Here is a 72,089-nt window from a genome sequence, read left to right on the forward strand (position 1 = left end):
TGTTCTACTAGTTTTTTGCTTTTCCCTCTGCCCTGATCCAAATAGGGGCTTCACCTTTGGTTTTGGTCCTAGAATGAAAAGACATTAAGAAGAGCTGTAGTCAATCCACAGCCACCAAACTGTAAGTGTAATGTAAAGATACCATTGTCATAAGCCACTGAGAATTTCAGGGTCATTTGTTACTGCAGCAGAGCCAACTAATACAAAGGCCAAACCATAAATAATAACTAAGATAAATAAGATATAATAAATAGTCACAATTCCCAGTTACCTTTATTTATATAAAAGTATATTAAATAAATTATCTCAATATATACAAATAGAACAATATTACCTCTATAAATAGAAAATCCCCATATATAAAACCTTTTTTCAAATTATATAAATATGTACAATGTTGATCATAAAGTGTGAAGTACCTTAAATCTTAAACTCTGTGTAATTTGTTGGTACAGTAGTCTTATAAAAATACAGCTGTCTATCTATCTGTCAAGTGTTTCATCAACAGCATTTAAGTCAGTTAAAGTGCTAAACTGTAATGCATGTTATGAATGTGCCCCAAATGCAAGTCTTCTGCTTTTAACACATTCATATAAACGTTTGTTTGCTAATTGTTTCGAACCTCCAAAAGTACTCAAAGAAAACCCCCTAAACACCATATTACAAAAGGACAGACATATGTTAGAAAGTCCACCCAGTTTCCATTTTACTCTCCCACATGGTTTGAAGTCGGCCTCTCAAAAGTTCTCCAAAAATCCACCCAGGATTTTTTAGGGCATTTGTTCATTTGTTTTTCCTTAGATGATCTGGCTTCAACTTGAGTGTAGAAAATATACAGTCTAGAGCATGATATGTGCAAAAGATGCTGTAGCGTTAAAATAGAAATTTAAAAAACTTGAAATTGGTTGTACCGCTCATTACGTTCCAAAGTGTCTAATGCTGATGTTGAAACCAGAATGCCAATCGTGAGAACAGGTCAGATAAGAGCTTTCTTTGAGCCCAAGGGTCTCTAAGCTCCAAAACACTCATTTGTGTTTCCATGTATTCTACTGCCTTAAATGTTCTTGGTCACAGTGCAACACGAGCTCTGCAGAGTTGGCAGATCCAAAAGCAGAATCCTTCATGCAACATTGAGGGGCAAGCTCTCCTTCCCACTTCGCCCTGCTCTCGCCTTCCTGCACTTACACAGAGACACAGACAGGACGATGATGAAGATGATGACCACAAGCATCACTGCTACAACGATGAAGAACATTTCTGAAAAATAAAAGGTACCAAGTCAACTCAGAGAGAGAGCTTGAATCCCATTTACCAGTGGGCAGAACTGAAGGCATAACCCCAAATTACACCATCCTGCTTTTGCGTAACTTGAAATTTCTTTCCTGCACTCTTTCCACCACAACACATTTCGATTAGGAAAGAATCTGTCAAACCCTAGATGTTTGCGGGCAATTGACAATGGTGAAAACGATTTAATAAACTGGATAATGCTCACAGTCTAGAAAGATACATGAAGATGGAAGCAAGAACGGCTGTTAGAAACAAGTGGCCTAAAATGATGCTGAGTTTGGTGGCAACGATTATAGAAGCTGAACTATCAGTGCAAAGAGAGATACAGAGCACTACCAAGATTCAAGTAAAGAAGACATGATAACTGGTTGGGGCAATAAGAAGGCTTCCTGGTGGAGGTGGCATTTGAAACGATTCTCAAAGGACACAATTCAGCAGATAGAGAAGAGGCAGGGGAAGCAGCGATCTAGGTGTGCACGAAGTCAGAGAGCAGAGGAACTCAAGCTGGCTTTAGGAGGATGCACCTGAGGGCTGTGGGTATGAGGGCCCAGACGGTGCAGGACCAGAGGGAAAGAGAGCCCTTTCCTTCTGTCAGTGTCAATAAACGGGAGGGGATTTTTAAAAGTGTTTTTAACAGGCTTAAATTACATCTTAACAAGGCACTAGGTCATTATTGCTATCCTTTGACTTTTTTGTTCCCAAAAGTACTCAGAGCACTACCCCGCTCAAGCCTGGTGGGAGACGCCTGGGCTCTCATCCTCATGCACGTGTCTGAGCCTCCACGGCATCTCCAGATAAGATCCACTCCTCACTTGGCGTCGGGGCCCTGGTGTGGCACATATGTACACATACACGTGCCGGCCAGGCACACACACATGCATATGGTATACCTGATAGACTCAATCCCTTCCCTTCGTGGTTACAACCTTTGTGGCAACAGCCCAAGTAGGTGCTCATAAATGTGCATCAGGTGCTGCTGCATCTGGCCCAGAAGCTCCCACCAAGCCCCCCAAATCAGAATTTAAGTATGAAGAAATGCTCAGAGAAATCTGCATTTGATGCTAAATCCTAAACATGTACCATGGGCCCAGGGCTCAGCAGAGAGCTTAGTGCATGGTACATGCTCAAAAAAAACACTTGCTAATACAAGGGAACAACATAGAAACATCTCTAAATGCCTAAAATTATGAGTAACCCCCAAACCACAAAAAACCAAGGCAGTTTTCCCCTGAAGAAAGTACATCCTGGTCCTGGAAGGCACCCCTCCCTCCCAGATGGATCAGGGTTAGAGCCACTCACCCATGGACAGAACTTTCTCTTGGCTAGTGCACTCGATGGGACTTTCTGGACTCTTCTGGTTAGCTCTTCGTGATGGAATCACTGCTTGAACATTGAAACAGTAGTTTTCTCCTTCATCCACATCAATCAAAAACTCATTAGTGGTCGTCGTGGCCTTTTTCTGTTAAAAGATAGAGTCCTTTATTCATCTGGGCTCAGAGTGAATTCTGTCCCCTTTACTAAGTCACTGTGGTAGTTAAAGCCTACATGGACACATCTGACATAAAGGATTGGAAGTGAGTTGGCTCATCAAGTTCCCCTGATAAGTGCTAAGGATGTTTTTTTCCCAAGGATGAAGATATCCAGTTTGGGCACATCCAACCCAGTTTTTAGCCCCTTTAGAAGATATCTGGGTCTTCCCCGGTGGCGCAGTGGTTGAGATTGTGCCTGCCAATGCAGGGGACACGGGTTCGAGCCCTGGTCTGGGAAGATCCCACATGCCGCGGAGCAACTGGGCCTGTGAGCCACAACTACTGAGCTTGCACGTCTGGAGCCTGTGCTCCGCAACAAGAGAGGCCGCGATAGTGAGAGGCCCACGCACCGCGATGAAGAGCGGCCCCCGCTTGCCGCAACTAGAGAAAGCCCTCGCACAGAAACGAAGACCCAACACAGCCAAAAATTAATTAATTAATTATTTTTAAAAAAAGAAGATATCTGCAGTAAAGGAAAATAGGAATGAAGTATTAATTGTTGAATGGAAAACAACTCTTGTCTCTGGGATCCTCTGTAGAGGAAGAAATGCGGGAGCTGGTGGGAACCTTGGAGATGACCGGTCCAGCCCCTTGGCTGAGGAACCTGCATATCCGAGGAGGCCCTGACCAAGGCAGCTGGAAGTCACAGGTAAAACCAGGACAGCGGCCCCTCCCACTCCACCACCCTGCCCTCTCAACCACCCCCTCTGATATTTGAGTTGGAAAAGAAGTAGGCTGTAAAATCAAGGATCTACAATTTGAAACGAGTCATAAAAACAAAAGAAGGCTCACCTTTCCTGTACTCGAAGCTCTCCAATAATAAAGTATATAATTCAAGTCCTTGCCAAAAACATCGCGGAGGCTTAGGAATGTGCCGCTCACTCTGACTAAGGTACGTGCATCTTGTACGGTCACATTCAGTTTTGTCCCAACTTGTTCAAAACTCCGTATTGTTGGCTGTCCAAGGTTTGCTAAAACACAGAAAATGGGCTTTGTTGGAACCAAAGAATTCTAGACAAAGTAGAATCCCATTAATCACGGTTAATAGCAACTTAGTCATCCCTCCTGAAACAGTTCATAGAACCAACTCCCTAGCCCCAGAGCTGAACCCCGAGATGTTCTACAGCAGTGCTGTCCAGCGGAAATGTAATGGGAGCCACAGATGTCACCTTAAATTTCCTTGGAGTCACGTTAGAAAACGTAAAAAGGAACAGGTGAAGTTAATTTTAATAATGTATTTCTTTTAACCCCATATGGCTAGAATATTATCATTTTTTTAAATTTATTTATTTATTTTTATTTTTGGCTGTGTTGGGTCTTCGTTTCTGTGCGAGGGCTTTCTCTAGTTGCGGCAAGCGGGGGCCACTCTTCATCGCGGTGCGCGGGCCTCTCACTATCGTGGCCTCTCTTGTTGCGGAGCACAGGCTCCAGACGCGCAGGCTCAGTAATTGCGGCTCACGGGCCTAGTTGCTCCGCGGCATGCGGGATCTTCCCAGACCAGGGCTCGAACCCGTGTCTCCTGCATTGGCAGGCAGATTCTCAACCACTGCGCCACCAGGGAAGCCCTAGAATATTATCATTTTAACATTTAATCAATATAAAAACTTTTGGAGATCTTTCTCAAAATCCAGCGTGTATTTTACACTTAGGGCATTAGCCATATCTCAAGTGCTCAACAGCCACATGTGGTTAACCAAACAGCTGCATAAGATTCCGTATCTTAGATACAATAAATTAGAGGCTGTGCGAAAGCCCAAGAAATGTCCTTGGTACCTCAAGGAACCAGTTTTAACCACCAGGTCTCTTTGATGGCTCAGTTATCTCATGTGCTTTGGTTGAAGGACAGTAAAACAAATCCCAATAAATTAACAGGAATTATATGCAAGTATGTGTGTGTGTGAGCACACGCAAAAACATAAACTATTTTCCCTCTTGCACCGAGAAAGGATTTGAAGTGGCTGACAAAAAACTCAAGAACTATAAAAAGGAATCATGAGGATGCTGCCAGTGGAGGGAGAATAAATGTCAATGACCCTGCAGATACTCCAGGCGGCTGTGGGTAGGGTTGCTACTCTAGCTAAGTGCCGGGAGAGGCACACAGGTAGAAGCACTAGGGGAGTTTGAAGATGGGCTCTGGCACACAGGGGCTCAGGGCAGGCAGCCAGATTCACCTGGGGTGAGGCTGGCCCTATTTCCACCCTCAAAGTAGGTGCTGAGGGGAAAGGCGGCTGCCTGTCCCTCTGGCCCCTTCTCTCCCTCCCTGCTTTGAGAAACTCCCCTCTGGGTGTCAGAAGGGTAAATATAAAAGCACCAATAACACAACACTTTCATTCCAAGTCTTCTTGCTAGAGCAGCTGATTTCACTCTTCTCAATGTGCTACATGTGTTTATTTAAAATACCTAGTTCAGAACCATAGCCGTGTCAAAAAATTTACGTCTCCTACTTGGCAGGAATCCTCTGCTCTCCTTTAGTAGACGCTCAAGTCAGTTTACTGGGCCAAAGTCTGGGGAGAAAAGCATTCTGCGTTTTCAAGACCAGCATGAAGGAAGCAGGATGGGAGCTGGCCCGGCAAGTGCCAGCACATCACAGGACTCAAATCATGGTCAAGCGATTAAAAAGGTCAGCAAGCCCAATTATGAGATTGGAGGGAAATGGAACTCTCCCCATGGATTTGTGACCATCTGTGAAAAACCCTAAACTGGGACTTCTGGTCTGATGGGACTTCTGAAAATTCAGAAGTGAGATATATAAAATCTCCTAAATATATATGGGGAAATACTGGAATATGTATGAGAAAATACTGGAACCCCAGGCTTGGTGAATTTCCTACTCCCTGCCCCTCATCCAGCCAGTTACTGGTAGGGTCTGGGGACAGACTGGTGGAGAAACCTACTTGATGACATTGTTATCAACTCCAAAGTTCACGTTCCGTGAACCTCCTGCCACATCCGGAATGAGCGAAGAGGCCTGTGGCACTTACCAGTTTCTGAGAAAGAAGATGTGTTTATGGATAAATATTTTTTTATGTCATGGCTCCTAAGGGTCACAAGCTCACAAGAATATTCAGAAGTTTTTGAAAACAAGGATGAACGGTTACTACAAACCGAGCTACTTACTCTCTAGGTAAGGTGTGAACTCCGGGGAGTTGGTAAACGGATGCTCCCCAGTAGAACTGATGGCATCCAATGGGTAGGAAAAGACCCGCGCCAAGTATGTCTCTTTCACGTTTTTCACGATCTCATCAGTGACGTCACACTCTGTATCTGTTGTGTAGAAGCATTTGTTTTTCCAATTTCCTAATCTAGGGCTGAAGGAAGAGAAATGGAACATTATGATTTGCATCCAACAAGACAAACTGTTTTCTGGCTGGGGTGCTGTGTTCCAGTAGCCGCTTCCACAAGCAATCCCGAGGAGGCGTTTGGTACACTGAGCACTTTAGATGAGTTTGAATCCTCACAGCAACCTGTGGGTGGCTCTGTAATTGTTCTTACTGATAAGGCAATGGAGGCAAAGGGAGACTGGGTGACCAGCTCCAAGTCACACAGCTGGATTTTGAGCCAGACAGCAATTTGACTACTGGATCTGTGCTCTGAACCGTTTTGTTAAATATCTTTCTTAAAATGTAGATGATCTGTCATGACTATGTGGGAGAAAGGGCAATTTTCCATCAAGACCCAATTATTTATTACAGTCTACTTATTATATTATATTCTGTTTACCACATTCTATATTCTATGTAATATAGTCTATCCTATTACATTCTATTGTGACCATTCTTGGTGTGGTTATTTAACAGCTATTGAAACTACTATAAGCCAGGCACTGTACTGGACCCTCAACCATGTTACTTCATTTGGTATAATCCTTCCAAGAAGGTATTGGATCTTTCTCACATATGAGGACCCTGAAGCACAGAGCTGCTAGGTAACTTGTACACGGTCTCACAGCTTATGCAGTGAGAGCTGAGCTGGGTCTGTTCCTCTCATTATACTACATGCCTCCCTCACTTTCACAAGATGTGCTGTCAAAAACTACAGAGCAACAATACAGGTGGTTATCTGTCAAAGTCTGAGACTAAGAGACAGATCTGACGAAAGACAGAGCTTTCTTTTGTAAGATGTCATTGAAGAGGAAATGATTTAAAGAACTGCCAAAAATGAAAGTATCCTGAAATGATATAAAGAGCTTCTAAAAATGAAATTATTCTACAGAACCAAAACAATTCCTAGACAAATGTCACTGCAGCTGGATCCACACACATCTGTCCCACATAAGTTGACAGCTACCCTGCTCTTCCCCATCATCAACCACCAGCGTTCCCTACCCTTCATTCAAGGCCACATTCCAATCCCACCTTCTGCAGGAATCTCCAGATCTCCTTGCTCAGAACTTATCTTTCCCTTCCCCATCCCCCAGCACTGACATCTCATTAAAGCACTTAACATGAGGGTGGTACCAGGGCTCCACACCCTTGTGCTCCCCCATCACGCAGTGGGGCTTTAGGGCTTGCACATGGCCAGGCCTTGCTGGGTATTAGATGATTTACATTTCCAGGTTGAACCGGGGGAAAACAAGCTGCCATATGGATTCAGTTGTCTAAATCTAGGCATGAGAACCATAAATAAGTATTTTTTTTAAAGTCTGAACTAAGTAATCGGGCTAAGAGGGTGTGAGTAAACACATTCTGGGTCCTTAAATTCACAAACAAAGATTGATACAGAAATATCAGTCTACATACTCTTAGATTTCTCTAATTTTCTGTGATAAAAGTAGAGATGCAGTCTTAATTCCAGAATGACCAGAATGCATTTTTTTAAAATTACATCATTTCTATTTTAAACAGTGAACGGGAACCTGATGATTCTTCTCCACTGCTACGGCAAACAAATGGTTCAGATAACAGAGCAACACTGCTGGGTGCTGTGGCTACATTCCGTCTGAGAGAGAGCATTTGGTTCCTCCCAGCTCACAGTAGCAACCACAGTCCTCTGACAAAATTTAGCACAAGCAACTAAATCACCAAAAGTAATAAAGCCATAAACTGCTGTGAACAGGTTAGGAAGGGGCAATTCTGCAGTTCAGTTCCTCTGAATGCTATTATCAGCATGAACAATATAAACGCCTCCGAGTTTCCTCCGGGTATTGCAAAATCTCCTGATTTGGAAATAATAAAAGTTCCGCCTGAACTTCTAAAAAATCCCAACAGAATCCAGACTCACCAATTAAGGAGCAAGTTGTTTTCTACAAGCTTGGGAAGTTCCCTTTTAGAATTCAGAACGTTTCATGGAATCAATACTACAAGGGATGGGTCGGTGCTAAGGCTTGAGCCAGTAACACTTTGCAACCACCGGTGAACACTGTTTCCAAAGGGGAAAAAGGCAGTTGGCGCTCCAAGGAGGGGCTTCAGACACAGCAGCGGCGCCCTGTGTTTGAGGAGAGGCTGATGGTGAGGTGGGTGGGTCAGAAGGAGCTGCAGGTCACGATGCTTTCTCTAGGGAAGGAAACCGGGAGGGAGGAAGGCGCACTGAGGAGACCAGTGGGAATGACTTTCTTTCCTCCTCCCGGCTTTGATGCCCCACATCAGACCCGGGGAGACCCATTGAGGAGGTGGTGGTGCGCGACGCTGGGTAGACCGTGGTACCCGACCCTGCTGGGCGAGCCCCATCAGCGCAGTCATGAATAAGTCCCTCACCTTCCCAGGGCCAGTTTCCTCTTCTATAAAATGATTGCTACGGTCCCTTCACCCAGGAATCCCATTTACCCGTGGGCTGGTCGCCGAAGAGTGCGAGTCTCCGGCAGGGGCGAGGGACTGCTCACACGTCCTCCAGCACAGGTGTGGGGGCGGCCGGTGCGGCGGGAACCACCCCCAGCCCGGGTCCGCGGGCGCCCCCAAGAGGCAGCTCTGCACTAGGATGTTTGCACAGGGGACTGCGTCCACTTAAATAACAACAGCCTTGCACAGTCCAAGAACTTTGAGTTGACAAAGTCTTATGTTTAAAAAGCTGGTAAATCAGAAATATGTTTCCTCGTGTTCACCAAACTTAATATATTTCGGAGGTAAGCATTCCTCCTAAAATCTTATTTTCACTACCCAGAAGGAAAGCGTCTACTCAGGTAAACTTCAGCTCTGTATCAGTGGAATTACTAACTCTCAACCAGTAGAATCTGATTTGACAAGTTTGACCATAATCGTAATTATTACCTCGAGTTATGAAATTCCTTTAAATCTTTCTATGTATCTATACAAGCATGCATGCACACACAAATTCTCTTCCGTGTTGCCTTGGCAATGGTTGTCATGAAGTTGATTTTGGAAAAAAACAAAAACAAAAAAACACCTAAAAGCCCCACTCCATACTTAGGAGCTGCATTCCAAATGCTACAAAAGGCTTGACACAAGCTAAACAAAATAGCAAAGCACCTTTAATTTTAGCCAGCGGTACTTCTGTGCCTTTTACAAGCAGTGTTAATTTCCACAGCTGCTCTCCTCTACTTAATAAGAGCTCTACCAAGCCTCCTAGAACATTTCAGAAACCAAAAACTTGCTAAGAATATGGTGACAACCATCAAAAAGAGGACATTGAGATTGAATATGCTGAATTAGGGGCTCTTGGGGACAGCTGCCAATCAGGGATGGGGACAGATGAGCAGAGCAGCCCTGACAGCTCAGGGTGCAGACAGAGGAGTATTCTGTTCCTGCTCAGTGAGTCATGAATTTGATCCCCTCCAAGATCATGTATGCAACCGAATTTTGAATCATGAATCCAAAGATTATTGAATCAAACACTATTTAAGGGCAATGTATACATCTGAACTCCTCCCCACCTCTTCTCTAACATGTTAAATCCCGCTAGCAGTCTAGACAGCACGGAAAAAGAGCTGTGTACTTAGATGAAATGAATTATCAGCGATCAGTGCCACCGTGGCTTGCTCAAGAAGGTTCTCCTATCCACAGCTTATACTCCACTTACAAATTTCCCCATCATCTCCTAAAACAATTAAAATGTTCTATCAGTTTAAGGTCTGGAAATGTTGCAGGCTTGATAGAGTATGGCTCTGGCCAGCAAATTACGATGAATGCCCTCCTCTTTGTTATCTGTTAAATAATCTCATCCATCAGTCAGCTTTAAAGACATTTATATTCAGCACAGGAAAGTGGAAACAGCAAAAATCTTATTTTTCTTTTTTGGTACCTAGCTTACCTTATCTGAACAGTGTAGACATGATTGATGGGTTTGGGTTCCCACTCCAAAATGGTCTTGAAATTAGTTGACTTCCAAGTTAAATTATATGCTACTACTACATCTGTAGTGCCTTTAAACAACAGAGAAACAGCTATTAATGTTTACATGAACTTCTCAGCACACGATTTCATGCTGATGGTATAAAACATCTTCCCCCTCCCCAACATCATCATAAACCTCACATTAATATATTTCCAACCACAAAAGCTTTAACTGTATTATCATAAGAAAAAGTCTGCAATTTTTTCCTAAACCCAGAATTTCCTCATGGCAAGATTGATCGGGTAATATGAGGAAACACACAAGGATCTTGAAATCCTTGTTTGAAATTATTCATGGGGGAAGCCCTGTGGTAATGACCTGGAAGCACAGCCCAGGAGCCATCAGTGGCCCAGGGTGTCCACGGCCCAACTCGGGAAGGGCAGGACTGCAGGTTCAACTTCGCAGGGAAAGCCGGCTAGGAAGGGTTTTCCATAAATTACGTTAAAGGGCAAAGCCCACGTGTGTAAGAAGAGTTAGGACTGCATCCAATAAAAAACCCGAACCTTGACTTTTTTCATTTGTATCTAAAATGTCTCTATACTGAAACTTCCACAGACATCCATGTAGCCGTTAAGCCTGTTACACCTTCGGATGTATTCGGTTAGGATGCCTTGGTGTTAAGGTCTGCTTGGCCAGTTCTCAGCAGATCAGCCTCTGCCCTGTCCGCACACAGAACAGGCTTACAGGGCATGCACAATGTGGTGCCTGCTCCAGGCCAAGCGACATTTTGCAAGCGCTGCCTCTAACGCAATCTAAAACACAGACGATCAAGATAAGACCGAGAGCCGCTTTTTATTATGGAAAGTGCATATATAATGAAGGATAACATTCAAACATTGCACGCCGACCCGTGCAGGTGAGGAGCCACGTCCCACCACCTTCAAGGTGTCGGCTCCCTGGGAAGCTCTTTCCCTAAACTTACAGCGAGAGCCCCAAACGCACGTAGGCAACGCTGGACGCCACGAGCAAGCATCTCTAGCAGAAGGCGCGGCGGGTCCCGGGCGGGTGGCACCTCAGGGCGGCAGGGCGAGCCTGCTGCCAGCCAGGACTGTCCTCCCTCCTCCCGATGGCGGGCCCCAGGGCTCGGGGTGGGGGGAGGGTGCCACTCACCTGTGGCTCCGGCCACCCGGACCAGGACCCAGCCGAATAGGAGCGCCCGAGCGACGGCGGCCTCGGAGCAGGGCACCCGGGGCCCGGTGGGGGTCGCCATGTTCACGAGCTGACGGCGAGGTCGGGGGGATTCCTTGCGCCCCGGAGGCTGGGGAGGCCGGGAGGCTGCGGAGGTTGGACTGGAGGCGCCCGGGGCTGCGGGATGAAGCAGGAGGGGCGCGAGGAACCCCGAATCTGTGGGAGCCTGTGCCCGACGCGCTTTAAAGAGCCCCACGCACGCCCACGCCTCCGCAGGCCCTGCGCCCGCCTCCGCCCCTCCTCCCGACTCCCCGCCCCCAGCCAGGCTCCAGCCGCCTCCCTGGGCTGCTCCCGGCGAGTCCACTCCCCGGCCCCGCCTCCTCCCGGTAGGAAACTCCGAAACACTGCAGGGGCTGATTCACCCGTGATTCAATCGGCCGCCAAGCGCGAGTGTCCTTCGGCCACTGGCGGCTCCAGGTGCTGAGGGGAACCGGGGTCCCAGCCACCCAGACCCCCTGACTCCCCAGCTCTGGCCCCCAGGCCACCGACCCCGATGTCCCGCCTGAGTGGGCGGCAGGTCTGTTGGGAAGGAAAAGGTGGCGGTTGGAAGGAGTTCGAGGTGGAGGAGAGGGATCCCTCCCTTCCATTTGGCGATGCAGTGTCCCGCCGGCGGGAGCGCAGTACTTACCGAGTTTAATAGAAAGTACTGGCTCCGGGCTCCTCTCCGGCCCCAGCGGGCATTTCCCGGGCGCTTTGCCCGCGTCGGGCTGAGCCTTGGAATCTGCAGCCAAGTAACAGCGTGACGGGGAGCAGAGCCCTCTCCCAGCTGTGATTTCGTCTTTCGCCCCGAAGGCAATGATACCTGGCCCGCCTACCTCCCCGGGCCCTTAGCCTGGGTGCATCCTATGAGATGGTGCCAATGCAGGTGTTTCTACGGGTCCGAAGGTCAGTCAGTCCAGGCACAACCCAGCCCAACTCGGGTTAGTGACCGAGGAAGAACTGTCCCAAATCTGGCACTTTGCCTCTGGGAGAATTCCAAGGTGACATCTGCCGCCCTTGAAGATGACGTTGAAGAAGACGTTTGCGGGACTGAGTTCTGCTCAAGTATAAAGAAACCAAAAATGAAATTTAAAAATATAGTCAGACTTAAGCTTTGGTTTTTCTGAATTTTCTGGCTTCCTCTTCTGGGCTTTGCTGTAAAGTTGTCAGGCAGGAGAATGTTAACTCTTATTCTACTGAGCGGCTCTGTAGGCGGTCTTGTCAAAGTATTGCCATCATTCTTTACTCTACTCTGTAGTTGCCTCCGAGACAGACTGGAGAGTTTTTAGGAGAGTGTAGTCTGTTTTCTCTCTCCTTCTCTCCCAGTTTTTTTCTAGGGAAATTTGCCTTGCATTTTAGTGCACACTCTATACACATTTCCATATAGCCTGCTGAGCCATAGCATTACACTTATTTTAAAAGAAATGAAACTTTGCAAAATTAAATTTTCCCCCTTTCCTTGAACTGAAATAGCACATCCAGGTTTAGCTCTTGTAGTCCTTCCTTCCTGGAGGCTGAAAGCTGCACTTGCTGGTTTCCTCTTTGAGCTCTCCTCCAACTCTAAAAGAAAATTTATATTTGCAAAACTAAGCCATGCAATCCTCCTTTTTGCAGTCTCTGGCCTGAGTCATTTTTCCTAACAGATCTCTAGCCCCACATGGGTTGTGATTCTTTGTGCTCTGGAGTTGAAGGTAGCTGGGAGAAAATGTTACACTTCAATCAAGTGCCTTACAAGACCCAAGGAATTGTTGCTTTGTCTGCAGAGTAATTGATTGTATTTGGAGCCACTGACTGTCCTGAAATCATAAAGGGCTTTAAACAATCAGCATTGTTTAAATTGTCAAGATCAGCAGTTTGATAAGACAAGTATATTTAACATTATATTGTGATACCAAAGGTGCCATAAATGTTGACAAAGTAGAAGAATATTTATTTTGCATATTCACTAAAGTTATCAGGCAGGAAAGAGAGGAATTTGTTGGGTGTTAGCATAGGTTTTTGAGTGAATATAGAATGACATTCTTTAAGATTTGAAAAATGCACAATAGCCAGGACATGGAAGCAACCTGAGTGTCCATCGACAGATGAATGGATAAAGAAGATGTGGCACATATATACAATGGAATATTACTCAGCCATAAAAAGAAATGAAATTGAGTTATTTGCAGTGAGGTGGATGGACCTAGAGACTGTCATACAGAATGATGTAAGTCAGAAAGAGAAAAACAAATACTGTATGCTAACACATATATATGGAATCTAAAAAAAAAAAATAAAAAATGGTTCTGAAGAACCTAGGGGCAGGACAGGAATAAAGATGCAGACTAGAGAATGGACTTGAGGACACGGGGAGGGGGAAGGGTAAACTGGGACGAAGTGAGAGAGTGGCATGGACATTTATACACTACCAAATGTAAAGTAGATCGCTAGTGGGAAGCAGCCGCATAGCACAGGGAGATCATCTGGGTGCTTTGTGACCACCTAGAGGTGTGGGATAGGGAGGGTGGGAGGGAGATGCAAGAGGGAGGAGAAATGGGGATAAATGTATATGTATAGCTGATTCACTTTGTTATACAGCAGAAACTAACACACCATTGTAAAGCAATTATATTCCAATAAAGATGTTAAAAATAAATAAATAAATAATAAATTAAAAAAAGTTAAATGTAGACAAATCTAAAAAACATGTACAATATAGGAGTTAGGAATACCTTTTAAATTAAAACTGCAAACCCCAAAGCTATGTAAGAATGTGAAGGCATATTTGAATATATGAAAATTAAAGTTTTTGTGTATACAAAAAACTCCACAAAGTCAATTATCAAAGGTAAAAAAAATAAAATAAAAGATTTGAAAAATGCTAAAAAAAAAATTACCACTTTCAAGAAGAGGAAGAAAACGGGCTATGGTAAGTAACATTTCATAGTAAAGTTTTTTTCCTGGTTGATCAGACTGTGGCCAAATGATTTCTAGTGCTGCTCTGTACAGTTAAAATTTCACTATTGATAATTTTTTGCACAGAAACAGATTGATTATTAAAACAGTTTTTTTTAACCCCCTTCAATAAAGTGGAGCTCAGCAGTTACCAAAGTTTCCCCCTATATGATACACCTTGGAGATTCAGAAGTTTGAAAAGGTCCTAAACTATAATGATAATCAGGCTGGCCTGACCAATCCCCTTATGATTAGATCTTAGAATGTCACATGACTGGGGGGACCACACAGACATGCCTTCACAGATGACAATCCTGTGCTCAGCTGGCCTGAGTGAACCCCGCTTGCCTAATCTCACAATACACATCTGGTCTTCTGACCCCAGGAGATTTCTTTGTACAACCATGCTTTCTTCTCCCAATGCATGGAATTAAGATTAGGTCGTAAACCCAAGCTCACTTTAATTAGTTTATTCATCCGTAGGTGCCCAACAATGCTCTGCAATTGGTGTAGAAAATATTTGCAGTTTGGGAACCTTACTGTTCTCCCGCAGAAATATTCTGATGGTTTGTCCTTCAAACATGCATGCATGGAGTCATGTAGCAGGGTTGCATTGCCTTTGCATAACCAGTGATGAAACGCTGTTGGTGAAGAGTCTGAAGGTGACTGGGGCAATGTTGCAGTGCTTCCTCTGTACTTTTATAGCACTCCCCACCTGTTTCACAGACTTGACTTCATTGAATACTTTACTTGATTTCAACTGTGTGTTTGTCGTCTGTCTTTCCCACTAGAGCTCCTTTGGGGAATAAGGACTGGGTTTTCTTCTTCACATTTCTCACACAATTACAAGCACCTGGTAGGCTTTAATACATTTTGAATCAATAAACACTTTGAAACCATGCATGCAGCCAGATATTTTCACTGGCATTCGAGAGATGAAATTTGTCATCGAGATTCTTCTGCTAGTGGCCGGCAGTGAATGTTCCATAAGAGCTCAACTTGGTAAGAAAATACAAATCCACCATGTGTTACTAGGTCTCACTTGACAGTGAGCCCCAGCTGTCTAATGATTAATGATCCTTTGCTACAGCCAGAAAAGCTAATCAGGAGAAGTGGCTGAAGAGCAGAAAACAAATGTCAGGTTTGGGAAATGGTTAGCCTTTTCCTAAGAGACTCGATATTAAAGTGATTCAGAAGATGTTCAGTCATCTTATGAGCTGTTGCTAGCTTTCCTTGCTTAGAAAGGCTTAATAACTTTTCAGAATAAATGGCACAAAATGTATCTCTCCCCAGGAAAGGGATAGGTTAAGCTTTATGATAGAAGGTGAAATTGAGAGTAATTTATATGAAACTATTATATTCATATGAAATCGTAAAAAGAGCAATAAAACCATTTACCCAAAATTCAGGTAAAAGGCAAAGTATGAAAAAAGACCAGAGGGAATAAGTGTGGGAACACAGAGTTCCGGGGGAAAAAAAATGTGACTTAGCAGAACCTAAAAAACATCTGGCAGGGTATAGTTAGTCATGGAAAATTTGACAGTCATGATTATGCATTTTGTGAAAATAATTATATACTAGTCTAACAGTTAACATTTAGACCGAAATTAAATAGTTGAGAGTCCATAAAATGAAATCTATTGTCCTGGTCATTCAAAATACTTCTACTAGCTGTCTAGAATCGTTTACAAGAAACTTTGCCAAATGTTATCCCATAGCACCAGTATTCTGAAAAGTATAATTTTAGAGAAAAAGCTTCCAGTTCAAATCTTAGACAGGATTATTATTTTCAGCACACAACTATCTTTATAAGCTTAAGGCTTATCAGACTTTCTGCCAAATTTCATTTTGATGAACAGTAAATATTCATCATACATTATCTACATACAATGTTGACAAAATAAATAAATCCTAAATGTAAATTGTGGACATTGTTTTAGTAAGAAAAAGTCATTTAAAATTAAAGCCTTTAACATATGTTCTTAGTAATATAACACATATGATTTAAAAGTTTTTATATGGTATCATGTTATGAAAACATCCCTTAATTCCCCATTTCTATATCTCCTTATACCTGACTGTTGGGCTGGACCCCGCAGGCCTGCAAGCCTTGCAGTTGCCCAGCCTGGAGACGGAGATCGAAGAAGAGCCTGGAGACAGCGACAGAGACATTAATGGTTTAATAGATGGGGGACTCTTACCCAAAGTGTCCTGGAGCAACACCCCACCATGTGCAGCAGACAGCAGGAAATGGCAGCAGTCTTTACTACTTGGGGAAGAAGGAGGCTACCATTTATAGGGGGAATTGACATCAGGTTGTCTCATCAGTTACCAGGGACAAATTAAGCCCTATAAGTAAGGACTGGATAGTCATGTGAGTGAAGCAGGCACTGGTCAAGTAGGGGATGTACCGAGAGCAAGAGACCAGCCGTCTTGAGTGGCCAGGACTTACCCTGACATAGGCACTAATTTGATGAACAGAAATCTATTCATTCAATAAATGCTTGAGTATCTTGCCTGATGCTGAGTTCTCTGCTAGACTTTGGATATAAAACAAAAAGAATCCTTCCTCTGTACATACATTACATCCTATGTAATGATTTGTATGATTTTCTGCCAGCATTTTAGTTTGGATATGAACAATCTTAACAATGTTATTTATTAATAAATTTTGCTCCATGCAAATTAAAAAAAAATAACCTTTAGGTATGTCATGGTCAGTCCATCAAACAGGTGTCTTTAACTCAGAAAATTATCTGTGGGCTTGAAGTATATATACTTTATCAGGTTGGATGTCTCGATGAACTCTCAAAGTTTTGTACATGGAAAAAAATGAATTCCAATATAGAAAGACAACCCTATTAAAAGGCAAGTCTAATAGAAAAAGATAACTAGGTGTGGAATTCCTCAGATGAATAATTTTAAAAGATAATGAAATAACCACCTCAGATGAAAATTTTTAAAAATAATGATTTAACCAGTTTAAAAACATTTGCATAGGAGGATTCATTCTTTTTTAGATAATTCTTTTGCTGACATTTTATAAAATAGCGTAGGTCACAAATGCTCCAAAATTTTAGCCCATCACTCATCCAATCACTTGCTGCCTTTAGTGAATGATGCTCTGTCCTATTACACCAATTCGTCTTGAAAACAGAGCTTTCAAGCCTGTAAGTAATTCCTGAATAAGCCAAGTTATTTCCACACTGGAAGCATGTTTATAATGTTTGGCTAGTTGTAATTGCTGTCCTAAACTATCACCCTTTAAGTTACTATATTGTAGCAACTCACAGTTCTAAATCAGCTACAAACAAACCATGAAATGACTCCTATTCCCTGTCATCAGGGGAGTAACAGGACATATATTCTAGAGGGTGCTTGTGGTACCAAGGCAGTAGTTTTCAGAATTTGGTAAACTTTATACACAGCTGTTAAAATGACCAAATTGAAAGGATTCGTTTTAAGCCTGGACCTTAATTTTAAGAATAGTATTTGTTAAAAAAAAAAAAAAATGAATGAAATAATGCTATTTGCAGCAACATGGATGGACCCAGAGATTATCAGGCTAAATGAAGTAAGTCAGAAAGCGAAAGACAAATACCATCTGATATCACTTATATGTGAAATCTAAGATATGACACAAATGAACCTACCTGTGAAACACAGACTCATAGACATAGAGAACAGACTTGTGGTTGCCAAGGCGGGGGGTGGTAGGAGAGGGCTGGGTTGGGAGTTTGGGATTAGCAGATGCAAACTCACATTTAGAATGGATAAACAACAAGGTCCTCCTGTATAGCACAGGGAACTATATTCAATATCCTATGATAAACCATAATGGAAAAGAATATGAAAAAGAGTGTGTGTGTGTGTATATATATGTATAACTGAATTTCTTTGCTGTATAAGCAGAAATTAACACAACATTGTAAATCAACTATACTTCAATAAAATTAATTTTAAAAAAATAGTGTTGTTTTACATCTCTTATCCTTTATGGATTTGTTAACCAAGACACTGCTTTATATAGGTTAGTATTTATTGAGGAATTCCTATGTGTATGGCCGTGTACCAGGAACTATTCTATGGGTCCCTTTTCTAAAATGTCTTTCAAGCTAATCAGGGGAGTGAGACTAATCTGGAAGCTTCCACAGGAGGAGGCGGTATAAGTGAAGCGGGATGTGTCGCCATGTCTCTTGTTAGTCCATTGAGGGCTCAGTGCCTGCAGAGACTGCGTTATCCTTAAGTCAGGTCTCCGGGGCCTGGCACGTAATAGTTCCTCCATAGCCATAAAGCTTTGTTTAAAGACTTAAAATGTATTTGGGACCTTTGAGGAGAGAGTTCACTTTTCGCCAGGGGAAGAGAGAAGTTTCCCTGGAGGAAAGCAGTATCTGAGCTGGACCGCAGAGGAAGGGCAGGGAGGAGGAGGGGTGAGCAAGGGCTGAGGCCTGTGTGAGCAGAGAGCAGTGCGCAATGGGCTTGGGGAGCAGGGGTCCTGTAGGTGGGGAGTGTGGCCAGAAGCTAGGACGAGGGCTGGCGGGCAGCTTTGTGGGCTCCGCTAAGAAGCCTGGACTTGATTCAGCAGAGAGAACCTCAAGAAGCTTATTCCTCTGATCATGCTGTGCCAGAAGAATTGAGTTAGGGGGCCACGTCAAGAAGCTAAGCCCCTAACCCACGTGGTGGCCAAAGAATAGAAAAGAAGGGCAGCTGTAGGAAACAGTGCAAAGGAGGAAGCTGCAGGACTTAGTGCCTGATTGTGGGTGACGGCAGGAAGGAGAGACAGGAGGAAGGCCTTGGGGGAGAGAAACGAGGCACCACAGTTCAAGGTAGAGCATGGAGGAGAGGGTCTGCAGCTCAGCAGCGAAGAGCTTTACACACGTTGAAGTTGAGGTGGGCAGTGGGCATCCAGGAACGGTGCCCTGCACGGAACGCTGGAACCAGGACACAGGCTTGCGGAGAGACTGAGGTTAGGGATAGAAATCGGGAGCCATTTGCTTAGAGGTCTGGTCAAAGCTGTAAAAGTGGACAAGGCCCCCAAGGAGAGTTAGCAAATCCCTCTGCAGACAGCAGCACCCCAGTCTGCCCAGCTCAGTTAAAGGGGAAGGCATGGGTATATGCGTCTGGGAAGCTCACAGCCCAGTGCAAGGGCTACAGAAACCAGAGCCCTCTGAGGCTGGGTTTCTCTCACTCTCTCTCTCTCTCTCTCTCTTTTATTTTTTTTTAATGTATGTGGTCATATTTATTTATTTATTTTTGGCCACGCCCCTACGGCATGCAGGATCCTAGTTCCCTGACCAGGGAAGTCCCAGAAACTGGGTCTCTCTCTCATTCTTGTCTGCTCTCTCTCCCGTCTCCCATTTCAGCTGGCCTCCACTTGTCTCTGCAGGGAGATTCCACGTGGTAAGGCCTCGCTGCTGCCAACAGCCCCAGGGCCACGTCCTCTCAGCTTCATCACCCCAGGGTGCAGCCATCATACCAGGGAAGGACTTTGACTGTCCCTGCTTGAGGCTCATGCCCACTCCTTGGGCCGGTCAGCGTTACCAGAGGAACATGTGTCGGCTCCTGGGGCCAGGGTGTGGGTCTGCTCTTGGAGGAGGGGGCGTTGATAGTGTTAGTGGCCCGACAGCAGCAATGGTGACCGCTGGGCTTAGGACTGAGGCTGGGAACTGGAGGAGGGAGATGATAGGGAAAAAATGGAGAAATTTCCAGAGAGATGGGGGAGGGCAGGTGGGACCCTAACCCTAAAGAGAGAGAGTTTTCATAAGAAAGAGGAGGTCGTGGCAGCTGAGAGTGAGCAGAAAACCAGTTACATATATAATTTTAATGGGTATGAAAAGATTCAGCTCCTAAAAATAACTTGGCTACCCATCTTGTCAAGTTTCTCACTTCTTCAGGTTAAAGCAAGAAAGGCCTCCACCGTTGAACAGGGGGAGAGACACATCAGGCTTATCAGTCATTCATATCAATTCAACAAATATTTATTGCCCCCTACCCTATGTGTTAGATGTGACGTTAGGTGCTGGGGTCGCAAAAATGAAGCAGATGTGTTCCTGCTCTGAAGGGTGGGAGATAAAGGGCAACATGAGACACACAGTCCCACGCAATAAGTACTGTATGCATTAGTTCCTTGAATGTTTATTGAGCACCTACTATTTGTCTGGCCTGTGCTGGGCACCTGGGGGGCTGGGGCTGTTAAAGACATAGTCTTCCACTTGGTCAGCAGCCAGAATCCTGTACTTACCCTCTTGCCACCTTCATTGCCCTGTATTGAGGTTATTATGATGATATTCTGTTCTCTCCTGGTCTAAGCACCACACAGGTGGGAACATGTCTGCCTTGGTCCTCCACGGAAGGCCAGGACCCATCAAATATTTGCTAGATGAATGGACAACACACTAGACATAGCTCTGACATGATGTCACTTTCTGAGAATCCAGGAAATCTGCAAACTAACTTTGTTCCCTCTATAAATAGCCTTTTATTTCTTCTTAGCTGATGTCATGATGCCAGTGGAGAAGCAAATGATCATTTGGAAATATTCAGCGATCTATTATTCGCAACTAGTGAAAATGGCCGGAAAATATCATTCTAGCATCCTCTAGGTATTAGCTGATTTAATCCTCATGACAACCCTGTGAGAGGTAGATAGAATTTTATAACATGAGTTAGCCCAAAGGCCAGAGAGGTTAAGGAGTTTGCCCAAGTTTACACAGCTGAGAAGAGGCAGAGCTGGGATTTGAAAGCAGGCAGTTGAGCTCTGGGGTGCGACTCCCTAACCACCACACATGCAACTCTCCCCAAGGATAGCACTAAAGCATACACATGTCCCATGAAAGCTCCGTGGAAACCAATGCTTGGATTCAAGTCCCTTTCTCTTTTTCCTCAGTGTTTCCTACGTTGTGAAGCTGGCCCTCTCTGAAGTTCCAGGCTTCGAAAATAAGGGAATTTCCAAAAGAAAGCTAAGCCAAAACCTGGTCTTATTCAAGAATAAGGGGCTCCTTCTTTTGCTTTGTTTCCACCTCATTTAGTCCTTAATGTTTTTCCACATTCAGATTTTTCTCTCCTCTCTAGAGCAGAATAAAAAGAGATTCTACCTGAAAATGGCTTCTTTTTGCCTTGACAGCATGAAATAAATGTCCCTCAGCATTTCTGTTACTCATTAAGAAACATGGGTCATGATTATGATGAATAAATTAGAGTTTGGGTCAGGAGGGCCCTTCTGACCTACTTCTTGCCATGGCATAATGGAGCTGATGAGTTCGTTTAAACCGTAATCACCTCCACTTATCTGCCTTCCACATCCCTTTTCTCACACATGATGCAAATGTCCAGGCTCAAGAGGGAACTCGTTGGACTCCCTTGTATTTCCACTTGTCTGTGTAGGATGGTTGCTCCTTACCTGAGAGCCCAGGAGGGAGGCTTCTCAGCTGAGTTCCTCCCTGTGGGATACAGGGGCTGCCTGCACCAGGGACCTGACTCCTCTGTGAGCGTCACTTCCCCAAACCCAGGCTAGGTTGCCTCATGCCAATCTCTGAGCCTGCCTCTGGGAGCAGGTCAGGTGGCACCAGCACCTGGGTGCCTGGGCCTTGCTTACTAAACCGTCACTAGTCTTGTGCCCTGCCTATGTGGTCATTTCTGCATCACCTTTAAAGCTGCTTAGAAAAATGTTGATGGTGCCTGAGAACCCATGACTGAGGCTGATGCTAGGAAAAATCACCTTGGGCCCTCTCCCTCCCTCCCATCAGAAACGTGATTATCACGTGGCAATAATGTTCCAATCATCATTAAGGGCAGCCAGGAGAGAAAAACCCCACGGGGGCAGCAGGAGTTGAGTGAGATAGTGTATGTGACGTCAGGGAGCTGTGGGGTCAGATGGAGAGAATTTTCTTGTCATAATGGAGAGGAGCTGGGAGCTGACTGTATGGCCATGAACGACAAGCTCTCACCAGCTGCCCCCAAATACCCCGAGAGAGGGAAAGGAGCGCCTTGTCCCCATGCCTGAGAAAGTCACTTTACCTCTGTCTACATAGGGCAGAAAGGTCATGTTATGACTGGAAATATTACTCCGGTTCTGCCGGGCAATACTCATAGATTCTGATTCCCAGCTGCTCGTTAACCCAGTGGGGCAGGGGTGGTTACCACAGCCTCATCAGTGATGGATAACAATAACAGCAGGCGTGTGAAAGACACCATCTCTGTGGTTCTCCATCATGGAGAAGTCCACCCACTCTGAATTACCCAAGAGGGCTGCTGCAGTCACTGAAGTCTTGGCTGTGGCCACGAGGCTCTTTCCTGATTGTATCTGGTGCCTCCTCAGATAACCTCCACTATCACTGTCTCTGCCTTGATCTCTAACCCTGGTATGCTGGCTCTGACACAGGCGCCATGACAAACTGGTCCCCAGATCTCCGACCCAGGCGCTATCTATTGCTAAAGTGTGCATGCTGGCTGTTTGCTTCATCTGTGCCTGGGACCTGTTGGGCAGGGCTCTGATTCTCTAAGTCAGCATTTCAAAAAGAAGATTAAGAACAAGTTAAGCCTTTAGTTCAAATAGCACAGTTAATCCGAGAGCAAAGCACACTGGATTTTGAGGACTCGTGAAATGGTTGAGTCTTAAAATCAAAAGTGGTCATGGAAAAGTGGCATGCACTCCTTCCCCCAGGAGAGAGAAATTCATGTGTTGTGTGTACATGTATGCAGGTATGTAAGGCATTTGATTTCTCAGGGTTTTAGTTTTCCTACCTGTAAAATGGGCACAATGGAACAGTGGTCCAAACCTCATAGCCCATTTGTTGTTTTCTTAGAGACTTGGAAATGTGGGCCAGAGCTTATATTCATGGCTGATATATACTAGTTGTATCAAATATTACTCTTTTCAAATTACTTTTTAAAGTTTTTAATATCTATCTTCTAAGATTACAGTTCATAGTTTCTGTGAATATACCTTCTAAACTGACTTGGTTCAAAGCACCCAGACTCACCATTTCTTTGTCACTAGAATTAACTCGGATATTACGGGCCATTTGCTTGTGGGTCTGCTTATTTTATTTCCGCGTTGGCAAATGCATTGATTCTGGTTATTGCAGGCTTAGCAATGTCCATTATTACTGAGATCCAGCCATGCAGTCGGCACACAATGAGCACACAGCTCCCAGGGCAGAATAACGTAATCAGGTACACCTGTGGGGCACATTACACATAGGAGACAGGATGGGCGCTGCCCTAGGGCAAGGCTGGGAGGCAGATGACTACATGACAGGCCCTGAACCTGCTTCTCGGTGTCCATCCCTTTCCAAGTTCAGCAACGGTGTGCTGTTCTGGGAAGGGCTTTGGGGAGGAGAGAACTTGAGAGGGGGAGCTCAGAGAGCGAGGCACAGAGCAATTTTCTGGGATCCTCCCACTTACCTATAAGACTCTCCGGGGCAAGCTCCCTTAAACTAAGAGCTCCTGAAACCTCAATTCCTTAAAGCCTTCTTGATAATACTGGACACGTAATGGAGTTTTTCCTCATACCCACCTCCTAACACTCCCATAGGTACTAAACACCAGTCTAAAATGAGTAGGTTTCCCTTTGCCTGAACGTTTCACAAGGAAGTACTAATGGTTTTACCAGCATTGATAAACTTTTCTGTCTAGGTCATCATGAGTTAGTCACAGGATATTTTGAGTGCTTACCATGCACTGGGATTATCTAATTTACTTCTCATGAAAATCCTGAGAAGCAGGTACTGTAGTTCCTCCACCTTAGCCTTTAGCAAGGCTAAGGAAACTTGCTCAAGATCACACACAGGGATGCATCAGAGCTGGGGGCTCAAAGCAGGTCATTTGAATCCAGAGCATGTACATTTGACCATGATCCAGCCTGCTAGCACCCTACCCTAAGCACCCACTATGCGCCAGCTCAGGGCAAGGTACTGCGGGGACACCAGGAAGACCAAGATATTCCCCCTGCCCTCAAGGGGACCTAGGGAGGTGAAGGCAAAAATATGTGCTATAACGCAGAAGACGCTGTCCTAGACGAAGATAGAACAAAAAGCGCTGCAGGTGCTCGAGAGAGGAGTGGTCAGTTCTGGGTGGAGAGCTATTTTATCTTTTTAATCTCACTTGGCTTCCTTAAATTAAGGTATATTAAAATGACAACTCAGGGGGGTTAATGGCAGACTGTGGGAGGGCTCACGCCAAAGAGTATTTCCCAGAATTTCTGCTGCGGTGGACCTTGTCCCTGCGGTGGACCACAGCCACTCCCCATCTCTGCAGAAGACCCTCCAGCACTAGCAGCCGTGTGGTTGACAGGGTCTTGGTGGTCTGGCCTGGTGTCAGGCCTGAGCCTCTGAGGTGGGAGAGCCGACTTCAAGGCATTGGACCACCAGAGACCCTCCGGCCCCATGTAATATCAATCGGCGAGAGCTCTCCCAGAGATCTCTGTATCAACACTAAGACCTAGTTCCACACAACTGTCAGCAAGCTCCAGTGCTGGATGCTCCATGCCAAACGACTAGCAAGTCAGGAACACAACCCCACTCATTAGCAGAGAGGCTGCCTAAAATCATACTAAATTCACAGACACCCCAAAACACACCACCAGACGCAGACTTGCCCACCAGAAAGACAAGATCCAGCCCCACCCACCAGAACACAGGCACCAGTCCCCTCCACCAGGAAGCCTACACAAGCCACTGAACCAACCTTACCCACTGGGGGCAGACACCAAAAACAACGGGAACTACGAAACTGCAGCCTGTGAAAAGGGTACCCCAAACACAGTAAGTTAAACAAAATGAGAAGACAGAGAAATATGCAGCAGATAAAGGAGCAAGGTAAAAATGCACCAGACCAAAGAAATGAAGAGGAAATAGGCAGTCTACGTGAAAAAGAAGTCACAGTAATGATAGTAAAGATGATCCAAAATCTTGGAAATAGAATGGAGAAAATACAAGAAATATTTAACAAGGACCTAGAAGAACTAAAGAGCAAACAAACAATGATGAACAACACAATAAATGAAATTAAAAATACTCTAGAAGGAATCAATAGCAGAATAACTGAGGCAGAAGAATGGATAAGTGACATGAAAGATAAAATAGTGGAAATAACAACCACAGAGCAGAATAAAGAAAAAAGAATGAAAAGAATAGAGGACAGTCTCAGAGACTTCTGGGACAACATTAAATGCACCAACATTTGAATTATAGGGGTCCCAGAAGAAGAAGAGAAAAAAAAGGGGTCTGAGAAAATATTTGAAGAGATGATAGTTGAAATCTTCCCTAACATGGGAAGGAAAGAGTCAATCAAGTCCAGGAAGTGCAGAGAGTCCCATACAGGATAAATCCAAGGAGAAACATGCCAAGACACATATTAATCAAACTATCAAAAATTAAATACAAAGAAAAAATATTGAAAGCAGCAAGGGAAAAGCAACAAATAACATACAAGGGAACCACCATAAGGTTTACAGCTGATCTTTCAGCAGAAACTCTGCAAGCCAGAAGGGAGTGGCAGGACATATTTAAAGTGATGAAAGGGAAGAACCTACAACCAAGATTACTCTACCTGGCAAGGATCTCATTCAGATTCAACGGAGAAATCAAAAGCTTTACAGACAAGCAAAAGCTAAGAGAATTCAGCACCACCAAACCAACTCTACAACAAATGCTAAAGGAACTTCTCTAAGTGGGAAAAACAAGAGAAGAAAAGGACCTACAAAAACAACCCCATAACAATTAAGAAAATGGTAATAGGAACATACATATCGATAATTATCTTAAACGTGAATGGATTAAGTGCTCCAACCAAAAGACACAGGCTCGCTGAATGGATACAAAAACAAGACCCATAAATATGCTGTCTACAAGAGACCCACTGAAGTGGTTCAGACCTAGGGACACATGCAGACTGAAAGTGAGGGGATGGAAAAAGATATTCCATGCAAATGGAAATCAAAAGAAAGCTGGAGTAGCAATACTCATATCAGATAAAATAGACTTTAAAATAAAGAATGTTCCAAGAGACAAGGAAGGACACTACATAATGATCAAGAGATCAATCCAAGAAGAAGATATAACAATTATAAATATATATGCACCCAACACAGGAACACCTCAATACATAAGGCAACTGATAACAGATATAAAAAAGGAAATCAACAGTAACACAATAATAGAGGGGGACTTTAACACCTCACTTACACCAATGGACAGATCATCCAAAGAGAAAATTAATAAGGAAACACAAGCTTTAAATGACACATTAAACAAGATGGACTTAATTGATATTTATAGGACATTCCATCCAAAAACAACAGAATACACTTTCTTCTCAAGTGCTCATGGAACATTCTCCAGGATAGATCATATCTTGTGTCACAAATCAAGCCTTGGTAAATTTAAGAAAATTGAAATTGTATCAAGTATCTTTTCCAACCACAATGCTACGTGATTAGATATCAATTACAAGAAAAAAAACTGTAAAAAATACAAACACATAGAGATTGAACAGTACACTACAAAATAACCAAGAGATCACTGAAGAAATCAAAGAGGAAATTAAAAAATAACTAGAGACAAATGACAATGAAAACACGACAACCCAAAACCTGTGGGATGCAGCAAAAACTTCCCTCTTTCTAAGCGGGAAGTTTATAGCAATACAATCCTACCTCAGAAAAACAAGAAAAATCTCAGATAAACAACCTAACCTTACACCAAAATCAATTGGAGAAAGAAGAACAAAAAAACCCCCAAAGTTAGCAGAAGGAAAGAAATCATAAAGATCAGATCAGAAATAAATGAACAGGAAATGAAGGAAACAATGCAAAGATCAATAAAACTAAAAGCTGGTTCTTTGAGAAGATAAACAAAATTGATAAACCATTAATCAGCCTCATCAAGAAAAAAAAGGAGAAGACTCAAATCAACAGAATTAGAAATGAAAAAGGAGAAGTAAAAACTGACACTGCAGAAATACAAAGGATCATGAGAGATTACTACAAGCAACTATATGCCAATAAAATGGACAACCTGGAAGAAATGGACAAATCCTCAGAAAAACACAACCTTCCAAGACTGAACCAGGAAGAAATAGAAAATATAAAGAGACCAGTCACAAGCACTGAAATTGAAACTGTGATTAAAAATCTTCCAAGAAACAAAAGCCCAGGACCAGATGGATTCACAGGTGAATTCTATCAAACATTTAGAGAAGAGCTAATACCTACCCTTCTCAAACTCTTCCAAAATATAGCAGAGGGAGGAACACTCCCAAACTCATTCTACGAGGCTACCATCACCCTGATACCAAAACCAGACAAAGAGGTCACAAAAAAAGAAAACTTCAGGCCAATATCATTGATGAACATAGATGCAAAGATCCTCAACAAAATACTAGCAAAAAGAATCCAACAGCACATTAAAAGGATGATACAACATGATCAAGTGGGGTTTATCCCAGGAATGCAAGGATTCTTCAATATAAGCAAATCAATCAATGTGATACACCATACTAACAAACTGAAGGATTAAAAACCATATGATAATCTCAATAGGTGCAGAAAAATCTTTTGACAAAATTCAACACCCATTTATGATAAAAACTCTCCAGAAAGTGGGCATAGAGGGAACCTACCTCAACATAATAAAGGCCATATATGACAAACCCACAGCCAACATCGTTCTCAATGGTGAAAAACTGAAACCATTTCCTCTAAGATCAGGAACAAGACAAGGTTGCCCACTTTCACCGCTATTATTCAACATAGTTTTGGAACTTTTTGCCACAGCAATCAGAGAAGAAAAAGAAATAAAAGGAATCCAAATTGGAAAAGAAGAAGTAAAACTGTCACTGTTTGCAGATGACATGATATTATACACAGAGAAACCTAAAGATGCTACCAGAAGACTACTAGAGCTAATCAATGAATTTGGTAGAGTAGCAGGATACAAAATTAATGCACAGAAATCTCCTGCATTCCTACACACTAATGATGAAAAATCTGAAAGAGAAATTAAGGAAACACTCTCATTTACCATTGCAACAAAAAGAATAAAATACCTAGGAATAAACCTACCTAAGGAGACAAAAGACCTGTATGCAGAAAACTATGAGACACTGATGAAAGAAATTAAAGATGATACAAACAAGTGGAAAGATATACCATACTCTTGGATTGGAAGAATCAACATTGTGAAAATGACTGTACTACTCAAAGCAATCTACAGATTCAGTGCAATCCCTATCAAACTACCACTGGCATTTTTCACAGAACTAGAACAAAAAATTTCACGATCTGTATGGAAACACAAAAGACCCCTAACAGCCAAAGCAATCTTGAGAAAGAAAAACGTAGCTGGAGGAATCAGGTTCCCTGACTTCAGACTATACTACAAAGTTACAGTAAACAAGACAGTATGGTACTGGCACAAAAGCAGAAATATAGATCAGTGGAACAGGATAGAAAGCCCAGAGAGAAACCCATGCACATATGGCCACCTTATCTTTGATAAAGGAGGCAAGAATATACAACGGAGAAAAGACAGCCTCTTCAATAAGTTGTGCTGGGAAAAGTGGACAGCTACATGTAAAAGCATGAAATTAGAACACTCCCTAACATCATATACAAAAATAAACTCAAAATGGATTAAACCTAAATGTAAGGCCAGAAACGATAAAACTCTTAGAGGAAAACATAGAAAGAACACTCTTTGACATAAATCACAGCAAGATCCTTTTTGACCCACCTCCTTGAGTAATGGAAATAAAAACAAAAATAAACAAATGGGACCTAATGAAACTTAAAAGCTTTTGCATAGCAAAGGAAACCATAAACAAGACGAAAAGACAACCCTCAGAATGGGAGAAAATATTTGCAGACGAAGAAACTGACAAAGGATTAATGTCCAAAATATACAAGCAGCTCATGCAGCTCAGTATCAAAAGAACAAACAACCCAATCCAAAAATGGGCAGAAGACCTAAACAGACATTTCTCCAAAGAAAATATACAGATGGCCAACAAACACATGAAAGGATGTTCAACATCACTAATCATTAGAGAAATGCAAATCAAAACTACAGAGGAACACATTAAAAAAAAAAAGATTTACAAATGTGTAAAAAAAAAGAGTTACAATGTAAGAAATTTGCTTAGTGACTTCCCTGGTGGCGCAGTGGTTAAGAATCTGCCTGCCAATGCAGGGGACATGGGTTCGAGCCCTGGTCCGGGAAGATCCCACATGCTGCAGAGCAGCTGGGCCCCGTGCACCACAACTGCTGAGCCTGCGCTCTGGAGCCCGCGAGCCGCGGCTGTTGAGGCCCATGCGCCTGGAGCCCGTGCTCCGCAACGGGGGTGGCCGCTGCCGTGGGAGACCCGCACACCGCGGCGAAGACCCAGGGCGGCCGGAGGTAAATAAATAAATAAATGAATAAATAAATTTATTAAAATAAAATAAAATGTACCAGTGATTTGAAAACCAGGAATGCAGAGAATATAGATAATGTGTGCACATTCTAAAAAAAAAAAAAAAAGAAATTTGTTCAGATATATTTTCCCCTAATTATTAATAAATCAAAAAGTAAATGATAAGATTGCACTAAGTTAAATTACTTAGGTGCTTTTTGCAAAGCATTAGTGTAAGAGGAGAGAATGAGACTACAATACACTGGTCTGCACTCCCTGCCCCTGCCAGATGGGGAGACAGCTGGCCTAGGAGGCTCCCCTCCTCCCCCGCTGTGCAACTGTTCCAACTTCCTCAGGCCCCTGCAGAGCAGTTCAGGAGCCTGTCTGTCTCTGTCTGGCTGGCTGTTCCAGGGAGTTTACTAAGCTGCCTGACCTTCTTTTTTTGTTTGTTTTTAGTCCTTTTTTTTTTTTTTTTTAATTAAGACTTTTTTTAAAGAGCAGTTTTAGGTTCACAGCAAAATTGAGCAGAAGGTACAGAGATTTCCCATAAGCCCCCGCCCCCACCCCTAGCCTCCACCGTGATCAACATGCCCCACCAGAGTGGACGTTTGTTACAGTAGATGAAGCCACAGTGACATTATCACCCAGAGTCCATACTTTACATTACAGTGCTCTCCTGATGGTGTACATTCTATGGGATTGGACAAGTGTATAATGCCATGTATCCATTATTATGGTATCATACAGAGTATTTCACTGCCCTAAAAATCCTCTGTGCTCCACCTATTTACAAAACTATGAAACGCTTTGCCTGAATTTGCACGTTATTCTTACATAGTGGCCATGCTAATCTTCTCTGTATCTCTCTAATTTTACTGTATGTGCTGCCAAAGAGAGCGCTGAACTTCTTTTTATGCTTCATGTTGCACTGACCAGTATCACCACCACTCTGAGCTGGTGGGGAAATCACTTCGCACCCTCTGCATGAACCTGCAGAGGACTCAGGTCTCTGGCAGCAATTTCTGGATTGAAACAGCATGGATTTGCCATTCCTACTCTGCTGAGGGCAGGAGCGATGCTTTTGGAAGAAAATGTTTGTCTCTGTAGCTCCAGTTCGAGACGTAGAATTGGCACACAATAAACGTCTGTTGAATTAAACTGAATAAACTAGAACCCAGGAGGAAATATTGTTCTTTATACTAGTATCTCTATTAATGATACAGATGTGTCCCTGTTGCATGTTTAACTGCCATAAATGTGTCTACCAGGACTAGGAGTAACCCAGGAAGTAGGGATGGAGGGTCCTCTCTGACCACACCCTGCCAGGAACACCCCTCCCTCCCTCTCCTCCCGATGGGGCAGACTATATTGATCTGGCTCCCATTGAGGGTTGGGGCGCTTCTATTATTTGTCTGCTTTTTTCTCTGCGGTGCTTAGGATAGTGCCTGGTACACTGCAGGGGTTCAATAAATTTCTGTGGAATGAATGACTAAATGATGGTTACTCACCCGAAGGATGGGAAGGCCTTGCATAATGGCAGCCGGGGAATTGCCCTCTGCAATCCTGGAGCGAGACGCACTGGGGTCCTGACGTATATCTTTCCACCCTCTGTGGAGCCAGGGCTGACTCTGTCCTGATTTGGGAACTCCTCCTCAGTCAGTGGCTGCTTTTAGTCTCCATCCTTCTAGACCAGCTTTATTATAATGAGTTGTATCCACAAGAATTTAGTTCTGTTCTGCTTCTAAATCTTCTATTTTGCAAACCAAGCATGCATTGTTCTTTAATACTTCCTTGGAGCTTATGCTTCCTGGATTTTAGCCCATTATGACTCTCTTCCTCACTTTCCTAAAAATGCTTTAAAGTATTTGATAATCACTTTGGCTAGGGATGAGAAGAAGAAAGTCTTTGTGTGCCACCTACTCCTCTTTAATCAGTGGCTACAGTGGAACTTTCAGCCTCTCCTTTCCCCATCCCAACCCGCCCTTTGCCATATTTGCAGCTTATTTACCACCACGTTGTTGATTTTTGCACAGTGCATATTTGCGCTTAGATTCAAGATTGGTCCTTCTCTGTGCAGCCCTTTAAGGTAGGGAAGTATATTTCCCAGGCTCCCTTGCCTTCTAGCTGCTAAATTCAGTCGTTGGGAGGAATTGGTAGAAGACCAGAGGGCAAGAAGAAGGGAGAAGCTGGGGTATTTCTCACCATCCCCCCCGTCCCCACTTTGGCTGGTGTGCCCACTGTTGGCTGCCCCTCCTCCATGGACCCAGCGAGGCAGTCCTGCCCCCAGGATATAGTAGCACCACCTGTGTGCACCCAGAGCTAGGTTCAGGGTAGATATCTCAAGGGACCTGGAAGATGACTCAGGGCTGCAAGTTTGGGCTGATGAGGCTTATTGGGAAGAGCATAGCCTTTGGCGACAGATACAACTGGGTTTGAATCACAGCTTTGCATCTCCCGAGCTGTGTAAGTTTGAGAAAATTACTTAACTTCTTTAAACCTCATTTTTTTCTAATGTCAAGTGGAGAGAAGAAAGCTCTACACTAGGCTTTACATTAGGCGGTTACCTCAGAGAAAAAGACCTGCCTTAAGGCCTCAGCCAGCATTTACAAGTCTTGTCTACTGAGAGCTGCCTCTTCTCCTTTCCCAGCAACACAGCATATGAGGTAACTCATGTTTTGTAAGGTCTGTTGAGAACCCAAAGCCTGCTCCCATCTATTTCCTGATATGCTCAGTGGTGACCCAGAACCTAAGACCTTTCAAGGAATACAATAACTGTTTCTACTAAAATGCCAGCCTCCTTAGTTTATTTCTTTTCTGTATTTATTCATCTTGCCTGTTTAGTAAACACATTTGATTGCTTAGTCTTTGCAAGTAAGATATAAAAATGAAGTGATCAGGAATGTTTAACTTTGCATAGCTCTGAGCTCAGGTCTGATAAATATTGGATGGTGTTGACAGGAATACAGGTCCTGAGTGTCTGACCTTGAGGGACTAGACAGGTGTTTTCCACTATGAGAGGTAGTATATGTTTGATCAAGCTTGAACCAAACTCTAAAACATCATGTCAGGGTTACGCTTTTGTTTTGAGTTCCCTCGAAAGGAACTGATTTCTGCTGTTTGGGGGAATGGGCAAGCTATAGCATTCACTTAATTTTATTTAATAACTCTTCAATGTTTTTAGCCATTGCTTTTACTTCTTAAAAGGGAAAATGTAAGCCAGTCAGCTCACATTATGATCTTCTAAAAAGCAAACCAACGAAGATGAATGGGAAATGTGGGAGAAGAGGAATCCTTCATCTCAAACCACACGATTAAGTACTGATTTGCATAGATTTGAAAAGCATGGTTAGGAAAGAATCTGGAGCACAGCTTTATCAATGAGCTACCACAGATATAAGGACTGAGATGTTCTGAGATTAAGAGGCACAGAACTTCAACCCTCATCAAAGAGGGGCTTTAGCCATGGGAGGTGGTCAAGGGACTTTTTCAACAGCTGAAATGAGCCTTTCCCCTTCTTATCCTTTGAGAAGGGAAGGTGGGAAAGTGTGGGCCAAAGGTGTGAGGAGTTGCTGGTCTGCCAGAATGCAAATGGATAAATAATGGATAAAGTACTTCTGACTCTGTAACAGTAGTTCAACAAGCAGCATGTATGTGGGGACTGGTCCCAAAGCAGCTCCTAATGAGAATACAATGAGGGACCATGGGAAATTGCCCTTATTTAGAATAGATGTGATTAATATACTTAGCTTCTCTTTTCAGCTTTCTTCCCTGGTCTTCAGGTTTTGCAAATTAGCCTTAAAGAACATGTGTGGTCACCTGTTTACTCTCATTGGGCCTGGGCTCAAAATGGAAATAAGCCGGACAGCACTCAATCCAGCATTTTTAATTCTGCAATCTGTCCATCAAGGACCTTGATTCTCCTTACCCTACTCTGTTGTCATTTAAAAATTTAAACTAACACTTATCTCTTTCCAAAATACTACATAATTTTTAAAACTTACATTTATTAAGAGACATCTTAAAAGACAATCATCTCTTTCCTACGCACACTTTTGGACTGTAACTTCCTTGAGAATAGATATCTCTGTGTGTTTTTTCCACTAACATATGTCCCAGAACTTAAAACAGGGCTTGAAACATAGCAGATGTTCAATAAATATTTCTGGAACGCACATGTTGGGCTGCACCCCACAGGCCTACAAGGCTTGTACTTGCCCAGCTTCAAGACCGAAGAAAGAGCCCAGGATCAGTGACAGAGACATCAGTGGTTTAAAGGATGGGGGAGCTTACACGTCTGAAAGCAAGGTCCTGGAGCAACACCCCATCGTGTGCGGCAGACTGGGAGGCAGCCTTCGGGGAAGGGATGGTTACCAGTTATAGGGGGAATTGATGACCGATTGGCTCATCGGTTACCGGGGAAACCAGCAGAGGGGCACGCCCCTCACCACCCATTTGACAAGCATAGTGGAGAATTCTGATCTAAAGCTAGAACATGCTGTACACCTGAAGCTAACCCAACACTGTAAATCAACTATACTTCAATAAAGATAAAATAAATTTAGAAATAATAAAAGTTTTTTAAAGTTATATGAAATACAAAACAATCAGTAGCTGATTACAAAAACAATCAGTAGCTGGGGCCGGGGGTCAGTATGCAGGAAGGTCAGTCACGTGAGTGGGGCATAAGTGAAGCAGGCACTGGTCGAGCAGAGGATGTACAGAGAACAAGAGAACAGCCATCCTGAGTGGCCTGATCATACAGCATGTGTGAATAAACCACAACGCTGGTTTTATATTTTTGTACATCAAAATGCTGATAATAGAGACTTACATTTAAAAAACATCCAAGAGCCGTCTTTGGGTAAGTAAACATTCAGCTTAGTGTCTTTCTCTTCTCTACACGTATGGTCCACACAACTGTCCAAAGTGTGAGGCTGTGGTCAACTGATTGGACTCTCAGATTCCAAGTTGGTCATCTTAGCCAGACTGGAACGTGATTCTTTGTACTCGCTGCTGAAGACTATATTGGAAGGCAGTGGAATTCAGTAACACACAGGAATCTCAGCAGGAAGGCTGCACTAGCTGGACCTACTGAATCTGTCGCTTGAGTAAGTCTTGTGGACTTGGAGACAGAATTCATTTAAGTGCTTCATTATGTGAATGAATTCTATGCTTCAAAATGCTGCTATCTCCAACCATAAATCCAATTAACTTACCGGGATAGAAAAGTAGAACTCTTGGGCAGACTAGATGATCAAAGTGAGCTCACCAGCATGGTCTCCCCCAGTGAAAAGCTGCACAGGATGTGAAATTATCAGCTTAGTGATCCTGGATTCAGAACCTGGGAACATAGTTCTAGGACTCAGGTGTTGGATGGTCCGGGCTCTGACAGCTGGATGGGTCCTCCTCCACGGCTGGGGACTCTATGTCCTCATTGGCCTTCAGTCCACCTCCAGTAAGTTCACCCTCTGTTCTCTTGGGATGGTACCAATGGGCACAGCCAAAGTTTGTTTCTGAAACTCCCCCTATTTCTGTGCTTCTGTGGGTGATTAACTCATTCCTCCATGAAGTATGTTAATACTTCAGTCAAACCTTGCTCTGCCCTGGGAATCATTCTGTCTCACTAACTCTTAGACTGGACATGCATGCAGACCATAAATATTTCTTGAATATTCACTCCAAGCTAAGCAATAGAAATGGCGCTTCTCTGACCCACTGGGTGATTTGGCTTTACGGTTTAACCTTTCATAGGGTACCCATTTCTCCCTTTTCCAAATGTTTGGGACACCCTTCTATCTCCCCTATTCATAGTCTTTACCTACCCAGCAACCTCCAAATACTGATGGATTTGCTCTCCTGAGCACTCTCTCCTACAGAGAGCAGAGCTAAGTGATTCTCTGACCCAAATATTCTGATTCCTGATGATTTGTTTCTTCCTATAAATCGGTAAGTTGTTTTCTGAGTGTGTGTGGCCACCTCTAGAGAACCTGAACAGTTTGACTTGTTTCTCTAGAGCTTGATCACTCCTGGGAAATGAGATGTTGGAAAGTCATGGTAGGATTGGGAGAGATGCAGCCTGAGGTGAGCTCACATTAGTGGCCGTCTCTGCGAAGTCTGCCCACCCAATTCCCATGCCACAGCCTCGCTTGTGTAAAGCCATTCGTCTTTAGAACCCCTTGGCCCCTGTGCAGTGGATCCACACTGTGGCTTGCATTGCCCCACCTGGCTCTGGGGCCCAACCCATGACACAGATACCTTTGGGAGGTGAAAAGATAAATTAGCAAGAAGCCAGATAGAATGGCCCAGAAAAGCCTGTCCTTCTGGAAAGTCACTGTTCTCATATCAACTCTTGAGAAATGTGTCCCTAGGATCTCAGCCAGAAAACCTATCAAGTTTGTGTTCTGAACCTGTGAAGCTGAGGACCCCAGGCCAGGCTCCCCTCCAAGGGCAAAGCCAGTGTGGAAGGGCCATTTTACCATCTTCCGGACAACAGGGCCACTGAGAGATGTTTAGAACAAAGCTTTGGTGATGCAGAATCACTGACACACTCACCCCATTAATTAAAGTAAATCCAGTTACATTAGCTATACTTTGCATAACTTTGTTTATTAAAACCAGAAAATGGACAACACATTTTAGAAAAGTGTTCAAGTCTTAAATCACAAAGGATTTCTTTGTATAATTCAGTTTCTAATAGCAGTGATGTCCAATAGAAATATAATGTGAGCCACAAATTTTAATTTTAAAATTTCTAGTAGCTCCATTTTAAAAAGTAAAAAGAAATAGGTGAAGTTAATTTCCAGAGTAGATTTTTCCAAGTCTGGGGAGGTCTTGCTTCCTCCCAGTTGAGGAGATAAACTTTAGTCCTAATATCTGGATTCCATGAGCCCTAAGGCAAGTCATGTTTACATCCATCAACAATAGGGGATATTCAGGACTGAACTCTGTCACAAGGAAAGTGATTTGCAGGCCTTGGGGCCAGAGGTAGCAGGGGGAAAAAAGGAAGAGCCTGTAACCAAAGCCTTTGACTTCATTTGGAAAATGTGGTCCTAATATAAGTGAGATTACTTTCCTTTGTCATTACTTTGCTAAATTATCTCATTTGAGAAGAGAAGCCCATTATTTTTATCACAACTTGTCTACAGGTTGCAGGTCTATGAACGACCATATTAAGACGAACTTGATAATTCTGAGAGCAACTTGCCAGCAGCTTGGCACTCATGACCTTCCTTTCAATCCAAGATCAAGCATTTACAGCCTGTGGCTAACAGGGTACTGGGCCCTATAACAATACAATATCTAATAAAAGGCTAACATGTGGCATGCATGCTATTATATAATAAAGATTCTGAGGAGAGAAAAAGAAAAGAGTATGTTTTATTTAACCCAGTATATTCAAAACATTATCATTTCAATATGTAATTAGTATAGTATAAAATTTTTTAATGAGATGTTTCACATTCTGGTTTTGGGGTTTTTCTTTTTTCTTTTCTTTTCTTTTCTTTTCTTTTCTTTTTTTTTTTTTTTGGTACCAGGTCTTTGAAACTCAGTGTGATTTATACTCATAGAACATCTCAATTCAGACTAGCTGTATTTCAAGTTGTCAGTATACACATGTGGCTAGTGGCTACTATATAAGACTATTGCATCCCACTGACTTTCTGATTAACTGAAATTCTACAGTTTTGAAATGTGACTCAAGGAACTCATTCTTAACTCACCTTGACCTGGGCTTCCTGGTATGGATGGGGAATCTCATGTTAATAACGTGCTAATGATCTACCAACTTTGTCTCCTCCCTGAGCTATTCCTGCTTCCTCTCTGTTTTGCACACACAGCCAGAGTGACCCCTTTAAAATCTGAATTAGATACCATCACTTCTCTGCTCAAAACCTTTCCACGGCTCCCATCCCAGGCTTTTCATGGCTGCACATAATCCGGCCCCTGCCTACATCTCCGACCACATTTCCTACCATTCTCTCCCTCATTTGCTCAGCCACACGGCTTTCTTGCTGTTCCTTGACGGTGCCAAGAACACGCCTTGCCCCAGGGACTTTGTACTTGCTTCTCCTGTTCTGCCAGGAATCCTCTCCCCTACATCTTCCCAGGGTTTACCCTGTAATTTCTATACAAATGTCACTTATCAGAAGGGCCTTTCTTGACCTCTCTATATAATAGCCCTTAAAAACGGTTTCTCTGAAGGCCCCCTTCTTATCACCTTGCACCCTCACCCCCTTATTACCTGCCTTATTGCTTTTCATAGCACTTGCTTATCAGTCTATTTTCTGTCTCCCCCACCCCACCCCACTAGAATGTGTGCTCTGTGAGGGCAGAGACTGCCTTTGTTACCTTGGGAGGCACTGAAGACAAAGCAGCAATAGTACCTGGCACATAGTAGGTGCTCAACTAATTTTGGTGAATGAATAAAGGGAAGAATCCAACCTTGGTGAGAAATGCTTACGGGAATTATAGGCTCTCATACCAATGATAGATTTATATCTAAGGTCCTTATTTGAGTTTAGTCTTAGAACCAAGTGAGTGTTTCCCCCAACTGGGAACCCATTTGAAGAGAAATGCAATGACTGCACAGCTGGGTCACTCAGCACCACGCAGGAGTCTCTGCCCGACTCTCTGATTGCTCTTCTTGTCATTCCTCACCTGTTACAGACCTGGATTAGAAACACTTTGTTTTTATTTGATGAACCACAAATTGGTAGTTGTCCAACCACCCTAGACGTATTTCGTTGCTGGTGGCTCCTGCTCATAGCACCTCAAATTGCTTAAAACCAGCTCAGTAATCTTGTCAAAGAAGCCCTGTTCTGTGACTATCTGAGTGTCTTTCTCTTTCTTAGTATTTCCACATTCCCTTCAGGAATGCAGGGAGGGGTGCTCCACATTTGTTCTTTGGTTGCTGGAATTCACAATAATTTCTGTCTGGGCTGGGCGTGCACAGACACAGCTATCCATGGCTGCTTCGTGCTTCTCATGCTCCTGTGTTTCCTTTTCCTCCTCCTGAGAAGATCAGGGGAGCTGCTTCAGAAGGAACCATTTAATTGGACTCATAAGCACCCTCCTGTATTAACTCCATGAGGTCAGGAAGTATCTGCTCTAATTAATCTGCACTATTCTGTGGTCCCCACAGGACCCATAGCACAGGGCTGCGAAGTCACTGGTCAAGGGTGGAATGAAGCCTGTGGCCATGGGACTGACGTGGTCACCGAGCTCCAACCTGAATGTCCCCCAGATGTTCCACAGACACCATATTCTAACCAGGTGAACTGTGTGACCTAAAGGGCTTCTTCTGTATGGCTGTGGAGTTTGACCACCGTGAGCCCACAGCAGTCTGCATGCTTAGAACTACTCAGAGGGATGGATGTCATTAGAAAACACACTGTCACTCTATGCAGCTTAAATGAATGGTAAAGGATATGCTTCAGGGACATGAAGAACAGAGCATCATCTTGGTGAGTATTCTTACTTTACAATGATAACATACTATAAACACGCAGTGAGTGGTGATCAGTTGTAGGGCAAAGCTAAAGCATCTTTTTAAAAAGAATGTATAAAAGTATAATGGCCACAGGACATTGGAAACTACCTGTCAGAATTAAGAAAATTATTTAGAATTTAATAAAAGCTGTGAGATCCATCCCTTTTTCTGCACAGCTGAGTCAACGATTAAAGGTAAGGTGTTCCCTGACCACACTATGCAAAATTCTCCCTGTTATTCTCTGTCCTGTATGCTGTTTGTTTCTTTAATAGTATGCATCACAAGCCGTAATTATACATCTATTTGTCTCTTTTCTTGTTTCCTAACCTGTATGCCTGACAAGATTGTAAACTCTATAAGGGCAACAGAATGTGTATATTTTATTCACCCTTGTATACCCAGGAATAGGTACCATACCTAACACATAGAAGTGCTTAAAAATAATATTATTAATAATATTAATTCAATGAATAGATCAGTGATAGTCTTTCAGTAAACATCTTTAAACAAAACTACTAAGTCAAGATAAAGCATTTTCCACAAGTCCCTGTTGTCAATATCAATTTCAAAAGTTTAAACAATTTTTGTAAGAGTTGACTAAATCAATCCAGCAGGTAAAGCATGTTCATTCTTGAGAGAATTATCTAACTAGGCAAACAATAAATTGTGTTCCAGAAATTTATATTCACGTAATATTGATTTGTTAAAATTTGTAAACTTTGCCAGATTTTACCCAGAGAGGGCAGGAGCAGACAGGATACTGGCCTAACAAGATTTGGGAACGTGAGTTAATGTTGGATTAGACCTCGACACTCCGTGACTCCACCCGCCAGATTAGGACACTGGGCTTGATTCAGTTCAGTTCCCCAGGTGGTCATCAGTGACTCACAGTACTCCATGTGGCCTGGTAAGAATTAGGTAGGGTTCTTGTCCTCGATGGACTTATGGTCTGCAGAAGGGAGACAAACTTGTTCATCTGAGAAGCACTGGACAGAAGACTGGACGCTGCTTTAGTCACTCAGAGGAGAGGTGGCTCGTTTCCCTGGTGTGCTGGGGAGACTTCCGCAAGGAGGTGGCGTGGAGGTCAGCCCCTGCAGAGCCCCATGTTAGGGCCTCGGCACCTGATCTTCCCACTCTTGGAACAGACCCCAGCCCCAGATTTTCCAGACCACCTCAGACCTCCTCAGGTCACCCCCTCTATCACCATTTCTCTGTTTTCTTCTTGGCACTTACTCACATCCGAAATTATCTTGGTATTTGTCTAGTGTCTGCCTTATCCTTCGGGAACGTTAAGCCCTATGAGAGCAAGAAGCTGGTCTTCATGGTGCATTGGTGTAGCCACTGTGCCTAGAAAAGTGTCCAGCACATAGTTGTAAACCAGTAAATGCTGTGGAGGAGCTGAGGGCTCGGCTGCAGTAGGAGGTCACTGGAGCTCCTTGACTGTGAGGTGACAAGAGGAAAGTGTTCTGGAAAATTTTCTGGTAGTGGAGTTTAGGATGAATTGTGTGGGACACAGACTTGGGGCAAGAACAGTGAAAAGATTTTCAGGGTGACTTAGATGTGAGTGCTTCAGCTAAGGACTGGGTTGTGGTAGAAGGCGCAGAGGGCAAGTTGTATCCAAGATACATGTCAAAAGAAGAGACTCCACTCACACCTGCCTCCTTCCTAATCCTCACAGGCATAGCTCATTCCCGCCTCAGATTTTGCAGTCGTTCCCTCTTCCTAAAACTCTCCTTCTCCAGATCTTTGCATTAAGGTCTCTGTTCATATGTCACCTTCTTTCCTGATCACCTTATCTAAAAGCAACCCCTCACTATACCCGGGTTTTGTTTTTCTTCCTAGCACATTCACCCGCTGCCGTTACATTATATATACTGCACAACATGACAGTACATGCAAGTTCCCTGAGGCCCATAGGGCAAGAACTCCATATGCCTTGTTCACCACTGTATCGCCAATGGATGGCACATAGCAGGAGCTCAACACATATTTGCTGAGTGAATAAATAGATTAGATTAGATCTGAAGATGGTTAATGAGAGAGACTATCAAGGGAGACCCGAGTCATTAGGAAATTAAAAGAATGGAAATAGACATATTGCTAGAAGTTATGGGTCCATGAAGAAGCCCTTCATTAAGACAGATTCAGCTAAGCCTCTATTTTGCAGCATCAAACAGTGCCTGACACATAAAAGACCCTCAATTTAAAGTGAATGAAAGAATACCTTGTATGCTCTTCTAGTTACTGTGTATTGAGAAATTAATCAAATGATGTCCTCAATGAAGAATTTCCTTTCTTCAGTGATTTCACTAATTCATACCGATTTTACCACTGTTTTGTATATACTAGTGAGGCTTTGCTGGATTTAATCATCCGTACCACAGATTTTTCAAAAGTTATTCTCTTAATGGTTGACTTGGGGGTTACAATTATCATCTTAACTTATAACAATCTAGTTTGAATTAATAACAACTTAATATTAAAAGTATACAAAAATTTGCTCCTATATAGCTCCATTCTCTTCCACCTCCTTTGCTGTTATCATACAAATCACATCTTTATACATGGTATGCTTGTAGACACAAATTTATAGTTATTGTTTTATGCAGTTGTCTTTTATGTCAAATAGGAAAAAATAGTTAAAAACAAAAAACACAGTTATACTGTCTTTTATATTTATTATATAGTTATGTTTTAGTTTTTTGAACATATTTAAAATAGCTCATTTAAAGCCTTTGTCCAGTAAGTCTAGCATCTGGGCTTCCTCAGGGACAGTTTCTATTGACTGTTTTTTTTCCCCCTAAGTATGGCCATATTTTCTTGTTTCTTTGCATGTTTCATAATTTTTATGTTGAAAATTGGACATTAAAAAATATAATGTGGTAACTAGAAATCATTCTCTCCCCTCTCAGCATTTATTGTTGTTGCTGATTTGTTTAGTGACTTTTCTGAAATAATTCTGTAGTTTAATTCTGTATACTTTGTCTTGTGTGGCTACTAAAGTTTCTGGTCATTTAATTTCATGGTCAGTTAATGATTGAACAGAAACGTGATTAAATTCTTGGGACTGATATGTCTCACAGTCTTTGCTGAGGACCTCTGTGTGAGTCTCTGGGGCACACCTTCAACATTCAAACAGGAAGATTCCAACTCCGTCTTAGCCTTCACTTCCTGCTTGTGCAGAGCCTCAAGGTCAGCCTGTCTTCTTGGGTCTTTTCTGAGCATGTGCACAGCCCTGGGCATGCATGTAGCATTCTAGGTTCCCAGGAACATGCCAAAGCTTTTCAAACATCTCATTCCCCAGATTTTTCTTTTAAGCTTTTTGGTTAGTCTACTGTCTGACCCAAATGTTATTTGCCACCTTAGACAGCTATAATGTTTTCAACTAATGCCTCTGGGGAAAGGCTTTTCATAATGAATAAGCTCCAAGTCAATTTAAATAAAGACAGCTTTGTGAGTGGGGTCTTCCAAGAACCTCCAGATAGATCAAATAACAACAATTCTCTGGGAATAGGGCTTTGAAGGAGTTCCAGCCCCATTCTGCCCCCTCCAGTGGTTGCCACTGTGCTTGTGGGCTGTTGATTATTAAGGCTACTGTCGAGTTGGGGAGGGGAAACAGAGCAAGTTAAAACGTCACAAAGCTTGCTGTTCTTTCTGAGATTCAGCCTTTTTCTTGAATAAACTCTTCTCAGATTGCCACAAGTCTTTGATCAATTTCCAGAGTTCTGAAAAAAGTTGATTCTGACAATTTTTTGCCAGTGTTCTCATTGCTTTTATAGAAAAGATTATTACAGAAGTCTTTTCTCTGCCATTTTTGCTGACATCTCCTACAGATTCTTCCAATGGAATCCATCCTTTTCTTGACATAAACTATTATTTTCTAAACATTGATGATCTAAAGCCCCAAATAGTTTAGATTTGTTCTAAGTTTTCAAGAAATGAGTTTTCTGAGACAAATATTTGTTGTTGTAAAACCACCAAGGAGACAAGACAAAGTATGTACAAACAGATAAGCCATAGAAAAAATGTAAATTATTCATGGCTTTCTACTGATGAATCATTACTTATGTCTTTTTACTTGTTTGTTTCAGCATGGACCTGATTAACTTGAAAATACCTGGTTAAGGTTCAGTTGCATGTGTCAGTTCCCCATCTCCTCCATGGGCCTAGGCAAGGAGACTGAGATAGAATTTGTCCACAGAAGTCCCTCACTGTTGTTCATCTTTGCTGTATTAGTTTGCTTGGGCTGCCATAACAAACTGCCACAGACTAGGTGGCTTAAACAACAGAAATTTGTTTTCTCACAGCTCTGGAAGTTTGAAGTCCAAGACCAAGGTGCCAGCAGGTCTGGTTTCTCCTGAGGCCTCTCTCCTTGGCTTACAGATGGCCACCTTCTTGCTGTGTCCTCACATGGCCTTTCCTTTGTGCACACGTGCTCCAGTTGTGTCTTCCTCTTCTTATAAGGACACCGTTCCTGTTGGATTAGAGCCCCATACTGATGACCTCATTTAACCTTAATTATCTCCCTAAAGGCCTTGTCTCCAAATACAGTCACATTGAGGATTAGGGCTTCAACATATGAATTTGGGAGGGGCACAGTTTAGTCCACAACAAGGGTCCAACACTCCATAAACATTTTCACTGATTATATGCATCTTCTTTTGTCCCTTGCCCTTTATACTTCTGTACCATCCTTTACCCCTCGGTAAGCACTTCACAAACTAGGCACTATGGCTTCTGGTCTATTGGGAGAGCAGCAGCATGTGAAGCTGCCAGACTAATCTTAATGCCAGAGTTCAGATCCCCACTCTGGTACCAACCAGCTGTGTGACCAAGTCAGTTGTCACCGATTTTCTCCAGCTTTTGCATTCTTGGGTGCTTTGGTCTGATTCTCTTTCACTTCTCTCTATCCTCTATGCCCTGGATTTGCCACCAACCCCTACTACTGAAACATTCTTGCTTCAGCATCTGTGTGGCATGTCCAGGGGTCAATATATCCTTGTAAATGAGCTGGTTAAATAGCTCTGAGTGGTCTCCACCTCTGCCCAGGTGATACATGTATCTCTGTGGATGCTGTCCTTACTATGGCTGCTCAGGCAGGATGGTATTAACATTGTTGAGTAATTTAGTCCAAGAAGGTAGGGGAGACGCAGCACAGGAGAGGGCTAATGGGGAGGCAGCTGAGAGTAGACCAGAAGCTGGGAGTCCCCCCACCTGTATTTACTCAACCAACTTTCACTAAGAATCTGCCTGTTCCCAGTACTGTGCAAAGTGATGGGTCAGAGCTCACACCAGGGGCTTTTCTGACCATAGGATTTAACTTGACATGAACTATAGGGTTGTAGAAAAAAAGATGGCCTGGGTTTAAGTCTTGGATTTATTAGTTATTTCTTTCTGACCATAGGCAAGCCACTTAGCTTCTCAGAGTATCAGTAATTCCATTTTCTAAAGAAAAAATGGGATCAGCTGTTCTACATGGTTAGTTCTACTACTTTGGCTCTCACCTTCTAGAATTCTGTTTCACTGGGAGTGGAGTGTGGATCCTGCCTAAGGAAAAGTCTATTTTTGATCTTGATTTTACCTCAAGGCTGCTCTACCTGGCAAGATGGGAGGAGAGACTTACATAAATATGGGAAAACTTTGCAGGAGAAAATTAATCCCATCGTTCACTCAGAAAACTTGCAAATAAACCTTTAAAGGAATAAAATATTTGCATGCTTATACTGTCATTTGATAGTGTTATTCATGAATACCTCACAAATGGTAGGAAAGAACTCACTTTAGCAGTTTAAACAAAGAGGGGTCCATTGTGAATTATTTTCTAAGGAGATTGACTAGGTATTCATAGTAAATGCAGTCTTAAGAGGCAAAACAGTCATTTGCCCAGTGTCACAGATGCAATAGTCCATGTTTATATGTTTTGATGTTGGAACCAGTTTTGTTAACTTCTCTATTCCTAGCACCTAGCAGCACAAAGTAGACATTCAATGGACATAATAGTCCTTGTTCTCCAAATGGAATTCCCTTCATGTCACCTGCTTAAAAAAGAGAGACAAAACAACAACCAAATTTTAATACTGATATTGTCCCCTAAGTTGTTAGAGAACTAGATTTCATTATTTTCAATAAATTCAGTGGAAGGAACACCTTCGGAGTTAGCAATTTAAGTTTCTGACTTTCCCGGGCATGGTGGTGCCTCTGTGTTCAGTCTAATTTGGCCTCGATGTCAGTCTTCATGGGCAGTTTACTTGTACAAGGGCAGTGGACATAGCAGAGGTGGAGGCTCAAGCTGCAGGCCAGGGTGGGATTCAAGTTCCAGCTCTGTCACTCATGACCTCGTAACTTCTGCAAGGTGCTAACCTCTCTAAGCCCAGTTTCCTCATCTGTAAAATAGGGAAGATACTATTATCTACCTCATAGAGTCATTGTGAAGATTAATTTTGAAAACGCATTAAAGTACACAGTGACTGGCACAAAAAGTTAAAAGCACAGAAGATGTTGGCTTAAAGAACTGACAGTCATGGGCAGGAAGGAGAACTCTCTATTTCTTTTATGTTTTCAGGGTCCACACAGCACATTATAAATTATTGTTATATTTTTAGAATTCTTTTCAATATTATAACTATTCTAAATCTTATCATCAAACAACCTAAGTGTCCATTGATGAATGAATGGATAAAGAAGTAGTGGCACATATATATACACAATGGAATATTATTCAGCCATAAAAAAATTAGGAAATCCTACCATCTGCAACAACATGGATAGACCTTGAGGGCATTATGCTAAGTGAAGTAAGTCAGACAGAGAAAGACAAGTACTATGTGATCTCAAACTCATAGAACCATGGAAAAAGAGATCAGACTCTTGTGGTTACCAGAGGCAGAGGGTGGAGGGAGGGGGAATCGGAAGAAGGTGGTGGCAAGGTGCAAACTCCAGTTACAAAATAACTAAGTACTAGGGATGTAATGTACAACATGATGACTATAGCTAACACTGCTGTATGATATATAGGAAAGTTAGGAGAGTAAATCCTAAGAGTTCTCATCACAAGGAGAAACTTTTTTTCCTTTTTTTCTTTTCTTCTTTCTTTTCTTTTTATTGTGTCTACATGAGAAGATACTGTTAGCAGAATCTATTGTGGTAATCATTTCACAATATATGTGAATCTAACTGTCATGCTGGATGCCTTAAACTTATACAGTGATGTATGTCAATGATTTCTCAGTAAAACTGGGAAAAAAAAAGTTATCATCGTATTTTTGTACTTTAAGCCCCTCCATGGACTTTATCAGGAGACTGAAGCTCCTGAACCACGGAATAGGTACCCACTCAACCTGAGAAGTCATTAATTTGTCTTCCAGATGTCCTTTTAGAAACCACCAATGCATCACTGGAGTGCTTACAAAGTTTGGAAAAAAACAAGTATAAAAGGTGTATGCAGTAAAGAGAGGCAGGAAAAAGAAAAAATACAATTAAAAGCCTTAATTCTTCCAGAAGTCATCTCATACATTTGTGTTTATAAACAGTAACATATTCTTTGTGAAATAATGCTTAAAATCTTTGAGGATATACATATAATTTCTTCAAAGCCTTGCCAAGAAATGAAACATAAATAAGTTCTTGATACTAATATAAATATTTTAAAAGTTTTTCCAGTGAATCTAAACACTACACTTCCTTGTATTTTCCCAGTCTCCCTCCTTCAAGCGAGCGCTCTTGTTTTCTTTAGATCCCAAAGGCACTTTGAATTTACGTACTGGTGATCAGAGAGTAAAATTTTAAGAGTTTCCTCACTAAAGTATTTAGGAATATATTAAACCGTTGTGCCCAGATAGACAGAAACTGTGTGGAAATAAGCTAGCTTGACCTCAAGTTACTGGAAACGCGGTGAGCAGAGAACAGCGAGTTCCCAAAAGAGATCTCCAGCAGGGTGACTGCCGTGTTCTTGAAGAAGGGAGAAAGATATGAGCTGTATGCTAGGGAAGGTTTTGGCCATAGTTATATTGAAAATAGAAAGGTAAATCTGTCTCATTAAGCCTCATTGCTTGTTGAATCAAATACGCATCTCATGATCTCACTTTCTCTTGAGAGTTTTGGAGCAACAGGGTGGAGGTGGCAGTATATCCTCACTTGTTGACACACTGGAGACTGAAGTTACAATAACCTGGGGTGGAGTGAAGCATTCCAGCTGCTCTGAGATGTTTGCAGAGGATTTTCCAGTGACCAGAGGGCTTCTCTGAAGTTTACACACATGTGCAACTTACTATGTCCACTCCTACAGACCCAAGGTCTCCCCTCATTTTCTGGGGTTCCAAATCTCATCCTCCTTGTAACAATTATGTTCTCAGAAGCATGACTCACTTTTTTCTCCTGGGTCTGGCGGTTGGAGGGGGTAAGCAGAACAGAACAAAGCTAGAGATCTAAGCAAGTGAAGTGGCCCCTCTATTTTCTTTGTCTACGTTGGCATAAAAATCTTGACTTGGGACTTCCCTGGTGGTGCAGTGGTTAAGAATCCACCTGCCAATGCAGGGGACATGGGTTTGAGCCCTGGTCCGGGAAGATCCCACATGCCACAGAGCAACTAAGCCCATGCACCACAAGTACTGAGCCTGTGCTCTAGAGCCCATGAGCCACAACTAATGAGCCCACACACTGCAACTACTGAAGCCCGCATGCCTAGAGCCCGTGCTCTGCAACAAGAGAAGCCACCTCAATGAGAAGCCCACGCACCACAATGAAGAGTAGCCCCCGCTCACTGCAACTAGAGAAAGCCCGCGAGCAGCAAAGAAGACCTAATGCAGCCAAAAGTTAAATAAATGAAAAATGACTATCTTAAAAAAAAAAAAAGCTTGACTAGTCTCTCTCAAATACATGATTATTTTTTAAAAACTTTCCCAAACCAAACAATAACTATTGGTTCACACTATATGGCCCAAACACACATCAGTAATAGAATGAATTATTTGGGGCATGTTCCCCACAGTGAAGAGTGCATTACAGGGGTTGGAAGGAACAGCCCTCACTGGTGCATCAATACGGTGACTCTCAAACATGAGGGTGAGTGAAGGCAGACAGATACTAAAGGGGGAACTCTATGTTCTTCCTTTTACAGAAAACATAAAAACAGGCAAAATAATCAGTTTGGGATTGCCCTTTGGGAAAGAAGTCTAAGTGGGTCTTCTGGGCAGTTGGTGATAATCTGGTTTTCTTTGTTCTGAGTGCCAGTTACACAGCCGTGTTCTTTGTAAAAAGTCGTCAACCTGTACGCTAATAATATGCACCCTTTCTATACATTTCATTTAATTAAGAAGCAAGCTCTTTTTTAAAAATAGGATATATGGAAAGTGAATCTCAATTCACTGGCCAAATCCTTTCTGCATTCAGTCCCCCCCCCCCACTTATGCTTTCGCCCTTTCTGCATTTACAATTTATGTGGAGAGAAAGCCCTTTAAGACTTTTCAAAATTTTCCATGATGGCTTCGCTGGCAAACACGATCAGGTGTTTGTAGTTCTTGGAGTCCTAATGATTTACAGCTTTTTTTTCCCTTTAATAAATTTATTTATTTATTTATTTTTGGCTGTGTTGGGTCTTCATTGCTGCACGCAGGCTTTCTCTAGTTGTGGCGAGCGGGGTTACTCTATGTTGAGGTGTGTGGGCTTCTCATTGTGGTGGCTTCTCTTGTTGCAGAGCATGGGCTCTAGGCGCGCGGGCTTCAGGAGTTGTGGCTCATGGGCTCTAGAGTGCATGTTCAGTAGTTGCGGCGCACGGGCTTAGTTGCTCTGCGGTATATGGGATCTTCCTGGGCCAGGGCTCGAACCTGTGTCCCTTGCATTGGCAGGCAGATTCTTAACCACTGTGCCACCAGGGAAGTGCTGGTGTCTTTTGTTATTTGATTTTTGTCCTCAGTTCCTGAAATAGCTTCAGAGTAAAAACATGAAATTGATATCTTTTGTTATTCATAACAAACTACTTTCAACCACGTCTGAGTTTATGTTAATGGGACGAATTTCGGAAAGCCCCTAGATAAACACAAGATGGGAGCTGGTTGCCAAGAGAACCAACCACACTATTAGAGGGTTGGAATTTTCAGTTCCTCCCCTCCCACTTCCAGGGAGGGGAAAGGGGCTGGAGGTTAATTCATTGCCAATGGCTAATAATTTAAACAATTGTGCCTTGGAATGAAGCCTCCATAAAAACCCAAGAGGGTGTAGTTTGGAGAACTTCCTGTTGTGGACGCCTGGAGGTGCTGGGAGGGTGGTGCACCTGGAGAGGGCATGGAAGCTCTGTGCCCCCTTCCCACACACAACTTGTCCTATACCTCTCTTCCATCTGGTTGTTCTGGAGTTGTATCCTTTTATAATACATTGTTAATATAGTAAGTAAATTGTTTTCCTGAGTTTTGTGAGCAGCTCTAGCAAATGATTGAACCCAAAGAGGGGGCCATGGGAACCTCCAATCTACAGCCAGTGGTCAGAAGCACAGTGTGAGATAATAGAAAAAATATAGATTGGTTTCTGTCCTGGGTTCCTGGCACAGAGCTCCTAAAACCTTTTTAATTTCCTCAGTGAGAAAAGCATTAGGAACATCTTTTGATCTAATATTTGGCCTTTGACCCCAGTTCCTGACACGGAGCTCCTAAATCCCTTGTAATTTCCTGGGTGATGGGAGCATCTTTTTTCTAATGAGGTGACTCTTGGTGGGCTCCTGGATGGGGGCTGGTGACCAGAAAGACCAAGCCATGTGTTAGAAGCTTGGAATTTTCAGCTCCACCCCTTCATTCTCCAGAGAAGGGAGAGAGACTGGAAATAGAGTTAGTTATCACTCATGCTTATGTGATGAAGCGTCCATAAAAATCCCAAACGTATGGGGGCTCAGAGAGCTTCTGGGGTGAACACACGGAGGTGCTGGGAGAGTGGGGCACCCAGAGAAGGCATGGAAGCTCTGCGCCCCTTTCCCACATACCTTGCTCTATGCACCTCTTCCATCTGGATATTCATCTGTACCCTTTATAATATCCTTTTCTAATAAATGGGTAAACAGTAAGTAAACTGTTTTCCTGAGTTCTCTGAGCCGCTCTAACAAATTAAGTGAACCCGAGGAGGGGGTCATGGGAACCTCTGGTTTATAGCCTATTGTTCACAAGCACAGGTAACAGTCCGGACCTGCGATCGGGATTTGAAGTGGGGGACTAAGTCCTTAACCTGTGGGATCTGACGCCATCTCCAGGTAGAGAGTGTCAGAACCGAGTAAACTGTAGGACACCCAGCTGGGGTCTGAGAATTTCTTGGTGTGGGGAAAAACGCACAAACCAAGGGAAGGGAAGTGACCAGAAGGGAAGTGTTCTGAGTGTCAGAAGTGGAGTATTGACAGCAGAGTGTTGAGAGGAGAAACACAGGAGGTTTTTCTCCTTTATGAAGCACAAGGGTTTTTCTCCTTTCTTTGTGGGGATCCGGCTGAGGAGCGTGAGAGCATAACTCCTACAAGGAGGCTAGGACTTAAAGCCCCCAAACGTGATTTTTCTAAAAGAAAAAACGGTAATGGTCAGACCTACCTTTAAGAATGGATGAAGTCATCTGACGAGGGTGTGTGGCATGTGGGAGTGAGGGGAGGGGCAGGGTGGGGAGAGCCCCGGCTGTCTGGCACAGCACATGGCGCTCTCCTTTGGCTGGACCCCTAGCTGTGACAGTTTCTCTCCCTTGACCCTGGCCCAGAGGTCTTCTTATTTCTCCAAAGTTCCTTGGATCCAAAGTAGAGCTAGAAAGCTCCTTCCAGCAGGACCAGGACTCATACGTCAAAAGCTGAGACACTCTAAGCCTTTTAGTTCTGTGCAACTGCCCAAACTAGCGCCTCACTTAGATTTGGTCCTTCCCAAAGACGGTCAGTTCACTGAACACTGAAAGCATTTCAGTTTGTCCATGTCTGTACCCTTGGATGTGAAACAGATTTCATGCAAATGAAATAATTTCTTAGGATGCTTGCCTACAATCCAATACAGACTGCCAAAAGCTGGTGCTGTCTTATTCAGCCAGAGCCAAGGAGTTGTTCACATTAAACACTAGACAATTGGGGGCTTCTGCTAAAGGGTCCACCTTAGCCATACCTGATACACAGGATTCCCTTTCTCTTGCCCCTCCCCAAGGCTCTCCTCCAGCCACAGGAAATGGCCCAGGACAGGCTGTTGACTCAGGGTCATGTATAGTCTGTCCAGCAAACTCTGATGTGACCTAGTTCAAGATGATGGGCTCATCCAGAAGTTTCAACTAAAAATATCGAGAGGATAAGTTAGCACCAGGAGTGGAACCCAGAAGGGGCACATTCAGAAGCAGATGAAGCTTGGACCACGCAGGGTCCATGGTCTTGGAATCCAAAGTTAAGGTTGGGGGGGGGGAGGTAAAACCCAAAGCAAGAGTCAGGAGGCAAAAATAAGGCTGAACAGAGGGAAAAAACATGGTAAAATGTAGAAGAGCAGAAGAAGAGTAGCTGAGAACATTTCCTGAATATTCTGTTTCTTTTCCAAGGTTACTGTGCACTTCGTATAATAAACCTCTCTTCTTTTGATTTGACCTGGATAAATATCTATTTCTTGAACTCCAAACTGGAAGAGTCAGAGCAGATGCCCGACTCCCTCCTCCACCCTTCCTTCTTTCCAGTGATTGGCATGGGGTTGGGGGTGGGGTGAGGAGGAAGGTCTCACATTATTCTTGTAATGGATTCTCAGTGCTAATAAGGTTTGCTAACTCATCAGTGACCGTACAAACTTTCCAGGCCTCAGACTGATTCATCTCTAAATTACGGGACTGAATAATGAAACTTCACTCCCCTCATCTCCGGTTCCCTTAGGAGTTTGTACACAGAGTTCTCCTTCTGGTTGAGAAACAACTGAGGGGCATAGAGGTTGTTGCATCCCGTGATTTTTTTAAAATTTAATTTTATTTATATTTTTATACAGCAGGTTCCTATTAGTCATCCATTTTATACACATCAGTGTATACATGTCAATCCCAATCACCTAATTCATCACACCACCACCCCCGCCCCCCACCGCTTTCCCCCCTTGGTGTCCATACATTTGTTCTCTACATCTGTGTCTCAAATTCTGCCCTGCAAACCGGTTCATCTGTACCATTTTTCTAGGTTCCACATATATGCGTTAATATACTATATTTTTCTCTTTCTGACTTACTTCACTCTGTATGACAGTCTCTAGATCCAACCACATCTCAACAAATGACCCAATTCTGTTCCTTTTTATGGCTGGGTAATATTCCATTGTATATATGGACCACATCTTCTTTATCCATTCGTCTGTTGATGGGCGTTTAGGTTGCTTCCATGCCGTGGCTATTGTAAATAGTGCTTCAATGAACATTGGCGTGCATGTGTCTTTTTGAATTATGGTTTTCTCTGGGTACATGCCCAGTAGGGGGATTGCTGGGTCATATGGTAATTCTACTTTTAGTTTTTTAAGGAACCTCCATACTGTTCTCCATAGTGGCTGTATCAATTTACATTCCTACCAATAGTGCAAGAGGGTTCCCTTTTCTCCACACCCTCTGCAGCATTTGTTGTTTGTAGATTTTCTGATGACGCCCATTCTAATTGGTGTGAGGTGATAACTCATTGTAGTTTTGATTTGCATTTCTCTAATAATTAGTGATGTTGAGCAGCTTTTCATGTGCTTCTTGGCCATCTGTATGTCTTCTTTGGAGAAATGTCTATTTAGGTCTTCTGCTCATTTTTGGATTGTGTTTTTTTTCTTTTTTTTTATTGAGCTGCATGAGCTGTTTATATATTTTGGAGATTAATCCTTTGTCCGTTGATTCATTTGCAAATATTTTCTCCCATTCTGAGGGTTGTCTTTTCGTCTTGTTTGTGGTTTCCTTTGCTGTGCAAAAGCTTTGAAGTTTCATTAGGTCCCATTTCTTTATTTATGTTTTTATTTCCATTACTCTAGGAGGTGGATCAAAAAAGATCTTGCTGTGATTTATGTCAAAGAGTGTTCTTCCTAAGTTTTCCTCTAAGAGTTTTATAGTGTCTGGTCTTACATTTAGGTCTTTAATCCATTTTGAGTTTATTTTTGTGTATGGTGTTAGGGAGTGTTCTAATTTCATTCTTTTACATGTAGCTATCCAGTTTTCCCAGCATCACTTATTGAAGAGACTGTCTTTTCTCTATTGTATATTGTTGCCTCCTTTGTCATAGATTAGTTGACCATATATGCGTGGGGTTATCTCTCGGAGTTCTATCCTGTTCTATTGATCTATATTTCTGTTTTTGTGCCAGTACAATATTGTCTTGATCACTGTAGCTTTGTAGTAAAGTCTGAAGTCAGGGAGTCTGATTCCTCCAGCTCCATTATTTTTCCTCAAGACTGCATTGGCTATTCGGGGTCTTTTGTGTCTCTATACAGATTTTAAGATTTTTTGTTCTAGTTCTGTAAAAAATTCCATTGGTAATTTGATAGAGATTGCATTGAATCTGTAGATTGCTTTGGGTAGTATAGTCATTTTCACAATATTGATTCTTCCAATCCAAGAGCATGATATATCTCTCCATCTGTTTGTATCATCTTTAATTTCTTTCATCAGTGTCTTATAGTTTTCTGCATATAGGTCTTTTGTCTCCCTAGGTAGATTTATTCCTAGGTATTTTATTCTTTTTGTTGCAATGGTAAATGAGAGTGTTTCCTTAATTTCTCTTTCAGATTTTTTATCATTAGTGTATAGGTATGCAAGAGATTTCTGTGCATTAATTTTGTATCCTGCAACATTACCAAATTCATTGATTAGCTCTAGTAGTTTTCAGGTGGCATCTTTAGGATTCTCTATGTATAGTATCATGTCATCTGCAAACAGTGACAGTTTTACTTCTTCTTTTCCAATTTGGATTCCTTTTATTTCTTTTTTTTCTCTGATTGTCATGGCTAGGACTTCAGCCACTATGTTGAATAATAGTGGCGAGCGTGGACATCCCTGTCTTGTTCCTGATCTTAGAGGAACTGCTTTCAGTTTTTCACTGTTGAGAACGATGTTGGCTGTGGGTTTGTCATATATGGCCTTTATTATGTTGAGGTAGGTTCCCTCTATGCCCATTTTCTGGAGGGTTTTTATCATAAATGGGTGTTGAGTTTTGTCAAAAGCTTTCTCTGCATCTATTGAGATGATCATATGGTTTTTATTCTTCAATTTGTTAATATGGTGTATCACATTGATTGATCTGCGTATATTGAAGAATCCTTGCATGCCTGGGGTAAATCCCACTTGATCATGGTGTATGATCCTTTTAATGTGTTGTTGGATTCTGTTTGCTAGTGTTTTGTTGAGGATTTTTGCATCTATATTCATCAGTGATATTGGTCTGTAATTTTCTTTTTTTGTAGTATCTTTGCCTGGTTTTGGTATCAGGGTGATGGTGGCCTCATAGAATGAGTTTGGGTGTGTTCCTTCCTCTGCAATTTTTTGGAAGAGTTTGAGAAGGATGGGTGTTAGCTCTTCTCTTAACGTTTGGTAGAATTCACCTGTGAAGCCATCTGGTCCTGGACTTTTGTTTGTTGGAAGATTTTTCATCACAGTTTCAATTTCATTACTTGTGATTGGTCTGTTCATATTTTCTACTTCTTCCTGGTTCAGTTTTGGAAGGTTATACCTTTCTAAGAATTTGTCCATTTCTTCCAGGTTGTCCATTTTATTGGCATAGACTTGCTTATAGTGGTCTCTTAGGATGCTTTGTATTTCTGCAGTGTCTGTTGTAACTTCTCCTTTTTCATTTCTAATTTTATTGTTTTGAGTCCTCTCCCTCTTTTTCTTGATGAGTCTGGCTAATGGTTTATCAATTTTGCTTACCTTATCAAAGAACCAGCTTTTATATTTATTGATCTTTGCTATTGTTTTCTTTGTTTCTATTTCATTTATTTCTGCGCTGATCTTTATGATTTCTTTCCTTCTACTAACTTTGGGTTTTGTTTGTTCTTCTTTCTCTAGTTCCTTTAGGTGTAATGTTAGGTTGTTTATTTGAGATGTTTCTTGTTTCTTGAGGTAGGCTTGTATTGTTATAAACTTCCCTCTTAGAACTGCTTTTGCTGCATCCCATAAGTTTTGGATCATCGTGTTTTCATTGTCATTTGTCTCTAGGTATTTTTTGATTTCCTCTCTGATTTCTTCAGTGATCCCTTGGTTATTTAGTAATGTATTGTTTAGCCTCCATGTGTTTGTATTTTTAAGTTTTTTTCCCTGTAATTGATTTCTAATCTCATAGCATTGTGGTCAGAAAAGATGCTTGATATGATTTCAATTTTCTTAAATTTACTGAGGCTTGACTTGTGACCCAAGGTGTTATCTATCCTGGAGAATGTTCCATGTGCACTTGAGAAGAAAGTGTAATCTGCTGTTTTTGAATGAAATGTCCTATAAATATCAATTAAATCTATCTGGTCTATTGTGTCATTTAAAGCTTGTGTTTCCTTATTAATTTTCTCTTTGGATGATCTGTCCATTAGTGTAAGTGAGGTGTTAAACTCCCCCTCTATTATTGTGTTACTGTTGATTTCCTTTTTTATAGCTGTTATCAGTTGCCTTATGTATTAAGGTGCTCCTGTGTTGGGTGCAAATATATTTATAATTGTTATATCTTCTTCTTGGATTGATCCCTTGATCATTATGTAGTGTCCTTCCTTGCCTCTTGTAACATTATTTTAAAGTCTATTTTATCTGATATGAATATTGCTACTCCAGCTTTCTTTTGATTTCCATTTGCATGGAATATCTTTTTCCATCCCCTCACTTTCAGTCTGTATGTGTCCCTAGGTCTGAAGTGTGTCTCTTGTAGACAGCATATTTATGGGTCTTATTTTTGTATCCATTCAGAGATCCTGTGTCTTTTGGTTGGAGCATTTAATCCGTTCACGTTTAAGATAATTATCGATATGTATGTTCCTATTACCATTTTCTTAACAGTTATGGGGTCGTTTTTGTAGGTCCTTTACTTCTCTTGTGTTTCCCACTTAGAGAAGTTGCTTTAGCATTTGTTGTAGAGTTGGTTTGGTGGTGCTCAATTCTCTTAGCTTTTGCTTGTCTGTAAAGCTTTTGGTTTCTCCATTGAATCTGAATGAGATCCTTGCCGGGTAGAGTAATCTTGGTTGTAGGTTCTTCCCTTTCATCACTTTAAATATACCATGCCACTTCCTTCTGGCTTGTAGAGTTTCTGCTGAGAAATCAGCTGTTAACCTTATGGGAGTTTCCTTGTATGTTGTTTGTCGTTTTCCCCTTGTTGCTTTCAATAATTTTTCTTTGTCTTTAATTTTTGTCAATTTTATTACTATGTATCTCGGCATGTTTCCCCTTGGGTTTATCCTGCCTGGGACTCTCTGCACTTCCTGGAATTGGGTGGTTATTTCCCTTCCCATGTTAGGGAAGTTTTCGACTATAATCTCTTCAAATATTTTCTCTGGTCCTTTCTCTCTCTTCTCCTTTCGGGACCCGCATAATGCGAATGTTGTTGCGTCTAATGTTGTCCCAGAAGTCTCTTAGGCTGTCTTCATTTCTTTTCATTCTTTTTTCTTTATTCTGTTCCACGGCAGTGAATTCCACCATTCTGTCTTCCAGGTCACTTACCCGTCCTTCATGCCTCAGTTATTCTGCTGTTGATTCCTTCTAGTGTATTTTTCATTTCAGTCATTGTATTGTTCCTCTCTGTTTGTTTGTTCTTTAATTCTTCTAGGTCTTTGTTAAACATTTCTTGCATCTTCTCGATCTTTGCCTCCATTCTTTTTCCAAGGTCCTGGATCATCTTCTCTATCATTATTCTGAATTCTTTTTCTGGAATGCTGCCTATCTCCATTTCATTTAGTTGTTTTTCTGGGGTTTTATCTTGTTCCTTCATCTGGTACGGAGCCCTCTGCCTTTTCCTCTTGTCTATCTTTCTGTGAATGTGTTTTTTTTCCCCCACAGGCTGCAGGATTGTAGTTCTTCTTGCTTCTGCTCTCTGCCCTCTGGTGGATGAGGCTATCTAAGAGGTTTGTGCAAGTTTCCTTATGGGAGGGACTGATGGTGGGTAGAGCTGGCTGTTGCTCTGGTGGGCAGAGCTCAGTAAAACTTTAATCCACTTGTCTGCTGATGGGTGTGGCTGGGTTCCCTCCCTGTTGGTTGTTTGGCCGGAGGCAACCCAACACTGGAGCCTACCCAGCTCTTTGGTGGGGCTAATGGCAGACTCCAAGAGGGCTCATGCCCAGGAGTACCTCCCAGAACTTCTGCTGCCAGTGTCCTTGTCCCCAGGGTGAGCCACAGCCACCCCCCACCTCTGCAGGAGACCCTCCAACACTAGAAGGTAGGTCTGGTTCAGTCTCCTGTGGGGTCAGTGCTCCTTCCCCTGGGTCCCGATGCGCACACTGCTTTGTGTGTGTCCTCCAAGAGTGGAGTCTCTGTTTCCCCCAGTCCTGTCGAAGTCCTGCAGTCAAATCCCGCTAGTCTTCAAGTCTGATTCTCTAGGAATTCCTCCTTCCGTTGCCGGACCCCCAGGTTGGGAAGCCTGACGTGGGCTCAGAACCTTCACTCCAGAGGGTGGACTTCTGTCGTATAAGTGTTCTCCAGTTTGTGAGTCACCCACCCAGCAGTTATGGGATTTGATTTTATTGTGATTGCACCCCTCCTACCGTCTCATTGTGGTTTCTCCTTTGTCTTTGGATGTGGACTATCTTTTTTGGTGAGTTCCAGTGTCTTCCTGTCGATAACTGTTCAGCAGTTAGTTGTGATTCTGGTGCTCTCGCAAGAGGAAGTGAGCGCACGTCCTTCTACTCCACCATCTTGAACCCCAGATGATTTTTTTTTTCCTTGGGATTTTTAAGGAAGGAGAGGAGGAAATTCCTCAAGAAGGCATTTTGGATTTCTAGACTATAGGAGAAGGAAACTAGAAAAGGCTCATCACCCCATGACACAGACTAGTCTTTGATTTTGTATATCAGGCTGTTGGACATTATTAAAAAAAAATAAAAAAGGCTCAGGTAGCAGCTGTGAACTTTAGGGCAGTTTCAGCTCACCTGGTGCCTACAGATCAGACTGATACCCATCAGGGACAGTCCCAGCTGAATGGGTATAAATTCCACCCCGAGCAGGGAGAGCAGAGCGCCACACTTGCTGAGGGCAGGGCTGCCAGGACCCGTGCTACCGGGACATGTCCCAGTGGGCTCGGCATACTTCTAGCTTCAAGGCGGGGTTTTACTGTGCAATTGAATGCTTTATTATTTTTTTTTATCCACTTAGAAGTTCACTGAAAGTTGATTTATTCAGTTAGTTGCCCTTAAGAAGAGTCCTCTAATTGTAAACTCGCATTGTGAGATGAATTTAAAACAAGCCAGGCTGCTCTGATTAGCTCTGCTTCTTTCATTGCTTTCCTCCTTGAAAAACATTTAAAGCAACTGACCGAGGAAATCATGTTTTCTTAAAACACTGCAGCTCATTTCTTTTAATCTTATGGAAAATCAGACTGTTATGACCTACTGCTTAGTGCTTTCAACCTGCAAAAGCAACTGCAGGACTAAACGGTGTGTTCCCTCCCCAGAGTGGATGGGACAGGACAGCTCTGGGAGGCAGCTCAATGGGAACAGTCCAGAAATTCCTGACTCACAAACCAGGGCAGGTGCCTGCAGGCAATCTGACTCATCTCCCTCAGCCCCACTTCTGAGGGGTTCAGGAGCCGGTCGCGTCTGGGGGCAGCACAATGGCTGGGACTTAGGAAGACTTAAAAAGAGAAAAAGGGGACTTCCCTGGTGGCGCAGTGGTTAAGAATCCACCTGCCAATTCAGGAGACACGGGTTCGAGCCCTGGTCCGGGAAGATCCCACATGCCGCGGAGCAACTAAGCCTGTGAGCCATAACTACTGAAGCCCACATGCTGCAACCACTGAAGCCCACATGCCTAGGGCCCGTGCTCCACAGCAAGAGAAGCCACCGCAATGAAAAGCCCGAGCACTGCAATGAAGAGTAGCCCCCGATCGCTGCAACTAGAGAAGGCCCGCATGCAGCAACAAAGACCCAATGCAGCCAAAAATAAGTTAATTAATAAATTAATTTTTTTTTAAAAAAAGAGAAAAAGGACTCCTGCACTCTCCCTGCCAAGTATGAAACAAAGGCCCATTTGTGCAGCTTCTCTTTGGTCATCCTGCCTCTGTTCCGGAATAATTTGCTCCATGAATAGGGTGGGCAGGAGCCCCAAGTTGCAGCTCCCACCCTCTCCCCCCCGCCACCATCTCTCATAGCTCTTCTTTCATCCCAGCAGTAATTCCCATCAGAGGAATGTCCCTAGTTTACCTCAGAATAAAACCCCCTTCAGGAAAAAGTGTCCAAATAAATCCTCACAAATGAGAGCTCTGACTGGCACTGAGGCATTCAGCACTCCTTCCCTGGTGGGAACTGGGGGCCTTGGCTTGACGGTCCCCTGGATGAATTAGGGCTGTCGCTAAGCAACCATCCCTAACCCCAGCCCAGGGCCCTCAAGAGGAGAGAGACCAAGGCTGCTCATTTCCCCGTCTCTGCTCATTACCAGTCCCAGCCTTGTCTGAGCAGACCGCTTATGTAACGATGTCCTCAGGCTTGCTCTGGCCCTAATGGTGTCTTGGTGACAGAGCGGCCAAGATCAGCGGTGGCCTCAAAGCATGCTGGGGGCACTTGCTGCAGCCCTCGTGAGCTGTCCAGGGCAGCAGAGCAGTACCAGGGGCCCACCGCGTACAGCACAGCTTTAGATACGGTATTGCCTCTAAGCCACCGAACCCCGGGAAGAGGGTGTTAGCTCTGCTTTACAGATGATGGACCCCAAGAGGTGAAGTGACCGAGCTAAGATCACACAGAGAACGAGCTGCTCAGTCAGGGGTGCAGGGCCCATTCCTCGGTGTCCATTGCAGCTGCTGGACTTTGGCAGCACCGTGGGGCAGGAAGTGCGGCAGCCACTACACAGGTACTGGTGTTTATTAACAGATGAAATACTTGCAGATTGAAAAATCCTGTTGAGTTACTCACCAGCCGATCATGATTTGATTTCTTTCTGGCCACAGGAGTTTACTGTTTACCCACATAGTTTTGCTCATCTAGTGTTCATGGAACAAGCTGAGGCTCCCCTGCTTCACACAGAGGGGATGACGTCAGGTCTTCATGGTGGGTGAGGAGACAATTAACCTCTCACCTCCCCTCAACACCCCCTCCCCAGTCCACCATGCAACAATAACTCATGTGCATGGAGCTCAAATTTACGCCCCTCTTTGTCCGCCTGAAAGCGCTTCTCATCATCTGGGACTCTTCTCAGTGAAGCCTTCACAGTTCTTCCGGGCAGTCTGTTCCTCCCCTTCCTGCTCTCAGAGCCCTCTGGGTGCTCTGCTGGGCACTGCAATACACCACCCTGATCCCCCTAATCGCTGGGCTTGTTGCCCCGGCTGCTGGAAGTGCTGTCGGCAGACAGCCATCAGCAGTCCAGCTCCCCAGGGCTTGCCCCAGCTGCCCAAGTCATGCCCCTTTCTGGCGGCCCGCAGCCAGTGGTTGATCAGTGCAGAGTGTGAAGTGATCTCAGCCTAACTCTGAAGGGCCTTTCTAGAGCTCCCTGTGGGTCACTGACACTGTCATCAGGCCTACATTGCAGCTGGACCTCTCCCTCTGCTCGTCCTTCCTCCTCCTCTGCCCTTTCACAGATATTGATTCCGAGGGCACCCTCCGTGCTCAGCTCCATCTCAGAGTCTGCTTTCCTGGGGCTGGGGTGGGGGACAACTGCCACATTCTCCCTTAGACTTTCCCTGTACATGACTATCTTGCTCTTTTTTTAAAAAAAACTTTTATGTTCTCATTCATATTATATGGTGCTGGAAGACAAACAATAAACAAAATAGGTAGTATATTAGACTATGATGAATGCTACAAATAAAGGAGCAAAGTTAGGAGGTGATACAGAAATTAAAATTTTAAATAGGGTAGGAGAGTATATTAATTAGCTCAGGCTGCCATAACAAAACACCAGAGACTGGGTGGCTAAACAACAGAAATGCATTTTCTCACAGTTCTGGAGCCAGAAGTCTGAGGTCGGGGTACCAGCACAGTCAGGTTTTGGTGAGGGCTCTCTTCCTGGCTTGCAGATGGCTGCCTTCATTTCTGTGCCCTCACATGGTGGCGAGAGAGCTCTGATGTCTCCACCTCTGCTTATAAGGGCACCAGTTCTGTCAAATCAGGGCTCTACTCTTATGATCTCACTTAACCTTAATCACCTCCTTAAAGGCCCTACCTCCAATGTAGTCACATAAGCATTTAGGGCTTCAACATATGATTTTTGAGGGGACACCATTCAGTCCATAGCAGTGATTTAGGGAAGACCTCCCTGAAAAGATAGCATTTAAGGGCATATCTGAAGTATGTAGCAGAATGATCCAGGGGATTATGTGGGAAAGGATAATTCAAGGAAGAAGAAAGTGTAAGCACAAAGATTCTGAGGCAGGAGCAGCCTGGGCAGCTGTAATGGATGAGAGGCAATAGGGAGGTCAGATTATATTCAGCTGTTAGGCCATTATAAAGAAGCTGGTTTTTATTGTGAGATGGAAAGACATGGTAGCAAATACATAACAAGATGTGACTAAGTTTTAATGAGATCCCCCTGATTACTATTCTGAGAATGTACTGAAGGGGAAAAGTTGAGAAGTAGGAAAACTAGATAGAAAGCCGGTAAAATAATCCAGAGATTACAGTGATTTTCCCTTTAGATCTGAGCTTCTCAAAGGCAGGAGCTGAACCTTATTTATTTCCACCAACAGTGCATAACCCAGGCCCTGGCATACAGTAGGTGCTTAGGAGATGTTTGTGGAATGAATGAACGTCACATAAAAGCCATTGTGAGATGAGAGGAATTGAGAGACTGGTTGCCTGTGGATAGGACATCTCCACTGGTGTCTTCTCTTTCTGCATTTCTGTTATCCCCTCAAGCAAATCTATTGTTCAAACTGGGACTTGACTGGACTCCTTCTTCTTCCCCCAAACTCTATCTATAATCTTTCTGGACTGAAAACTGGGCTTTGGGATGTGGTCTCTCAGGGGCTATTGAAGTAAAGGAAGAAGCCAGGACCAGAATCGGTGTCAGCAGCCCAGACAATGTATGTCTAGACGCTGGTTATTCCAGAAAAACCCTGTGCTCGGTAGCACTCTCCATTTGTAGATACTTTGCTCTTAGTTGATTTCTATTTATTTTAATCTTTGTAATTTTTAAAAACACCCTGTTTCAGGTGTGATGAATGTGTTGCTCACACCTGGCCAGGTAAGTCCCGGGGGGGCCCCGTGGTGGCAGCCATAGTGCTGGTCCAGATAGAAGAATGGCTGGTAGAGTTGGGGCAGAGTTAGCAATCAAGGCGAGGAACTTGGGAAGAACAGCGATTCCTTTCTGGGATCTTTCCTTGAAGGCAGCTCAGATGCAGGGGTTCCCAGCTCCATTACCCCCGACAGAGTAAGGAGGAATGAGCAGTCCTCCAAGGGGAAAAGCTCTCGTAAGCTCAACAGGAGGCACCCCAGTGGGCGCTTTGAAGCTCCATGGGTCTCAAGTCATAACCCTTCATGACCTCAGGAATATTATATCCAGGCTTCAGTACTGTTGCCCCAGGTCTACTTCTGAACACCCTGGACCCAGCCTCAACCAGCTGTAGAGGATCCTTGCTGGGCCTCCTTGTGGGTTAGAAGGAACTGGCCCAAAGGAAAAAATCGACAGAGAGTCACGGGGATCGGCCTCCTCCCCTGATCAGCCAGGCACATTACTTATGACATCTCAAGTTCAAAGTGGCTCCCTCTCATGTGACACCTGAGGCGTTCCTGAGGGAGGACACGCCTCTGATTTGCTGCAGGGCAGCTGTGTTTGTGTGAGCAGCAACACATCAACAGGAGTCGCCTGTGTGATGCACAGCAGACTCATAAAGTAATCAAAATGCATCTTTATTTGTAGTCTCTCAGCATTCTTTATGGTCTGTTTGCTATTGGTAATCCTTCCCTGTCCCTGAAGGAGTACTCCAGCAGGCCCCAAGAATGTGTTGCTTATTTTTAGGTAAGGGACAATCTGAGAGTCATTTTAGGCAGTAAGTATTGACTTGATTCAGCAACGAGCATGTCGGTCCAGGAGAGCAATCAGAACTCTGAATCTGATAAGATGCCAAACCTGTCTCCTTCCCCAGCGGGCCCCTGCGGGCTGGCCGCCAGCTGTGGGGAACTGGGTGCTGGTCTGTGGACTTCTCCTCTCTCTCATGGCCCTAAGAATTGGGAACATATTTTATTTTAAACATATTTACTCCAGAAAATATGTTTATTTCTTTGGCACTCACTGAAAATATGGTGCATGGGTATGAAAGAGAGTAAAATGTTGCACTGACCATACGAAAGCAGTAAGTCACATCAATATGTAATTCATTGCCAACAGTTTGAGAATTTTGGAGGCTTAGTGGGAAAAAGAAGACTTTATTTTTGTTTTAATAGAATAAAATACTTTAGGCTTGTGGGAAGTTTGTAAATTTTTTCGTTGTTTAGTGGCAACTTTGAATAGATTTTTTAAAAAAATTATTGTGCTGGAACTTAGGTTTGGAAGATTAGTAGGTACATATGGTAACACCTCATTTATCTGGGACCATCAGAGGATGAGGCATTTCAGAGAAGTCAAATATTGAAGTATTTAAGTCCTATCCTTTGAGAAACTCAACGCTTGTGTTAAACATTTTTGATGGAAGATTCTCCCCAATCCCTTGTGTACTCACTGCTTTCTGAAATAAGAGTGCAACGGAAATTGGGTCCCGTTTGCGCTGCTGACTTAAGAGCGTCATTATGAAAACCAATTACGGGGGCATTCTGAATTTGCCCTCTAGGCTACCAGAGTGTGTTGGCGTTTGCCCCTGCCTTCAGTGGGCTGGAGGCTGTGATGCAGCAATGCCCCTGTGTCATTGTCTGGACAAGAGCCTGAGGATGCTTTGTAAACTCTGAAGTGTGGCACCCTGTCTAGCACTGGCAGTAGGGGTCTCCACCCCGAGAGAGCCGGGTTTGCTTAGGCTTGCTTTCGTTATTCCTGCTTGCTTGTAATATGATGTCGAAAGTGACTGGAATTCAAATTGCAATCTTCATCTTGATATATGTTCTCGGACAAGTTATCAACTCCTATACGCCTTGGTTTTCCCACTAAAAAAAATGGTAGTAAGCATACCTAGGGTTAAGGATTGACCCATGTCATAAGCCATAAGACGCTATGTCATGCGGGACTTCCCTGGCGGTCCAGTGGTTAAGACTCCGTGTTTTCACTGCAGGGCCGAGGGTTCGATCCCTAGTCAGGGAACTAAGATCCCGCATGCCACAGGGCCGTCATGTTAGCTCATTTAACTAAAAAACACCTGCTCAGGCTCAACTCCCGCCCTAGACAAATATTTAATCAGAAGTACGTTTTGGATAATGTGGAGAGGAGTTGTTTACAGGAAGGGATAACTCTGGTAGACATAGCAGGAGGGTTCGAAGGGGAAGGGGTCTCCCCAAAATTTCCTCCTGTGAAGCTTCATGTGGTAGGTGAGAACTGGGGCTCAACAGCATATGCACATTTCTTTTCTCTTCATCAGGTCACAAAGAGGGGAATGAGCACCCAAGGTATCTCTCTGAAGTGACACTGGTTTACCATTTCCATTCTCCTTGACATTTTTCAGGGGTTAAGTGCCTCTGGTCAGGGATGTGTTATTATTTCAGCATTACTATCCCTTTAAGAGCTCCCGGCACCTCTGAAAAGCAGCCCATGGGCTGCTTCAGCACTAAGTGGATCTGAGCTGTAATAGGGTGACCTCTGACCCTAATCCTAACCCCCCCCCCGGATTTATGGGCTCCCCCTGGTACACAGAAGGAGGGATGGAGAGACCAGTCAGGGTCACCAGCTGGCCATTTGGCCTAGGCAGCTGTCAGATTGGGGCTTGTTACATAAACTGGGACCCGGCTCAAAGCCCAGACCTCATCAGATTCCCTAACTTTGCAGAACCCTGCAACAGTAGCCACATCCTCATTGCGTAAGTTCAGGTTTAACCACAGACCAACCAATCAACCTGTGCCTTGCTAGGCAAGGAGGCAAGGAGAGGCCCAACCCACTGAAGAATGCTTTCTTTTAATAAGCAGGGAGGTTTTTTTTGTCGGGGGGTGGTGTCAGGGGCTCCTGGGATTTCAGATTAGGACCCTGCAAGATTTTGTCAGGTCACTGTTCCAATATGTGATTAAAATGATCAAGTGATTAAAATGCTGTTGTAATGCTATTATAAAATGATACTTTAGTTTGGACACATCTTTAGAAAAACTCAGGCTCCTTCTCCATAAAAGCTGACAAAACAATTTATGGAGGAAATTCACAGGCATCCAGAGTATTGAATCCATACACGTAAACCATGGAAGAAATTCTAAAAGCTGAGTTGAGGGAAGGGTAGATGTTAGAAACAAATCTTTTATCTTGAAGTAATAGTAAAAGTAAACACAATAAATTAAATAGCCTGCAAGTTTCATGAAGCTGAATCATAAAAAAATAAACACAAAATTCTGTGGTTTGGGCTACATAAAGATAAGCAATTGGGAATCTGTTTTTTTTAATAACACGCTCTTTCCTGTTATAGATAAAGAGTTTACCAAGGAATTGATGCAAATGTGTTTCTGCCCACTATTCTTATATTTCCCCTTTCTCACTAAAATTACCTACTTCACAGAATATGAGAATTGAATGAGATACTGTGGGTCACTAAGTTTGATGCACAAGAAAAACTAAATAAACAGTTAAATTGGAATCCGAATAGGACTTTTCTGCTCCCCTCCTTCTTCCTTCTCCTTTTGTTGGTTCTTATTGAGAACTGTGTACCCTGGGCAGGTGCTGAGGTGGCCCTGCTCTCCAGGGACTTTGTTTATTCATTTACCCAACCTATATTTATTGAGCTCCTACTATGTGCCAGGCTCTCTTCAAGGCTCTGGAGACTCATAAATCTATGGTATCATTTCGATTACTGTTAAATGCTATGAAGAAAGACAAAGGAGGGTAATGAGATAGAGAACAGCAGGTGGGAGTCAGGGACGATTTTATGTGGAAAAATTAGGGAAACCTCTCTGGAGAAGGTGGCATTTGAGCAGAGGCCTGAATGAGGTCAGGAGTAAACCCAGGGGAGGATCTGGGCAAAGTATGTGGCAGAGACAGAAGAAACAGCACGTGCAAAGGCCCAGAGGTGGGAAACAACTAGACATGATCTTAGGAAAACAAAGGTCAGGATGTCTGGAGCTGAGTTTTTCAGCATCCTCCCCACTGTATGTTTCCCACCTAAAATGATAAGGGTATGTAGTATATATTTTATAGAGTGATTGCAAAGATGAAATGAGATAGCATGTGTAAATCCCCCAGCTTAGTGCCTAGTACATTTTAAGTTTTAATAAATGTAAGCTATAATCATCATCATTATCACTTGGGCTGCTCAGTGTTCCTGCTTAACGAATGCACAAACCTAGGACTTCACAGGAGAGAACTCAGTGGCCGTGGAGTAGGAGCCCTAAGTAGCTGTGGGCAGCTGCTCTGCCCCCTCAGGCCTTAGGTGCCAGTCACTTCTGTGGTCTGGTTACTCATGTGCCATGAGGTAATCTTCCCATTTCTTTTTTGGTTCTTGGATGTGTGAGCCATATAATTCCTTCTTTAGAAGTCGTGAAGATGAGACTCCAGCCAATAACCCGACATGAAAAGAGGCCATTTTCTCATCCTCAGGCTTGGTAATGATTCCTGCCGTGAGCAAGTCATTATGGAAATGACTCAGCCTTTCTCTCCTGTGTTAATAAGATTTTACTGTCTTTGGTCTTGACTCAAACTGGCGGGGAACGGTGTGGGGATCGCTGAAGCTGTGCCCATGTGTCACCGTGTAACTGTTTACTTGACTACCCAGACACCATGCAAATAGGGGCCATTCCAGCTCATTGTCTTCCTTCCAAGCCGGCTACAGTCCTCGCCCAACTCACACAATGGGCGTCCGATACATCCATCCTCACCTGCCAGGAAGCTGAGGCCACAGTTCTCTTTTCTCTCTAAGGGCTAATTGGGCAGTGAAAGATGGTTAGTGGGCTGAACTCAAAATAAGGCATCTGAGCTCTCTTTGCACCCCTAACATCAACAATGCTTAGTGTCTTCTTGGGGGACCCCACTGTGAGAACTGATCCAGGCCCAGATCTCAAATGAAACCTTCCATTAGGGTTATGAGGCAACCCTCTGGTCTTTTTTCAGTTGAAATTATCCTGGCAGTTTAGAAGCAAACCAGGGTCCATTCATGTGTTTGACAGATGTTATGCATCACCGATCCAGTGCCCGGCAGTGCTAGGCATCAAGGGCGGGGAGACAAAAGGCAGTCTCTAATGCCAGGGACTTCGAGGTCTAGTGTAAGGAGACTGATGAGAAAATAAATAGTTGTAGATCACCGTGATTGGTATTGTAACAGATCCTTGGGTGCTACAGAGGCATGTGGTAGGTACCTGACCCACACTGGTGGTCAAGAAAGAATTCCTAAAGGACAGCATGCTTACATGACTCTGGAAGGGTGCACAGGTGCCATATAATCAGAGAAGGGCCAGGAAGGAGGGATGTTCCTAGAGAGAGAGAAAACAGCCTGAAAAGTACACGTGACAAAGCGAGCTAGCTGTGACCACTGACATCCATTTTCTCCTTCTTTCTGGGCCCACAGCTGGATTATACTTCCCAGCCACCCTTGAAGGTAAGTGTGGCCACATGACTGAGTTCTGGCCAGTGGCAGATGTGCGGAGGTGATGGGCGAGCCTGGCCCAGAAGATCCTCTCCTGTATGCCTTTCCCACTTCAGCTAATTGGGAGCAGGGAAGAATCAGGTCACAAAGGGCCTGTGTGATGCTTGAAGGAACTCCAAAGTTAAAGGGCAGGTAATAAGCACAGAGAAGCGATCACATTTAGTTTTTAGAATAATGGAGGTAGGATGATATTATTGACAGTGATCTAATTAGTGATTAGATATTAGTTGAATTTTACCTGAGCCCTGTGCTTCCGGAACACAGCAATGCTTAAGAAACCCCCTACCCTTTGGCTTTTCAAAATCCCCCATCTTTTGTGTTCCAGAGGCTAAACCTCAAAGGATCACCACCCTCAAATATTTTGAGATAAGACCCATCTCCATCCTCCCTCAAGGCTCCTGTAAGACTCAGGATGACTCCCTTGTTTACCTGCCTGTATGAAACCCCAGGCCCCTTCCTTTTCTTTGAGACATTCCTCCTTAATGAACGTTCTCCCCACTGCAATAACCTGAATAAAAGCATTTCCTTCATTGTCTGGGGCGTTTTGTCTTTCACATTAACACGATAGCACTAGACTAGGAGTCAGAAGATTCTGAGTGAAACTAGCTTCTATTTGAGAGTAGACCATCACCTGCTTTATTTTTCTTTAACAACTTTTATTATATACTAATTTATTTGTCATCAGTCATCCACGGGAATATAAACTCCTTGAGGAAAGAGCTTGTCTTCTTGACCACTGTATCCTCAAGGGTCTACAACAGATCCTGGCACACAGTAGGCGCTCAAGAATTAGGACAAGTTATGGCATGGCAACCCCCAGCCCTCCCGAGCTGTCTGCCATGCTCCCCTGGCTCCTCTGACTTTCTCTCTCTCCTTTGTCTTTCTCCCCCCTTCTCTGTGTCTCTCTGTGTCCTCTGATCCAGTCTCCATATCCCCCCTCCCTCCTCTTTCTCTTTTTGGGATCTCTTTCCTAATCTCTCCCTTCCTCTTGCTTCCCCTGTCTCTTCCATGGGCCTTGGGCCTGGCAGGTCCCTCTTATTCCTTCAATCCCTACCTTCCGCCTGGATGTTTATTGGGGAGGATGCAGGGCCCAGGGAGAGCGCTCCAGCTGCAGAAGGAGGGCTGAGCCAACCATGTCTGTGTATCTGCTGGATGGCTACAGGTCTAACTTTGGACGTGCATTTGGTCAAGGGCTCCTTGAAAGTTAAAGATTCACTTGGAATTGGTCAAGTTGGCATTTTGGAAACAATCAAGTAGACACTAAGCCTTGATCCAAGCAGGGTGCCGACAGCTGAGACGGAAAACACCCAGACCAGAACCCTGCCCTCCAGGAGCTCCTGGTCTCATTAGCCAAGGGGGTGAGGTCCATACACGGTCTTCAAGGAAATAGTAGGGGAACAGACAGAATGAGGGGTGCAGGCAGTGCCAGCTCATGAGCTCTGGAAGGGATCAGCCGTTGCTAACTTCGGGGCATGTGATCTGTGTGTGAATGGCGGCAGCCAGACGGAAGAGGAGATCAGGGCTCCAGCTGCAGAAGGGGAAAGCACCCCATCTGTGTCTGCGAGGCTCCCAGGGCCACCTGGGCCCGAGCTTAGCTGAGGAGCCTCTTCTCCTGTCAAGCCCCTGCCCTGACTCCCTCCCTGCCCCCAGGAAAGCCCAAATCAAAGCCTGCAGATCTCCCCAGAGCACAGAGGGACGTGGTCAGCTGGACAGTGGGACGTGGCTACATAAAGCGTCATAAAGACAGCGTCAGGCACTGCGCTAAGTACCTCGGTGGAGAGACAGTGCCTCAGCAGAGTCTGGCACAAGCCTTCCTGCTGGTTTCTGAATAAGTATCAGCTGAATTGATTTAGATGCTAGGATGTGGCCCGAAAATCTTGATGAATAAAACCTGCAGCCCCTTCCTCTCTGGCTCAGGAAATCGTTCACATTAGCGTGCGAGGCTCTGGGGGCTGAGTGGGAGGCGGGAACCAGCTGGGGCTCGGAGGGAAATAAGGGGGTTCATTTGTGCCCGGTGTGGACACCCCAAGCAGATGGTGATCCACCCAGCATGAAACCTGTTCATTCTGCATGCAACATGGGACTCCTTTTGTGACTCTTTTATAAATAGGATGGGCCAGAATCTTTCTGGGAAATGCCTGTGGGATTCACGTGGTCTCCTAAGGTGGATCCTTGTAGTTCTGTTAACTCTGGGGAAGCAGAGAAGGGAGAGACTCTTTTCCTGAGCCCTGGCATTTATAAGTGTGGTTTGGGGAAGAAAAAAAGGAGAGTGTCTGTAATGAGTAAAGTGAGTAAATGTTTCCCCAAGAGGATGATTCTTGGAGCAAAAAGGGAATTGAGGGCTGAAGGGGTTTGGCAGAAAGGGGCGCGTGGGTGTCTGCTGGAGCGCCTCCCGAGTTCCTTCAGGAAGAAAGCTCCCACTTCATAGCCTTTTTTTTTTGGCGGCGCAGCATGTAGGATCCTAGTTCCCCAACCAGGAATCGAACCACACCCCCTGCATTGGAAGCACAGAGTCTTAATCACTGGACCACCAGGGAAGTCTTATCCCACTTCATAGTCTTAATGACTTCTGTCCCCTCTCCCCAACAACTTGGCACAAAATACTCACCTAAGTGGTATTTCGTTCAGATCGTCATACCTAATCAAAGACTAGTTCGTTGAGTCATCCCTTCCTTATCAGTGACGGTCTCCCTACTCACAGTTCACTCCTGTTGCTGACTCACAGGTCGTCTCCGAAGCAGCGGTCTTTGCACCTTGGGAAGATAATTTTGTAAAACCACGTCTGCTCCCTGGCCTGAGCGCTCTGAGAGTCATAACAGCATCTGGAACCAAAGCTCAGGGCCCAGGTTGATTAGGGCAAAGTCTCCAATTCCTTTTCCAGATCTCCCTTCCGCATCAATCAGGATATTTAGAAAATGTGTAAATAGCCATGTGAAAAAAGATTAACTCGATTTACTTCTGTCTCTATAAAAATATAGTATTTCCCAGGTTCCACATTTCAATATTAAGATATCTTAAGCTATTAAAATTTCAGCAGCAATAAAGCAGCACCATGAGTCCAGGAGGCAGGGGAGAGAGAAGGAATAACTATTTCTAATATTTATTGACTCTCTGAACTGTGCCAGGCACCACGCGGGCTTTGCACACACTTTAACACTCACAGGAACGGGGTGTTAAGTAGTGTGATTAACCTCATCTCACAGATGAAGAAAGTGGGGCCCAGAAAGGCTAAGTGCCACGTGCAAGTTCACACTTTTCCTTCTGCGGCTTCCTCACCTCTCTCAGCTTGCACGGAACTGAAGAGAGTTAGGGCCTTGCTCTGCATTAGGCTTTGGCTCGAGGGAACGTTGTGACTGGTGTGACCTTCTATCCAGACCACTAACGCTGTCTCCATATCAGCAATAAGGCTGTTTCACTTTCTTATTATTCATGTGTTCACTGCAGTAGCACTTTTAATTTCCTTCAAGAAGTTTTCCTTTGCCTTCACAACTTGACTAAGTGTTTGGTGCAAGAGGCCTAGATTTTGGCCAGTCTTCCTTGGACATGCCTTCCTCACTAAGCTGAATCATTTCTATCTTTTGATCGGAAGTGAGAGACAGGCGACTCTTCCTTTCACTTGAACATTTAGAGACCATGGTAGGTTATTAATTGGCCTAAACTCAATACTGTTGTGTCTCAAGGAATAAGGGAGGCCCGAGGCGAGGGAGGGAGAGGGATGGAGAGTGGCAGGTCAGCGGAACAGTGGGAACACACACCGCATTTATGGGTTAAGTTCATCGTCTTATACGGGCATTTTAAACATTCACGATTGTAACATCAGAGACCACTGATCACAGGTCACCATAACAAATATAGTAATAAGGAAAAAGTTTGAAATACTGAATTACCAGAATGTAACACAGAGACACGAAGTGAACAAATGCTATTGGAAAAATGGCTCCCAGAAACTTGCTCGGTGCAGGGTCGCCACAAACCTTCAATTTGTAAAAAACACAAGATCTGTAAAGTGCAAAAAAGCAAAGTACGGTAAAAGGAGGTCTGCCTGTAAAGCTTTTGTGGGAGAGAGAAAGGGAGGGAGAGAGGAGAGGTCAAAGAAGTAAAAACCTTTTCTACAATTACTTGTTTTATATTAACCCCCCAAATACAGTTATGGTTTCAGAGAAAAATAGGAGCACAGGAAAAGAGAGAGAAAAAAAATGTGATGTGTATGGAATTAATT

At 43.5% G+C, this 72,089-nt stretch overlaps 1 protein-coding gene and 1 non-coding gene across 2 annotated transcripts; both read right to left on the bottom strand.

Annotated features, from left to right (window-relative positions):
* Positions 1-338: 338 nt before the first annotated feature.
* Positions 339-11,493, bottom strand: F3 (coagulation factor III, tissue factor). The gene is made up of 6 exons (XM_068540361.1): positions 11,217-11,493; positions 10,023-10,134; positions 5,937-6,127; positions 3,612-3,790; positions 2,590-2,749; positions 339-1,257 (listed from the first exon to the last, which is right to left on the bottom strand). The coding sequence occupies exons 1-6, from the start codon at positions 11,314-11,316 to the stop codon at positions 1,121-1,123; spliced, it is 879 nt and encodes a 292-aa protein (XP_068396462.1). The 5' UTR covers positions 11,317-11,493; the 3' UTR covers positions 339-1,120.
* An 18,895-nt stretch (positions 11,494-30,388) lies between these two features.
* Positions 30,389-30,497, bottom strand: LOC137763144 (U6 spliceosomal RNA). The gene has a single exon (XR_011073709.1). It is a non-coding gene; the product is annotated as a U6 spliceosomal RNA (small nuclear RNA).
* Between the last annotated feature and the right edge of the window lie 41,592 nt (positions 30,498-72,089).

Source organism: Eschrichtius robustus, chromosome 3 (genome assembly GCF_028021215.1).
Source record: "Eschrichtius robustus isolate mEscRob2 chromosome 3, mEscRob2.pri, whole genome shotgun sequence".
Taxonomy (NCBI): Eukaryota; Metazoa; Chordata; class Mammalia; order Artiodactyla; family Eschrichtiidae; genus Eschrichtius; species Eschrichtius robustus.

Coding starts and splice junctions, on each gene's coding strand:
- F3 (XM_068540361.1), bottom strand. CDS start 11,316: ATGGCGACCCCCACCGGGCCCCGGGTGCCCTGCTCCGAGGCCGCCGTC. Junction 10,135..11,216: donor CCGGGTGGCCGGAGCCACAG/GTGAGTGGCACC, acceptor TGTTGTTTAAAG/GCACTACAGATGTAGTAGTA. Junction 1,258..2,589: donor AGAGAAAGTTCTGTCCATGG/GTGAGTGGCTCT, acceptor TTTATTTTTCAG/AAATGTTCTTCATCGTTGTA.